Here is a 72,089-nt window from a genome sequence, read left to right on the forward strand (position 1 = left end):
ACTTTTTGATCGATTCTTTCTGTCCCCCTTTCTCCCCTCTGAATCCGCCACTAATGAAAATCATTATGTATAACAGCATAAAATCAGTTCCCTTCCATTGGTTGATGTATTCCTTATATACTCCTAATATTAAATAGAGTTCGATTTGTTCTTTACATTAATATTTTGGAGTAGTGAAACTAAGTGAGTCTACGACTTACTATGGAACGAGTATATACATAAGATACCAAATTTGTTAGTAAATCATTCTGTTTCTTCGAATATGCTATGTTTAATTGTTTTGCAACGCTTTTGACCTTGGTAATTAGACTAAGATCTTCGGTTACACCCAAACTTGGCCCTTCCTTACCTTCTTTAAGTTATATACATATGTATATACTACAAATTTTGATTTTGTAATAATATTTGAAAGACTTTGTTTATCTTCGATGAGATATTTAAGCAGTTTGATACTTACGTATAATGAATATGTAGACGATCAGATCATACATATGAACATCCCATTTGGTAAGTTTTATTTAATTAATAATTTAATTAATATTATTAAATTCATATTATTTAATTAATAACTAGTAATTGATATTAAGATCGCAATCTTCTTTGAATAAATTATTAAAAAGCATAGTTGAAATATTATCCCGTTAACTGCTATTGCCGCAAATTTAATATTTTAGAAGCCAGTCATTAAATTACATTTTCATATAATTAAACTACAATTCAACTCAGCTGGAATTAACTAAATAAAGTTTGCGCCTTAAGTCTTTTGTTACGCATTCATAATACGCGACTTGTCTAAATGCTAATTTGTAGTCACAAAAGAATTAAATGCAACATCAAAAGTGGAAAATCAAACAACAGCACCAGAGCTGAATGAACTCTTTAACCTTGCTCGGACACTTAAGCTGTGGAATATGCATTTTTCACCAAAGCTATTTGGCCGGCGAAAATGTCCAGCGCCTGAAAAGGAGTGAAAGGCCATTTTATTGCCTTGCAAAATGGTAAATAAGCTCCGCTATTGCCGGCCTACAACGCACAGCAACAAAAATGGAACAAAAAGCGGAACTCCATAGCAAAAGGGGAAAAAGTGTGAACAATGCGCTGGCGTCGTTTTGTTGCAACGCCGAGTTGTTGTGCAGGAAATATTTGCGCTTCACGGTTGGTCGAAATGAATTTACAAAAAGCAAAAGGCAAACAAACGCAGTGCCAAGCTGGAAAAAAACATAAGAAAAGAAAACAAACGCAACACGCCAACAACAATTGGAGCATAAACAAAGCCAACAACACTTGCGCTCAATAGACACGGCTAGCGGTTGCACCAAGGCGCAGCAATACAAAGCAAAGAGGTGTGGCTATGGCCTAGCAACACAGCGCTAGGCGTGCAACAACAGCAACAAGCGCGACTTGATAAGCACCAACAAAGTGCGCGCACGTTTTGTTGTTGTCATGTGAGAAATGGAAAAAATAATGGTTGTAGCGCGCACGTCACGCTGTTGTTGCTATTTTTGCTTTACATTTTTCTATTTCTTTTTTGCGCTGCAACCCTATCTACGCGCTTTCGCCAAGACAACTCGCACCTGAGCGCTGTAGCACCAACAACAACGCTGCAATAGCAAAGCTGCGTGATTGGCTAGCTTTTTTCAAATTGAAACAACAACAAATATGTATTTATTTTATTTCCCCAGCAGACCAGATATCAAGCAGCTAGCATGCAACAACAATGCTTGGAATGGAAACTTGTTGCCGTGGAGAAATAAGCGAACGCGCAGAAGCGAGATGCAACCATGCGCACACACATGCGTTAGAGCGAGAAGCATAATAGTTCAGAAATGAGTGGATGAGGCGGCCGCAGCTGACACATTTCCAGTGTGCGCTGTGCAATGCGCTACTAGCTGCTAGCATTGTGCTGCCAAAGCTAACGAGTAGCAAACGCGTTGCACGTACTCGCTACGTCAAAACGTTGCAGCAAAAGTGGTGGTGCCGCTGTTCAAAATATGGGCGGTCACACGCGGCGCTCAACGTACTCGCTAAAAGCGCTGAGCGCTCACCTGCGTTCCTTAATATGCATAGAGAGAGCGGCGAGAGTGTAAGTATAGTTAATTGCCGTGATTATTTATCTCGCTCCAACACAAGCAATGCTGGGCGCCAACGAAATGTGGAGCATATGCTGGCGCTTTCCCAACTAACGGCGCTCCACACACATTGCGTGCAGCGCGGCAAATGTACATGCAGTAGCAACAAAAACAAGTGCAAACAGCAGTCGCGCGTTTCTTGTTGGACTCATTTGGCAGGTTGCGTGGCGGCAACAGCTTTGGCGCTCGACCAGCGCAACATATACAACCAGTTCGTGTTCGAGCGTGAGTGGTGTTGCACAGTGTAAACGGATGTTGTGTTGTGAGCTCACGTGAGCCAAGCGAAGAATTGAGGAAGCTTTTCGAAAAAGTTTATTGTTTGTTTTTGCGTATGCGCCGATTTTGACGGCTATATTCTTATTTGTGTCCTCTTTTGTGGGCTTCGTGTGCGCTAATGCACAGTCGTACAAACTGTAGTGTCGTAGTCGCTGTTGCCGTCGTCGCCGCCGCGTTGTGCTTGTTGTAGTGCTTCTTGTTTAGTGTTCTATCGGCGGCTTTGACGTCCTACATGTCCGTTTGACGTTAGAGTCGCATCATCAGTTTTATTGACGCTTTGCTGTGCAGGAATTCCGAACGCAGTTGCGCGCGTGTCTGTATGCGCAGCTTTGTACTTGTGGCAGCCACATTTTGGCAGTGCTTGCTAGCGACGGTGACAGTGCGCTTACCTACATGTGGCAGGCAGCAAGCGGGTGTAGTTTGAGCGCTGTTGGCGGATTTTCAAAAACAACTCACAATCAGTGTTAACAAGACAGAGAATTACGAAAATAATTGCAACAAAAGAAAAAAAAAATAAGATAGACAGTAAAACTGCATATGTAAAGAAGAAGTTGAAATTTTTAAATATTGAAAAAAATTGAATTCTTTAGAAAAAAAGTAAATGTTAGAAAACTGCGTCGTATTGAAATAATTTCATATTGAACAAACTAACTGGTTTATAACTAAAAGTTAAGTGTGCATCATACAACAATACTCTGTTTGAAGCACAGCAAAATACAAAACTTACCGTGCAATAGTAAAATTGTGCAATAACAAACTTGTAAAAATATAACCAAAAAGTTGAAAGTGTGGAAAAGTTCAAAAATAATAAAATAATGGCAGCTTATGCACAATTCGGATATGGCGGCTACCCTTCCGCATCACAGGTTAGTAAAGGCAGACAATTTAATTTTTTTCGAATGTGGTTTGCAGTTAGTTGGATTCTAAGTTTAAAAATTTGCAATTACTAGCTGGAAATATTGAAAAAAATTGTTATACATATTTTTAAATTTTTTTTTTACAATAATTGTAAATACTGAAAGTGAATCTATTAATAAGATAATTGTAACAAAAGTTTTTAATATATAAATTATTGCAAAAGAGTAATCGGAATTTGGAAATAGAAAACAAAATATTTAATTATTCTACATAATTCATTTTGTCACCTTTAAAGTAATCACCACCAGATTTAAAACACTTATGTCAATGATTTTTTCAGTCCTCGAAGCACTTTCCATAAGCACTTTTTGGAATGGCTCCTTCATCGAATTTTGTTTTATTTCTTCGATTGTCTGAAAACGGGTGTCACGGAGCGTGAGTCAGTTTGGGTAACAAGAAAAAATCACACTGAGCCAAATCTGGTGAATACGGTGATTAATCGCTGGTATACATTGAGATTTTGGGTTTAAATTTCGTTACAATCGTACTCTCTATCAGTACGAGTCGGGCATGAACGCGTTTCATACCCAAAATATTCACCTAAATCATTCGAACGGACTCTCGGAGCTTTCTTGACGTCTCTCTAACACTTGCCTGACCATGTTCAAGCACGATACCTTTCACGTTTTTTTTGTATTTTTATCAGTTGAAGAGGTCGAAGGTCGTCCAGAACGCGGCATGTCTTCAACGATCTCTCGACCGTAAGCCTTTTCCAACATTCACCACGATTCCGCACACGAAATTTGAGACTAATTTTATATCTGTTTATTAAGGAAATTTTTGAAACTAAACATTTTTTGCTTACCTTTTGAATTACCAAAAACTTGATTTCCTACAAATGTATAATCCGGCTTTAAAGATACCAGCTCGTAGCCACTAAACATATGAAAGACGGCTCTAGCTGAGTTGCAGCATAAATTAATTTAATCTATTTTAATATTTAACATAGTTCATTATAATCCAATTTGATACGACAACTACACTTGCAGTCAGTTGAAAAGTTTGAACTACACAAGGCTGCCTCTAAGCCATCCACTATATTCTAAAAATCAAATAATTTGCAGTGTTTTAGAATAAACATTTTACTAGGTATGTTGTAGTTGGTTTTATGTTCCAAATTAAATTTTTGATTTAAAACATAGACATTAGTTTAGGTTAGGTTAATCTCGTTGGCCAACAAGCCACGCATAGACGAGTTTGATCCTTTGCGATACCAGATGGAGTTCACTTGTTAAATCGAAGAGGAGTAGTCATCGTTTAGGATGCTTACGCTTGACGTGAATTTTAACAGACTCTGCGGACTCACATTGATTACAATAAATTCTTGGCCTAACATATTATTTCTGAAATGTAAGCAAACAACAGGGGTGCCATTATTCAACGTACTTTTGCTGATTTTTTACCAAAAATATAAAAAAAAATAATAACTCTTTTCAAAACTTTGCCTTTGACATGCACTTAAAAGCACTACAGAAGCTTGAAACCAAAATTTTTTGGAACTTAATGCACATAACCGCAGTTATGACTGAGATTTTTGGAATTTTAAAAATCTGATAAAAGAGCAGCGAATTAAAAAGTGCATTTTTGAACGAAAAATCGGAAAAATTGTTCACAGAAAAGCTCTTGGCTAAGCATAGTTTGATGTTTTAACGCTGCCTATATAAGAAATATACAAAAATTAAAATTGTTTTTTCAAACCGCGAACTCGGTAGACCTCTTTAAGATTTAAAAATTATTCTGTTTTTCTAAAACGTCTGTTTAGTAGTTCAAATTCTAACTCATTCGGTTCTTTTTACTTTTAAACCTCTAAAGAAAGTTTTCCAAAGATGTTTTATATAACTTTAAATATCAAAAGACTTATATGTGTATATAGTAAGATAGCCTTGAACACATTTTTATAATAAAACCTTGCCCATACAGCTCACCTATCATTGACATTTTTAAGAATGTGGATTTTTTCAACTACAACTTAGTTTCACTCAAGACTGTCTCACTCTGAGGCAAATTTTTGTACAGAAAGTAATATTAACAACATATATTACAAATACATAATTTTATAGAGAATATGTATACTTTTGAATTATTTTTGAATCGAATCGACGGACATTATTTCATCCAATGTTATAATTCTCACGTTGCTTAAAAATAGTGCGAATTTTACTTACAATAGTTTCCTTCCGACGGAATTTCTTCCACTTACCTATATGTGTATGCATGTATATTTGAAAAAAAAATTAAAAATAATTTTTAGCCGCATTTGATCATATAATACACGTTTTCCTATACATTTCCTTCGTTAAAATCGTTTCCTTTAATATTCGATTTTATTGAAGGGAACCAATAGTTAAATAAGATTCACTATAGGCAAATGTTTCATGTGCACAAACTGGGTTTTTTGTTCCTTAAGCGTAAAAAAGGAGAGATTCCACCGCTTAACCCAGGAGTGCTGCTAAGCATCCTTGACACTTATATCACTGGGTTTCAAGAAGTGCTGTGATGAGCGTAGTGGGCACAAGAGACAACAGGTCGAAGAGCTGGACTGAACTTTTTTGATTTTAAGTAAAAGTACAAAAATGAATGAAAATGTCGTTAAAACACCAGCCCTTAGCCATTGGCCATAAGAAAGACGGTTCTAGCTGAGTTGAAGCACAAATTAATTTAATCTAAACGGATATCTGCATTTTACTACATTGGTTCAAATCTCATATGCCAAATTCTATGAAGATAAAATAGTTCAAATAAAACAGTTTCGCATACAAGAACTTGATTTTGATCATTCAATTTGTATGGGTGTCATGGGCTATAGGGATCAGATATGGGCGTTTTGGCCAAATAAGCTCCTTCTTAGGAAGAAGAAAACTTTAAGGCCAAGATTTAAAAATCTGGAATGGAAAGAAAAACGAATGCTATGACGAGAATTTATTATAATACTAAAAAGAGTCTATTTAAAGGGTTACATAGGTTTCCTCGGGTTAAAAACAGCCTTTTTCAACAATTTTTTTCTCATATAAAAAATGAAATATTTTATAATAATTTTTTATTGTTATAAACATACACTATTAGAAAAGAAATTCTGAAATTTTTGGAAAATAATATTTTAAACTCAGCCATTGCGACGCCATTTTCGTTGACCCACGTTGGCAAGATAACTCTTACAGGATCTTCTAAAGCGAAAAAATACGTGTTTTAGTTCAAATCATAACTTAGAACTTTGACGAAGGAAAAAAAATACTGAAAATTTAATTTTTGGGAGACATTTTTACAAAAAAAAAAAAAAAATCAGTGAAAATTTCGCGTTTTTTTTCTTAGTAATTCTCGAAAAATCTTGCCAACCGACTTCAAAAGTCACAGTTTCGAAAAAAACGCTCTTGAAGACGGCGCAGTTATCATAGCTAACCTCGAGCGGATAAGTTCTCAAAGCTGTATCTCCGAAACTATTACCCGGAACAAATTGAAAATTGAAGACAATATCCTAGAGGTATTGTAGAATTTAATAAAATAATAAAAAAAAATCGATTTTTTGAAACCCGTAAGCCCATGTAACCCCTTAACAATACAAAATCATACCAATGAATTGCTTACTTTTACGTATAAATAAAATTACTCCAAAAATCGCTTGTTCTTATTAAAATTTTATGACTCTCCACTTTTTATTTGTTATTTAGACATAAATTTGTATATATAGTATTAATGTATATTATATTTTAATATAAGATAGTTTGGAAATAAATTGATTTTTTACATTGTTGAATTAGTATGATTGACGTAGGTAAGCACGTGATTGATTTAAAGATAAAAATATAATTGAGATTAATATAAACATGTAAATTAAATTAAGCTAATTAAATAAAATTAATTTTTTTATTGTAGTTAGTTAGCACATATAAAAAATTACATGAAGTTCATAACAATGTATCAAATATATTGTATTGGCATATGAATACAATGACTTCACATAAGCTATATTCCATATTATTAATATTTAAATTATGCAGGAATATTTAATAATATAATTAATAATAAAATAAAAAAATTATACAATAAAATAAAAATAATTAATAATAAATAAACCTCAGCGGAAAATTTTAATTATATTTTAGGTGTAAGTAAGTGCATCATCGCAAGCTTGCTGTTACCTAAATAGATATTTACAAATGTCCAAGTTAGTAGTTATTTAGTTAGTGTTGAGGAACTGCACTTCAAAATCTTCGCCCACTTGTGCACTGACCTATTTTTTATTGTAATTTTGCTTTTATGACTCACTGGTGACTTATGCCGCATTGGCACTTGACTAAATGCATAAGCACATAGGTATGTAAATATATATGTATATTGAAGTCAATCAGCTAATGTCAAAAATAAGCCAATTTCAAAGCATTGCTCGCATACTTCAAGATCAAAGCGATATTTGCATTAAATTTATGCTTGTTAACATGCTGAGAAGATTTGTTTTAGTGGCAGCCGTGATTAGAGCGCATGATTCGAGAAATAACGTTGCAAGAATTTCTTTTGAGGGATTTGCTGTGCGAAAAGTCAAGTGATTGCGATGAGTAAAGGTAGCTGAAACAAGCAGGTGGTCGGTGGTTACTATGCAATAATTTATACTATATATAATGCTATTTATGAAGTTGAATAGTTGCATGTTGTTTTAGAGGTGAGATTCAGTTTTTTAGAACAATTAGTGCGACTGATGTTTTTAAGTTTTTGATTTAATACCAAGATTGTAGTTTGATGGATATTTTTAATATTCTTTGTCGGTATCATGCGCGGTTTTCTGCCAATAGGTTGTGGCAAATTTTACAACTAATTTTTTCAATATTGAAGTCTTAATATGTATATATGTATGTATACATTATTAGTTACTCGAATGATATTTTATATGTGCAGACATGTAGAAATAAAGGGTGATTTTTTAAGAGCTTGATAACTTTTTTTAAAAAAAAAACGCATAAAATTTGCAAAATCTCATCGGTTCTTTATTTGAAACGTTAGATTGGTTCATGACATTTACTTTTTGAAGATAATTTCATTTAAATGTTGACCGCGGCTGCGTCTTAGGTGGTCCATTCGGAAAGTCCAATTTTGGGCAACTTTTTCGAGCATTTCGGCCGGAATAGCCCGAATTTCTTCGGAAATGTTGTCTTCCAAAGCTGGAATAGTTGCTGGCTTATTTCTGTAGACTTTAGACTTGACGTAGCCCCACAAAAAATAGTCTAAAGGCGTTAAATCGCATGATCTTGGTGGCCAACTTACGGGTCCATTTCTTGAGATGAATTGTTGTCCGAAGTTTTCCCTCAAAATGGCCATAGAATCGCGAGCTGTGTGGCATGTAGCGCCATCTTGTTGAAACCACATGTCAACCAAGTTCAGTTCTTCCATTTTTGGCAACAAAAAGTTTGTTAGCATCGAACGATAGCGATCGCCAATCACCGTAACGTTGCGTCCAACAGCATCTTTGAAAAAATACGGTCCAATGATTCCACCAGCGTACAAACCACACCAAACAGTGCATTTTTCGGGATGCCAAATGCGGCAATTTTGCTTATTTACGTAGCCATTCAACCAGAAATGAGCCTCATCGCTGAACAAAATTTGTCGATAAAAAAGCGGATTTTCTGCCAACTTTTCTAGGGCCCATTCACTGAAAATTCGACGTTGTGGCAGATCGTTCGGCTTCAGTTCTTGCACGAGCTGTATTTTATACGGTTTTACACCAAGATCTTTGCGTAAAATCTTCCATGTGGTCGAATAACACAAACCCAATTGCTGCGAACGGCGACGAATCGACATTTCACGGTCTTCAGCCACACTCTCAGAAACAGACGCAATATTCTCTTCTGTACGCACTGTACGCATTCGTGTGGTTGGTTTAATGTCCAATAAAGTAAACTGAGTGCGAAACTTGGTCACAATCGCATTAATTGTTTGCTCACTTGGTCGATTATGTAGACCATAAATCGGACGTAAAGCGCGAAACACATTTTGAACCGAACACTGATTTTGGTAATAAAATTCAATGATTTGCAAGCGTTGCTCGTTAGTAAGTCTATTCATGATGAAATGTCAAAGCATACTGAGCATCTTTCTCTTTGACACCATGTCTGAAATCCCACGTGATCTGTCAAATACTAATGCATGAAAATCCTAACCTCAAAAAAATCACCCTTTATATGTGTTAATTAATTAGTCGAAGGTGGTGTCGTTTTTAAACGGACTAAGTATTTGTATAACTGAATTGTATTTTTACAAAATGTCTTTAGAGTGTGAGAAAACGATTGAAAATTCTTAAAATAATGTAGAAAATTGTATTTTTTATTCTTGAAAATTTCTTGATGGCATCACTATAATATTATGAGGGTTGTAAAAGTTGATAAAAATGTCAAAAAGCCATAAAACTGGAATAGAGTTTAAATTTTGGTTTATAAAACGATGTGTTAGCTAATACTGTTGGTTAAAAAGGAGTTTGAATATTTGTTTCTTCTGGCAAATAACAGCCTTTTCTCAACATTTTTTTTCATATACAAGTATAAAAAATATTTTATTAGAATTTTTATTGTAACAAACATACACTATTAACAAAGAAATTCTGAAATTTTGGAAAAAAAATACTTTAAACTCGGAAATTGTGACGTCTTTTCCGGTGACCCCTCGGAAAAAAGTTGCGCCCGCGTTGGCAGGATAACTCCTTACAGGATATTCTAAAGTGCAAAAACACGTCTTTTAGTTAAAACCTTAACTTAGAACTTGGAGAAAGGAGAAAAACTGAAAATTGGATTTTTGGCAGACATTTTTACAAAAAAATGAAAATTTCGCAACATTTTTTTTAAATAGTTCTAATCGGAAAAAAATATTCTTCATCTAAGTCTTTAAGAATTGTATTTCAAAGGCCTGTGTAAAATTTCATGAAGATCGGTTGAGAAGTTCTTGATAAATCTTGCCAACCGATTTCAAAAACACAGTTTCGAGCGCACAAGTTCTCAAGGCTATATCGCCGAAACTATTGCTCAAATCAACTTGAAAATTTGGGACAAAATTCTAAAGGTGTTATAGAATTTAATAAGCGAATAAAAATAATTGATTTTTTGAAACCCGTAGGCCCATGTAACCCCTTAAGTAGTTATTATTTACCTTCTTAACTGATTTAAGTGGCTATATACAGTTAGAAGGCCGAAAACAAATGAACATTTTAAAATTTTTTCTGAGAAAAATTTCAAATTTATTGATCCAAAAATTTGTACACATATTACTGTATCTTTTAACTGTATTTTACAATTTAGTGTAAGTAAAAAGAGCTGATCTTCGGGAGCTTTTCTGAAAACAGATGTTTTGCGGTGACCATTATATCTTTGAACTGGATCCTCTGAATTTAAAAAAAAAAACCAAACTGATTTCGTCACAGTAATTTTAAATCTATTCTAGTAAAAATTTAAGGAATAAGCAAAAAAAAAAATTGAAGGAAAATGCAAAATAATTTTTTTTTTGGCAAAATAGGCGGTTTCTAAAAAAAAAAACGATTTTAAACCAAATTTTCGACATTAAATTGTTTATAAAAAAATATTTATCGGTGAGAAAAAATCTGTGTTTAGTTACTAAAAAATGTATTTAAGAAGCTCTTGTGAAAATTAAAAGGGTTTAACCGTTTTCGAGTAATGTTGGTCACCGGCTTTGAAAGCACCATTGTGAGAAAAAGTCGTTAAAAGTTTGGCCTTGTACTTCCAAGCGCTCTGAAACGCTTTTCCAAATTTTCGTGTAACTTCAAAAATATTCACCAGCACGATATGGAATTTTCTGTGTGTATTCCTAAATATACTGGTATGAACATTTAGAAAAATAAAATTAAAAAAATCGATTTTTTGAAAATCTAACTGTATATAACACTTTATTAAACATTGAATTTGAGGGTTTGATAATTTTCTTTTGGAATTTTTGCTTTTTTTTTTGCATAAGTATAAATAAACCTATAAAAGTTTTCCGCGATACGGTAAAGTACTTCAAAAACTAAATTGTTTTCTTCCAGGTAGGCGTTTTTAAATACCGTTTCTACAACAGAAAAACTTGGAATTAATTTTTGTCAATCGTTTTTATAAATCCATTATCTCTATATAAATAAAATATTAGGAAAAGTGTAATTTAGTAAGTAATCATTAATTTTCCTTGCCATAGTAGCTGATATGACTTTAAAAATAATTGGGAAAATAAATTATTTCCTTTGAATAATTTTAAAGTATATTTCTTTGTTGCCAAAAAGTTTTAAAAATTTCCACAACACCCTCTCTTTATGCGAAAAACTTCTCGTACTCTCATCTCCAACTAAATTAATAAGCATAAAATGCTTCGAATTACATATGTGGTATTGAGAAATTGCATATCATGTTTATTCATGTATAAATTAATATTAATAATATATGTTTTTTTGCTTTTCACATGTGTATGCATATTTACTGTTAATACACACATAAACTGCTGCACGTGCGCTTATGAGCATACCAGCCAGGTGTTAAAAAATAGTAAATACAAATTAAAACATACCGTTTCATTTCAATAATTCACATTAAATATGCCAGAAGGCAATAAAAATGTCAAAATTTAATTTACCTCCGCACGCCCCCTGTACGCGTACATGGCAAGCCATGAACAAGGTAAAAAATTAATCAAACATTTTTTTTTTGTGTTTTTAATAACCAGCTTACGAAAATGACGCCAACTAACTAATTAAAATACGAAAAATGCCAGCGCATATTAAAAATTAAAACATTTTTTTTTTTTTTTTTTTTAAGTCATTAAGCGGATTTTATTGTTTTTCGTTAGCTCTCTCCAACAAATATGAACAAGTACGCCTATAAATGACTCACGCATTTGGATTTTGGTGAAAATAAGAAAACGAATTTTATACTACAAGTATATACATATAGTAAGTAAGTAAGCAAGTAGTGTTGAGCATCACACGAAGTGTGTGAGCCTCAAGACGTGAGTGTGTCAGTGTGTGTGTGACACACAATCATTTATCAACTTTTAATTAATGAACTGACGTGCTTTTGACAGCGCGCTTTGCCACATACATATATGTACCGCATGCACATGTATGTACATATGTATGTATAGACTTAAGGGCATGACAACACATACAAGTACATATACCTACTTAAGCTTAGCATCTTTTCTCATCTACTAACTACGTTTATAAATAATTAAAGCCAGCTTCAGCAATAAGAATGTTAACAGAAAATGACAGAGAAAAAAAAACTTATGCGGAAAAAATTTAATTGCCTTGTCACAATTGTGTGGGAATTCGTCAGCTTTGAGCCGAACAATTTGTTGCTATTAAAGTACCTGCAATCAGCTACTGCAGACCGAATACACATCCACATAGCCAGCGCGCTTAAAGTCTCTTTAAGGATATGCTGCGCCGGCGCGCCAACCCGTAAACAAATACATGCGCCTAGACCAAGTTGTGCGACCATTTTGTCCACTGACCATTTTTTATCCTTTTCTGGAACGCTCTCACACACATCACAAGCAGCTATAAAAAAAAGCTCAACGCTAGACGCGGCCACAACGCGACATTTATGAGCGTTATGACAAGCCATCAAGATAGGCGCAGAGTTGCGATCCTTTTATGGCAACGCCTTGCACTGCAGCAGTCAAAAGTCTCCGAACATAATAACATCCTTAGCAGCCAGCCTGCAGCCGTGCTGTATCCTCATTTCTTGTTGGGTGCATACAAAAATATTAATAATTCATGATGCGAGCGACTTGTTTTATGCGCTCGTAGGGCGCAAGCAACTGTAAAGCCGTTGTCTACTCCCACAGCTACCGCTGCGGCGCTGCTGAGTGACCACCGACCAGTGACCATTTGCTGGGCTATCGCAAATCGCAGATCGCAAATTAGATGCGTTGCAACGCAGTCGCTTCGGTGTCGTCGTCGTCCGTCGTTACAGCTGTGTGTGCGCTCGGGCAGCAAGTGCCTGCGATTGGCGTGCATTTCATCTATGTTATGTACATGGGGACCATATGCGCATACGCTTCGACCGCTACGGTGCGATAAGATCAGTTGTGATATTCTCAACTTCCATCTTGCCGGCAAGATCGGCTTCCGTACGACCGTTCCATAGTTGGCAATAAGCGTGTACACATTGCAATGCGATCGTCCGGCAGTGAGACGATAACAAAAATAATAAAAACAAAGTATGAGTTTATAAATTTGTGTAACGTCGGTAATCGTAGCGCCCATCTGCGGCGCTACACGATCGTCGCGCTTCGCAATGCGTACGCGCGGACGTTGGAAAAAATCCATTCACATTTCTTGCTTCTGCTACTATTTTTTCGCATATTGCATTAACTGCCTCGCTGCCTTTACACTTGCAAAGCTGTCGGTTTGTTGTAGACCACGTAGTGTCGGTAAGCGCCACGATCACTCAGCTCCTCAGCTTCAAGCGCATACATCAGAATCAGTTGGCGCATATTCGGAGTGTTTGAATTTTTCTGTTTCATCTGGCTAACTGCTGCATCTAGTAAATTTCTAGTAAATCATCGATCGCTGAGAAATTTAGCAGTCCATTTTTATTGCACACTTTATACGTTTTCAGTTGATGTCCTCGGTGCCTCTTCAAATGCTGAACAGTTCTCCATCCCGTGTTGGCGCTCTCAGCAGTCAAGGACTCGTAACTGTTTACCTTTTTGCTTCCACATTTCGTTTTTCACTTCGACAAAGCATTCGCCGAGGTGTTTATTGCGTTTGTGGCGCATTCTGCTTTGTACTCTCGCTACCTCCTTAGCGTTCTGTCAGTTTACGCTTATTCACTTTATGATTTATGATCGTGAGTTTCGAGTTTTATTGGTTTTTAGGCGTTGCTCTGGAGTTCGCATGCGCACCGATCGACTGCAGTAGATTTGTGTTCGTGGTTTTTGTCGTCTACGGTTTGATGATTCGGTTGCTCTTATTGTTTAATTGTATTCCTTTTTAATACTGGTTATTGGGCGTTTTTTGTTTGTTTTGATTCAATTGATTTCTGATTACTGCTCGTCAAGTTTTTTTTTTCGGGGAACAGAATAAAATGATAATTTATAATGGTAATTCGCATATATTATTTGCGAATTAAAAAAATAAAATTTATATGTGAGAAAGATCTGAAATATTTGAAGTTAAAGGATTTATTTTCAGAGAGGCTTAAAAGTAGAATTTACTACAGACTTCTGGGCAAAATGTTTTTGACATTTGTTTTGCTCAAAATAATAAAGTACAATTATGAAAATACTAATATATTTACATACCAAGTCACCTTTTGAGAAGTTCTTTTACTCTGTAGGTTTCTCCGAAAGTATTATAGGGATAAGTCGAGTTAAATATACATAATATATTAGACTTAGGGGTTACATGAATTTACGGAATCTATTTTTTTTTACTAAATTTTATTTATTCAATTTTCATTTGATCTGACTAATAGTTTCGGAGATACAGCCTTGAGAACTTGTGCGCTAAAGGCTAGTTAGGCTAAGTTCGCCGTCTTTAAACGCGTTTTTCTCGAAACTGTTTTTGAAGTCGGTTGGCAAGATCTCTCGAGAACTACTCAACCGATCATAATAAAATTTTACACAGGTCTTTGAGATACAATTCTTAAAGACTTGGACGATATATTTTTTTTTTTCGATTACAACTATTTGACAAAAAAAAAAATCAGTAGTAATTAAGAACAGTCCTACAAACTTGTCAAAATATATTTTTTTAAATATCATTTGCACGTGGAATTTAATTACAATTTCTGGCTGCTTTTTTGTCCCAATATATGTGTTTACCAAATCACCTTGCTTTTGAAAAATTCTTTAATTTTGTAGGTTTCTCAAAAAATATTGCAAACAAAGTGGAGTTAAATATATTCTGCTTAGGCTTATGTGAACTAGTACTACAATCTTGTCTTGGATCTGTAAAGCCTATATTTTTGAATTTCAGCATATTTTTGTGATTCTTTTAGGGTTCATGACCAAAATAGCTAATCAGATTTACAGAAATTGTTACACATCTACGTATTTCCTATTACAGTGAAATCTCCCATGAGCGGACACTGACAGGACCAGCCTTTCTGTCTGATTAATAGATTGTTCTTAATAAATATCAACAGATTTTAGCACCGGTGAGTGGTTAATGAAGACGCCCATATAATGAAGCGTCCGTTTAATAGGGCTTTCACTTATATAGATCCAGAAATCAAAATTCCTAGCTCCATTTGTCACACTTAATTTTTTGTCATGACATGAAAAATATATATTATATATCACACGCTTAATCAGCCATCAATTGATTAAAATAATAAATCGGGTATATTCACATTCTTTAAAGATTTTCTTCCAGAATCCTATTTTTTACGACCTAAAAAGATTATACCTGATTGCGCCAGTATAAAAAAAAAAATTATATTAAAGCTTCAAGATTTTTGTTGATGAAGCTGGAAAAAGTGAAAAAAATGTATTTCCCTAAAAAACATTAGAAGAATTGGTCCTGCTCTACTACTACATAGTCTGTACACAGTGGGCTTTGATGATGTATTGATCCAAGTAGAAGTATATATTCATACTTTCCTTTCAGCTGTGACATATTTATAATTTGAGAAACTTTACTAGAAAATGCAGAGCGGGTTAAGGGGTTATATACACTTGTGTTGGTTGGAAAAATCGATATTTTTTTTATTGCATTTTCTTAAAGTATATCCCTTTAAGATTATTTCTTGTAAATTTCATAGAGATCTGAGCACTAGAACCAAAGTTACAGCTGTCAACAGCGCGCTCCTCCCATATGCCCCCAAGTACGTGCCAAAACTTTAAACGCGATTATCTCGAAATGATGTTTTTTAAAAAGTACCGTTGCGGTGAGCAAGGTTTCTAAAGAACCATGCGACCTATCGGTCTAATTTTTTGCTAGCTACTTGAAAACTACAATATCTCGTACTTGAACGAAGGATTTTTTATTTGAAACAAGAGTTTTTTTTTGGGAATGAAAAAAATGAATTTTTAGACACACAAAAATCGATCTTTTCAGTAAAATCATCACCACTTGCGTAAAAATGTTTATTTCGCCAAATCCTTCGTTCAAGTACGGCGTTATAATATAAGCTAAAGAAAACTCTTCTTTTATTTGATTGCAGATGAACCATTACCTACTTATCATGCTCACCGCAAAGCGTCACAGAAAAAAAGTGTATCGACACAACAGCTGTAGTGCCAACAAATGGGCACATTTTTAACTGAAAAATTAAATTAAACAACTTTAAACATATATAAACATATCAACAGTGTTCAATTATTATTAAAAAATCCCGCCTTTGCAAAAAAAAATCTTAGAAAAACCGATTTTTTTTAGAAAATAAGTGTATATAACCCCTTAAGTTGTGTCGTCTTTTTAATATCGCCCAAAGAAACGAAAGTGGTTAAAGGAAATTATCTTAGAGAAATATAAAGTTGATGAAAAAAGTTGCGGTTGTAATGTTACGCTTCATCTGATGCCACAGATTCCCTTCGTTTTTCGTTTGTGTTTAAGAACCGTGATGTCATAGTCTGTAGTTTATCGGCAAGCTTTTATCTTGTTTTCTTCAATAGAGTTGTCTCGAAATAGTCTCGAGAAAATTCTAATTCTATCTCATGTAACAGACGAAAATGCGCCGAGTAAATCACACAACCACACACCAAATTAATCTCAGACTCTACCTTCTAAGAGAAAAACTTCAAGTTCCAAGATCAAGTTCAAGCTTCAGTCTGATCATCGGTTGGTTGTTTCGCTACCAAGCAGTAAGGACTTTAAGCGACTCTTTCACTCCAATCAGTAAACCTTCGAAATCAATAACTCCATGACAAATGAGAGAGGACTACATTAATCACTTTCGTAGACGTCTTTGGTTTTCTTGGTAATCCAAGCATTTTTAGCGGTAGCATTTTTTTCTTTTTGGAAATCATACAGATAGCGAAGTTACAGCCCTAACCGACGGACGATCAGTGTATTGCCAACATGATCGGATCACTATTACTCGAAACAGATAAACAGAGCAAAGGCCATCCCAAGGGTTTACGTAACTGGAACAGATCCGGGTTTTTATGCGGCCAAGGACTGTTAACTCAACAGCATCCTTCCAAAATATTTCAGAGATGTTTTCTGCCGCTATAAGAACCACAGTAAAGGCTCGATCAATATATGAATCCGTTTCGTTTACGTATATGCGACTGTGGTGCGAAAGGCGCTAGGATCCAGGCACCTGGTTATTATGAACGAACGAATTACTTATATATTTTATTATCTTTAAAAAAGTCTTTATATGAGCGCAGCAATAAAATTTATAAAAACTAAATAAGCTGTTCATAACATAATCCACACGTTCTTCTCGTTTCTCTTTGTATAAAATCAATGAATCGCAAATAAATATAAAATATATAAAATTCACCATTTTCTTCCGCTGACAACCGGTTATAGCCGCTACAACAAACGCTAACTGTCGAGAGCTAAACCAACAATATTTGAATATCACAATTTCTTATTTGCCAAAATGCCATTTTCTAAACACAAAAGCATTTCGAGAATTTATTATTTCATCTGCCATAGTAAATTGCGAATTAAAATGTTAATTAATTTTATTTTATGACCGCATAAACCGGCACAACATCTGCATTACAAACCGACAACCGAAACGACCACCAACTAGCAAATCAGGCAACCGAAATTTTGTGCTCACACATACACTCATACGTACGTAGCAAACTTTGTGTGCGTATGAATATGTATGGTATGCTCGAACAGCTGACTTGGCAAGCCTAGAGTAGAAACCATTAGCACTGCTAATGAAATTCTCGCCATAAAACTATTGAATGTGAGAGCAAAACACTGATTAGACTAGTAAGTTTGATATTTTTATATTTGGTATAAGGGAGATAGGACTTGTATTGACCGGATTATATCCATTTTTGACACCTATGTCTTAATACCAGAAAACACGTTCTCTGAGTTGGTAGAAAAGGTTCCTTTTCCAAACTTGGTGTTTAATATTTATTGGGTACGATTTTACGTGGCGTCAAATCTCGCGCACAATCCTTGGGCAGGGATGGTACGCCTTCTCACTTTAGCTCGCTTTCAAACGGATGTGGTTCGGCTACCCAGAAGATACTTGGTCTGAGACCGGAAGTCGTGAGCTGCTTGAGCCATATGTAAAATAATCGTTTCTGGCTTCTGACTCTCAAGTGAATGGCAATCGAGAACTATCCTTACTTACGTGAACTTCGCTACGCTGGCTAAGTCATGTCGCCCGAGTGTACGAAAACGCTCCAGCTCTGAAAGTATTCGACGCAGTACCCGCTGCGGGAAGCAGAAGAAGAGAAAGACCTCCACTCCGTTGGAAAGATCAGGTGGAGAAGGACTTTTGATCGCTTGGAAACTCATCAATAAAGAAGAAGAAGAATTGGTGGAGGGATACATTGTCGAGAACTTTCGATCAGCTTCAGTGTTAGGTTTCGTGACCACTGCAGCGCCTTCCGAGCGGAGGTGGTTGCCATAAAGGTAGCAATGACTTAGTGAAAGGAGGTCAAGACTCCTTATCTATAGCTTCTAGTTGTTTTGTGGTTATACTGGTTTGGGTGCCTGGCAACAGTGGTATTGCAGGAAAATTCTGATGAGCTTGCTAAGACAGATAGCTTAGGCTCAATAATCGTTGACCGCCTCTTGTGGTTCAGTACTGGACTGTTGGGCTTCAGACCAAATCAGCAAGCGCCGGTCGATTGTCAGCAGCTGAGCAGTCGGAATGTCATTCTCCTCTAGGCCTCGAAAGAGGCACAGCGAACTTTTCGCTTTCAGTAAGGATCATCTTTAAATGGTTTTAGGAGTTCTCACTTGACACTGTTTGATCGGGATTTATGCACTAAGTTTGAATAACTTTCCGAATGACAGCTGAATCAGCTGTTTGGTGGCAGATGAGTCCCAATTATCTCAACTCAAGGTCCAGTTATATATTTATTCGGTGTTTGGAGATTTCAATATGTATGGCCCATGACTAATATTTAAGCACTAGGCTTTGAAAAAACTACTAGTGAAAATGTTTATATTATTTATTTATATGATGTCCACATGCCTAATAGCCTGTGAGTACAAAAACAAAAACTTGCTTAAATATTCAATACAACAAACTCACAGCTTTACAAAGAAACTGACCTTCAGTGTTGTTTATTAAAATCACGGCGAAAAGGAAATGCAGTTTGCAATCTGGACATTGTGTTAACATAGTCAGCATCTGCTACGGTAGCTACTTGCAACGGCAGATACAAGACAACTGATGCAACCGCAAATGCATGCTACATTGCCAAGCAAGTGGTGAACTGACAGCGAACAGAAGCTTCTCAGCGCGATCAAAAATGCCCAAGAGCGTCTCAGAGGCCGATCGAGCGTTGATATGGCGAACGGTTGCAAGGGTTGCCATAGTATGGTGGCACTTCAAAAGGCAAAAGCGGACACTACTGTCATCACATACACACTTACACATACCTGTGTACATATTCACATATATAGTACATACATATATACATATATACATGTATGCTATATGTTAATATGCATTCATATCAGCGCCGCAGCATCAGCGCATAATTTTTATATGGCGGGAAGTATTTTGTTAAAATTATACGATCGTAAAATGTTGCAGTAAGTGCAAAATGAACGAATTTTATGTCAAAATAAAGGAGTATAAAAGGTATGCAGCACGGTGAGGGACAAGAAGATTACATAGGTTACCGCCTACCATGCGAGTATGAACAGCGCAAAAGCAGCTTCCGAAAAAATGGCCGCAGGAGTAATTATGCAAAATATTTAAATACCAAAAAGAAGCAAAAAGACCGAAAAAATAAAAATGCAAAGCGACCTTAATATATAAACGTATTAATATATAAACATATGCACACATATATTTATATGTGGTACATGTAAATTTCGTTTGCACTCTCTAGCAGACTGTCGAAGCATATAATTAAGCGAAATTTTTTGAGAGCGTCCAAAATTTTTATAGCGTCACTAAAAAATAAAATGTTCAAAATATTTGATCGAAAGCTGTCGATTTTGTTGCGCACTAGATTTGCTGCGCAGACAATGAAATATGTTACGCATTAGGGCGTAGCCAATTCTTGCCGAAAGGCTCTTGTGGCCAGCGCTACGCAACGCCTTCGATATTTCGGCACAAGTCAAATCAATGAGACGCAAGCCAAATGTGCGGCTTGCAACTGCTGACTGCTAACGAATATTCGCTTGAAATGCATAATTAGCGGCTTGAGGCTGGCCACTGGCTAGACTGTTGGACAATATCGTTATAATGGCTGTAATTATTATTATCTTGCTACTTTTTTCAGCTTTTTATGAATATTCAAGTCAGTATATATTTTAATTTTATAATTTTGAATATCAATATATAAAATGAGGGAAATTTTAGACTTTTTTCAGAGGAAAAAAGGCAGACAAAATAGGTTTTTAAAATTGATTATTATAAGTGTCCAACCCAGCAATTTGTTACAATTCATTTAGCAGGTATTATTGTCTATAGAATTTCAGATAATCTTTGAAGTGTCTACGCTAAGAAGAGAGGCTGATAATATTTGTACTTGAAAAATTTTTTTGCTAGTTATTTATTAAGTGTACCAAGAATACAAAAAATGCCAAAAAAAGTAAAAGAAGGTATAAAAATTATTGGAAAAAATTACCAATTGAAGGCTGCACATTCGCAAAGATCCTTACCGTACAATCCTTCAAAAAATTTTATGACTTAAGAGGCTATACCAGTGTGACCGCTTTTCAAAAAAAAAATGTTGTTTTATTTGCATTTTCGATAGCTTATATTTCCGTAAATATCCTGTGAAGTCGGTAAAGTCGGTAAAGTCATTTCTTGAATAGTTTTTGGATGGCAGCGTTCTAAAAAGCGACCGGCTCGGAGGTGCAACATAATATAAGTGAAACTTTAAACGCGTTTTTCTCGAAAGGGGCATTTTTCAAAATTATTGACATCATAAACTCACGAGAGATTGACCGATCGACTTCAAATTAAAACAGAAGTATTTTTTTTTATTTTTTCCAAGTTTTGTTAATTTTTGATATTTTTCAAAGATCGTATAGTCATTGTATAGAAAATATGTTTAAGTTTCATAATACTTCTAATTTTTTTTTTGTTTGAGCTACTCATTCGGTCGGAATCATGTCAGCAGTTGGGGCACTTTTTTTTGCACCTCTGAAGACAGCCATAACTCCGTTAGTTTTCAACATTTTTTGTAAAAAAAAAAAAAATTTTAAATATAGCTGAAAAATATACTTTATTACGTTCAAAGAAGTTCATTATATTCAATCGCGTACTTTCTCTTAAAAAAATTCACGAAAATCGCCTAATTTTTCATGGGTCACCACTGGTATAGCCCCTTAATGTTACAAAAATGAATTCTCAGAGCATATTCTGTTGTTTTCGGCCGATTGCAATTTACAAAATTCAAAAGATAAGTGCCTTATTTATTGCTATCCCTTTTATATTACTAAACTTCTTTCTTTCCAAAAAATATATGCCTTTTGGTATGTTTACTATTCATATTACTCCAAAGTAAATTTGTGAGAACGCGATGTGTGTGGTGTTCACAAGGCTAGAGGTGTTTCTTTAACATATATTACTTCAAGCAAGCCATGAAGGTGCTGGACGGTTTTGAACAGTTCGTCAATTTTTTCATTTAGAATACATATGTATATATATATATATGGAAGCTGCGCGTCGTTACAGTAGCGTTTTTGGCCAAGAATTCACTAACAAAACTCTTTATTCCGTTCCTTTTAACAAACAAAACGCACCATGATGAATTATTTTGGGTAGTCGAAAAAGTATTTTCGTATTTTGTCAATAGATGTCGTTTGCATCAAATCACATTGTGTCATTACCATATACCTAGTGTTGGGAAGGTTAGAATTTAAGCTTCATATAACTAAATAAAACACCAATTCGGGGAAAAAAAGTTTACACGTAAATGGTTTCTTGAATTTCTATTGTAAAACGGACACCATATATCTGTTAAAAGGTATGAAATTTTATTGATTGCCTTCTTGGTATAAATAATAAATTACAAGAAATATAGCAGACTTGATATTTGATGTTACTGTTTTCTATGTTAAGATTGCCACAGAGAAAATCTGCTTTGAACTTTGCTCTATCGGGGAAAATACAGATTTAACCGATCAGTACTGTCGATAAACTGTTTCATTCTACACAAACAGATCATAATTCAATAGTTTTATTTAATTAAGCGTATCTTCCTGTATTCTACTGAAAATTAGTATAAGATATTGACTACCAATGCTTATTTATAAATTCTGTAATTCGCTCTGAGCACCGATGCTGCATTACTTTCCAGTTTTCACGAATTAATCACAAATTGCTAATCATGTAAATATGTTCATGAAAAAGTAGTTTCACAACATAAGTAACTATCCACTTATTCGATTATTAAAAACTGTTTTCGAATCGCCATTTCTCTACTCGCTATTTTTGTGTGCTGCATACATTTAAAAGCAATAACAAAGTTAACGAGCTGAATGCGTGCAAGAGAGTACGCGGAGGCCTCATTAAAGCTTAGCACGCAGCTCCTCAAGAACGTAAAAACTTTCATATAAAAAAACGCTTAAGAAAACGTCCAGAAAACGTTCTGCGATAGAGTTACTTGTGCTAGTACGCAGCTCTTAAGAAAGCTAGTACTAATTTTTAATACTTTGTTTCAATAAAATGTGATATGGCAAACTGGTTTTGCGAAGAAAACATCAAAATTCAACAATTGTTTCTTGTGCAGGAAATTCGAAGTAATCGTTTCAAATTCATCCTAAATTAGTTTGAAATCATTATTATAAAGTATGTTCCCATTTTTGAAATGTTGTATAAAACCAACCAAATCGTCAACAACATTCCTTAAATCTCAATGAAAACGATTGTGTGTACCATTTACACATAACATAACATACATACATACGCACAAAGTTTTGTTTACTTTGTTTATTCTCTCTTGCTCTTCTAATGTGGATCATTCACGATGCGTACATCCAGCTGTCAAATTACTTCAGAAATAATGTATTTTTTTTTTCTTGAGCAATTACTTGAGAGCTGCGTACCAACCTTGAAAGTGATATAATCGCTATCCTCAAGGCTAGAAGGTTTTCTTTTGCATATGTTAGATCAGTTTTGCTATTGTGAATGGTTGCAATGGCAAATTTTCACCAAGAATGAATCATAGTAATTACACATGCGTCACAGGACATGCTAGGTCAGGGTTGCACCGCAAGTACTGCCTGTATATTTGAACCTAACGTATTTAGTTCAACTTTTGACGAATCGAAGAGAAATAAATATTTTTTGCTTTTATTTACTTAACAACTATTTATCATGATAAGCTAGATATTATAGAAATAATTTACATATACAAAATATTTACGTCAAATACCGAATATAATTCCAATACTTATGAACTCATTATTAAATTTTTCGAATGGTATTTTATCGTCACTTTGCTTTGAAGTTTGTTGATAAGCGACACAACGGTAATTGATTTTTATAAGTGTTCACATACCAATCATTTCTCTGCTGTGTGTATTTGCCTGTGAAGTATTTGCTGATGAAAACATGGTACTTAAGAAGACCCATTAATTGAAAAAATAATATATAATTCAAGTGTAAATATAACCTATAGAAATGTATGGAGACAAGCCTACTGATTGGGCTGTTGGTCCGTGCACTGATAACTGCGATGCTACTCGTAACTGTCTAAAATGTAGCTTATATATAAAAAATAATAATAGAAAAAATCTATTGCACAAAAGTGCAGTTGAAATATATTTTTTTACTAAATTTATATGTATGTTCAACTACAAGCACTTAATTACACGGATTTACCACCGTGAACAAAAAAGTTTTGGAAAAGTCTTCATAATGACCCCTTTCCAAGCATCCCTACCAACTTAAGTCGTCGCTTTATCAAGATGTCAAAATGTTTCTATTTTTATATGGCAGTCAGATCTGTCATCGATTATTTTATTATTTGCTCTCAACTACTACAGTATTCCTCGGAGCAGTCTTTCTAGTTTATCCAACAAAAAATAATTGTAAGAAGTCATATTAGAACAGTGCTGTGGTTGTTGGGTAGCATGAGTTGTGCTCAAAAACAAGGAGAATTTTAATTTTTTGGAAAAAAAAAAATTATTCCTTCACGGGAGTGTAGTATTGATTATCTATCTGGTAAAACAAACGCTGTTAAAAGGTTTTCTATATTTTTGGAAAATAGGATTAGTGCCTTGTGAGAATTCCGGCTGGAAGTAATGTTTTTTTTTTGGCAAAAAATTTTTTTTATCAATTTCTTCTAACAAACGAAAATCGCCCAAGATATGGAAAAACTTCTCGGCATGATGAGCTGAGTCCAATTTAGTAATGCCAGTTTGTTTTTTTCCTCTGTCTGTTCCCATATATGAAAACTAGTCCCCTAATTTTTGAGATATCGATCTGAAAACTTAACATATCCGTTTCTTGCCAAGAAGCATGCTGATTCCCCTGAACTAACTATATCGAACCACTATAGCATATAGCTGTAATGCAAACTATATCGATCAAACTTAAGTTCTCGTATGGGGAAATTGTTTTTATTTTACGCGATGTCTTCAGGAAATTCGGCACAAACTATTATCCGATATAATCTCCGAAGCAATATTCATATCGTAACTCTATAACATATAAATCGCTCTTACAAATTTACCGATTAATATTCAAGATAAGGATTTTTCTATATCCTTTTTATGTTATAAAAATGCACCTGTAAAAGGTTATAACAGCTTCGGTGAATCCAAAGTTTAAAGAGAGTTTCTTGTTTCATCTTATATATTTAATGGGGGCATTGGGTGTTGTTGCTTACAATGTTATGATTTGAAGCTTGCCTCCTGGCAGAGTCCTCAGAAGAACCCAATCAAGGAGGGTTTTGAAAGCAAAAGTGAGGGTACAAGGCGGTTCGGTCGAATATAGCGACCATCTCGAAGCAAGTTCGGATTAAAAATTTTGAAATGTAAATACGACCCCGTCGCTTACATGGGCAAGGGAAGCGGTCAGAATGCTTCCAAAACCTCTCGAAAGAAGCGAAACGATTGTGACCTAATTTTAAAGCCAGATATTCTTTTGATTTTTTTCTTGCTCCCAACTGAAAATTGCCGCTCCGCGAAACACGTTTTCAATTGATCGAAGAGATAAAACAAAATTCGCTGAAGGAGCTGAAGGCCATCCAAAAAAGTGCTTATGAAAAAATGTTTTGAGAAAACTAGTATTGATAAATAATTAAATATTTTGCGTTTTATTTTACATTTTCCGCGTAATGTTTCAACAACGGATGTACATATATGTATGTACTATAATTAACTGTAAATGTAAACTAAATGTCATTATCTTATTTGAAAATCTCTATTTATCTTTGGAATTGCATTGAAGGAGTCGGAATATATTACTCAATAAGTAACTACAAATTTCTCTAATGAAAATCTCAAGCCTCTCCCAAACGCTTCTCACGAAAATTGTGACATCAAACGACCATTTTGTTGCTTGATTAGTCGATAACTTCGAAGCTGATTATCTATACGAAAAATCTCTACACAAGCACTACACAACAACTTTTCGGATACATACCCAGCCACAGCAGGGGTGTACATACCATGAGGTGTCTGAAATGCGAGTTATGATGACGCTTTTAATTAACACGCATTAATAATGTAAACGTGTTGTTCAACGAATTGGCTGCACACAACCAATAACCGATCACTAGTTTAATGCAGCGGTTCGTAAAGCGATAATCATAACTTAGCGGCTTATCAGCGTGGAAGCCATTTTAACGTGTTTACATTAGTTTTTCACTTTTACAGGTTTTCAAGTGGACATAAATTTTACATATTTACAAAAACTAGATTTCGAATGATTTTTTTCTTCTATATAAATATAGGGTTAATAGCAATTTGTGATTTAACCGCTTGTCTTACAAATTTCCCATTTGTTGAAACATAAAAACATTATACTAATTTGTATTTTCAAATAACTATTTGTTAACCATATTTAATGAGTTACTTTATGCGCTTCTTCCAGCTGTTGTCGGCCAATCTCACGCAGTCACCGCAAACGGGCGACTCACCAAACACACCCAACACCGCAGCAATGGCCGGCTCTGGCGGTGCCAATGCGCCTGCGCTCAGTCCTTCGAATGTCGGTGAGTGTCGTGTGAATAGCGGCGCAGGCGGTTCAGCGGATGTGCCCAGTGGTGCAATGAGTCCGGATGGGCTTTCGCAAAACTCCAACAACACAACTGGCGGTGCTGGTGGCTTAAATAATCCTGCTGGCGGTGGCGCACTCGATGGCAGTGTTGGCGGTGTTACAGCTGCCGGTTTGGGCGTTGTTGGCCCCGGTGGTGCTGGTGGTGGCTCTTGCTGCGAGAACGGACGTCCCATTATGACAGACCCGGTGTCGGGCCAAACCGTCTGCTCGTGTCAATATGACTCGGCGCGTTTGGCGCTCTCTAGCTATTCGCGTTTGCCAGCGGCCAGCGTTGGCGTTTATGGCACACCCTATCCGTCGACGGATCAAAATCCCTATCAGAGTATTGGTGTGGATAGTTCAGCCTTCTATTCACCTTTGGTAAGTAGAAATATTGTGAATATTAAAGTAGTTCTGGCATTTTGCTTGAAGTACTCAAAAGCACAAGCGCTTGCCATTTCGCCGTCGCTTGTTGTAGGGACACTTTTAAGTTGTAACGCGCTGTTTTGTCGCTTATAAATGCTGTTTTATTGTTTTTAACATTGTTTTTGTTGTCCTTTCCTGTATTGTTGTTGTTGTTGTTGTTGTTACAACAATGGCCGACAACATGCAAACTTGTTTATGCTTATGTAGAACAGCACAATAAAGCAGTAACAATAACAACAATAACATTAACAACAACAACTACAATAACAATAACAACAAAATGTAGTATAACGACTACAATAACAATAACAACAGCGCTGTAAACAATTACCACCGACGTTGCCGTTCTGTGCTGCGCCTTTGTCGTCTTCGACTCCTTCGTGGCTGTTGCCATTTGACTTTGGCAGCGTTTGTGCCACTTCTGTTGCTGTTGTTGTTTTAATTGTTGTTAATGTGGCGCTTTACTTCTGAAGGCTCAAAAGCTAAAATGTGCATGCAAGCGCTTAACATTTGAATTAATGTTGTTGGATGTACTGATACACTGAGAAAAAATTCTGTTAAATTATTAAATCTATGTTTATAACAACAACAATAAATTTACATAACATTATACTCGATTGCCCTAAAACTGTTATATCCTACACAAATAAAATATTTTCCTTACAAGAACGTAATTTTGTCCGGTCAATTTGTATGGCAGCTATATGTTATAGTGATCCGATCTGAACAATTTGCTTGGAGATTATAGCGTTGCTTAAAACAATAATTCGTGTCAAATTTCGTGAAGTTATATTCTAAAATAAAAAAGTTTTCCATACAGAGACTGGATTTTGATAGTTCAGTTTGTATGGCAGCTATATGCTATAGTGATCCGAAATCGGCGGTTCCGACAAGGAAGCAGTCTCTTGGAAAGTAAAGGACATGTGCTAACTTTCAGACAGATAACTCAAAAACTCAAGGACTGGAACGCGTATTTACAAGCAGACAGATGGACTTGGCTCCTCTTCTCCGACTCGACTCCTTTATGTATATATTTTCACCACGGTTTTTCGAAGTTTCTTTCTAGTTTTTTAAGAGCAAAATTCGTGGTAAAATTAATACGAATATTAATAACTTGCTCAAGCTATAAAGAGATAGAAGCTAAAGCGAATCCGAATAATAGCTTCATGCACTGAAACTTCCTCATAAAAAAATTTCTCTCAGTGCACATTTGTGGCAACAACTGATTTGCACATCGCCATGTTGCAAGCAATGTCATTAGAGGAAGCGGCAAGTTGTTGCCACTCGTAAATAACAGCCATTGTGGAGAGCGCCACAGTCAAAGCGACAAGCAAGCCAACCAAATAACTGCCCGGGTAGGCCATACTTCTTTTCTGTGGCTTCCTTGTGGCAGCCATGTGACTACTTCTACACTTGTGAGTAGCAGCAAGAACTAGGTGCACTCACTCCAGTCCGGGGTATACTTTATGGCTAACCAATTTCACCTCAGCTTGCCGCATACAGCACTTTGTTTGTTGGTTGTTGTTGCAAGGCTGTGTGTCTCGTTGTGTCGCTGCTGCTTCCACTGTTCGTCTGCTTGTCAATATCATGTCGACCAAATCGAATTATCATTATGGCTGGCTGAAGTTCAGTTCACTCGGCGCATTTAAACGGTCGACCGCTCGCTCGGCCGCTTGCTTGGTCGCTCATCGGCTTGGGGGTCTTTTAGGGTGTCGAGCGTTGTACGAACGTGAACGTTTATTGACCGCACCGCTTGCTGCACTTTTATTGTTGTTATTATGTTTTGCATTTGCTGCTCGTCTTTGCCACACTGGCTTTGTGGCACACACACACACACTCACGCTTTGCTCAGCGCCAATCCAAGTTTTCAACGCTGAAATTCGATACTTTATCGCAACGATTGAGCAAAGCAAAATGATATCATTGCAAAGGGTTGAGCAGCCGACAAGCGAGCGGTGTGCACGGGCTGAATGTTGAGTCAAAAGTCAGTGGCAAGTACTGGTGAATTTACGTTGTTTGCGCCCAGTTGCCATTAGGTGTACACTTCGGAGGGTAGACGAAGAAGAGATGAATGTGAAGAAGAAGAAGAGTGAAATGATGGCCTCTGGCCCGTAATTGTGTGCAAAGAGCGTATACAAGTGACTGCACTGACAACTGCAACAACAACAACCATAGCGTAAACAAAGCAAAGACAATCACCATAACAAAATTAAAAGCAACAAAGCGCAATGACAACAGTCAACAAATATAATGTCCGTGCAACACCATAACAAATATTGCCAACGACAATATCAACAACAACCAGCTAACCAGCAACAAATCACATTGGTCAGGGGTCAGCGACAGTTGGTGGATTGTTGGGCGAACAAATACCGCTATATCCGTACAAACTGAACGACATTTTGTCAATCATGTTGCACATCCACATAAAATCCAAATTAATAATGAAGTGCACCGTTTGAGCATAGGTGGCAGGATGGGGTTATTTAAAACTTTGAAGTTCAGCCAGCGTTATTCTTACTCGCCTGTCGCTTTCTTTTTGTATGTGTGTGTATGTGTAAGTGCTTGTCAGCTCGTTTGTTTTCATTGTTTTGCATTTCATTTAAATTTTTGTTTTGCCATTTCATTGTTTGCTCTCGTTCGGCCATTTAGTTCGTGTGACGTGAAAATTCGATTTTACTTAAACATGAGCAGCAACATATGTAAGTGCAACTGCGACATTTGTGCAACCATATAGATAATATGTGTTGTACTGCAACATTTTATGTGATTGAGCAAAGAAGTGGCTTATTATTCAAGCGACAACTTTTTCAAGGCAGCAAACGATAAACAAATTGACAACAACACGAAGAATATTGCATATTTAGTATATAATCATATACACGCTGTATACAGTGATGGCGAAAATGGTTTGCAAAAATGAACTTGTAAATATCATATGGTATGACACAATGTGATTGGTAGCACTGGAGATACACGACGTCAATGACAATCTATGACAAAAATACGAAAACGACTTTTTTCGATTACCCCAATATATATATTAAATTGGGTTGAACTGAAGCAAATATTCCCTTCACAAATAATAAAAAACATGTATATGCCAGCACAAAAAACTTCAATTCGGTCGATCAGTTTATATGGCTTGCCCATAATGCATTATAGTGAATCGATCTGAAAATATTTCTTCGGACATTGCGTCACATTTCCTTTAAAAAAAAATCCATGCCAAATTTCTTAAAGATGGTCTCGTCAAATGAAAAAGCTTTTCATAAAGGACTTATGTCACGATCATTCTGTTTTGTTTTTGAAAAACTGAAATTGGGCTAGTTCACGTTACATATATACAGGCGAGAAGACAGATGAACATGGCTAAATCGAGTTAGCGAGTTTTTGTACGCGATCACTTATTATACATATTTTATATGGTCTCGGACGTTTTTTCCGGTATCTTACACACTTTGTGGCAAACTTAATACTAAATATGACCCGATCCAAGGAATAGAACACAGGTATTGTGTAGAAAACAAAAGTGTTTTTGATTCCTGTTGATTAATCCAACGGAGTGGAAGGCCTTACCTTTTCCTCTACTTCGCCCGGCGGGTACTGCGTCAGATGCTGAGGGGGTGTTGTTTCATTCATCCGGGCGACATCACCTAGCCTTGCGATGGCTACCGCCTAGACAGCAGACTTTTAATTTGCTGAGCTATGTCATAGCCGTCGTTCCATTGACTGCGGTTTTCGCCGTTGGCAAATGCGCATAAGGACCATAAATCTTCCGCAGAATCTTTTTATAGAAAACTCGCAACGCCGACTCCTCAGATATTATCATCGTCCATGCCCATGCACCATATAGCAGGACGGGATATAATGAGTGACTTATAGAGTTAGATCTTTTGTTCGTGAGAGGACTGTATTCTCAATTTGCCTACTTAATCCAAAGTTGCAACGATAGACGAAATTATCCACGACTTGTCGAGGTTATGAACTGTCATGAAAAGCGACATGGGGCGCCAAGTCGTGAGTGCGACGACTGTTTGTGTTTGATGACAGGGTTGCAGCAGCTGTAGACTCTTATAGAAGATTGTACTTGCTCGATTAAGTTCTGCAGCTCGAATAATTTCTTCTCCAGCAGCAGATTGACAAAGACGCACGATAGGGAGTCCCTGATATTGTCTGAAACCTCGTTTTGGTATCGAAACGAGCTCGGAAAGGTCCTTCCCGATCCTGACGGAGCTTTTGGTATTGCTCAACGACAGTTTACACAGCCGTATAAGTTTTGCTGGGGATACCAAATTCAAACATCGCGGAGTAAAGGCAGCTCTTTTCGTGCTGTCGGAAAGCATCTTTGAAATCGACGAAGAGGTGGTATGTGTCGATTCTCCTTTTCACGGGTCTTTTCCAAGATTTGGCGCATGGTGAATATCTGGTCGGTTGTTGATTTACCAGGTTCTTAAGCCACACTGATAATGTCCAATCAGTTCGTTGACGGTGGGCTTTAATCTTTCATCACAATACTTTCGACCAGAAAACCTTATATGCGATGTTGAGGAGGGCTATCCCACGGTAGTTGGCGCAGATCGTTGGGCATACTTTCGTTCCGACCATATTTTTGCATAGAAGCTGATGCATGCACCTTATCAGCTCTTCGCCGCCGTGTTTGAAGAGCTCGGCCCGGCAATCCATCGGCCCCTGCCGTCTTTTGTTTTTTTCAGGCGGGCAATTGCTATTCGAACTTCTTTCAGTCGGGCAATGGAACGTCTGCCCCATCGTCATCGATCGGGGTATCGGGTTCGCCTTCTCTTGCTGTTGTGCGGTTCCCACCCACACTTTTGCCATTCAGCAGGCTGGAGAAGTGTTCCCTCCATTAATTTAAGTATGCTCTGGGCATCGGTGGCTAGATCTAGTGACTCATAGAGAGAGAGAGGGGGACTTTACATCTCATAATGCCTACTCAGTCCGAGGTAGCACCTGTTGTCAAGAGTTATTGTGCGTTGGATTTCGAGGCTGACGTTGTTGTTGTTGTTAATGCTAGTTCCAAGATAGACGAAATTGCCTACAACTTCGAAGTTATGACTGTTAACAGTGACGTGAGCGCCAAATCGTGAATGTGACGATTTTTGTTTGATGACAAGAAGATATTTCGTTTTGTCCTCGTTCACTGCCGGGACCCATCTCTCCTTCGTTTTTTTTAGACGTTTACCCTTGGTACTCATATTACCCAAAACTTATAGTGATCAGACATAGCATTAAAATAAATGTAAAAAAGCATGTTTACAAACTCGCAAATATTAAAAATTACTACTGCTATATAAAGCTAATTGAAATCTATATCCAGTCAGCATAAAAAGCTACTAATGAGCACAACCACACATACATACATATGTATATGCCACAGCAATACTGCACGCAAAGCAAAACTTTTTCAATAACACTTTTCAAACTGCCAAACTGCAATTTTAGCGGGCTAATCTACGTAGAAACTTTCCATGCACAATATGCAACAGAATGTGGCAAGCAACAAAACAAATGAGTGGTTCAACTTTGATGCAGTTCTAGCGCAGCAATAATGATATTTGCTGTAGCAACACATATATGCATACACATGTGTGTAAATATGTACTTGGTTATACATATGTACAGCAAGATTATTGAAGCTTCCCATAAAGCGAGTCATTATTAGGTTAACGCACCAACTTTGACGATTATGGGGCGACATTTAAATGAAACTCGGAAATATGCAGGTAGAGCGAAACCCGTTAAAAGATTTATGAGCGCATGAAATTTAATGTTAATGAGACGAAATGAAATAAACAGAAGTGTATAAATGAGCGTTTGAAGATTTTGAGTGGCAACGAAGAAATAAGGGTAGACCTACAGGTACTTCGACTTCTTGGTGAGAAATGTAAGTTAAAAGGAGAAACAAGAAGAATTCCAAGTGGTAATAATTTCTATTGAAAATCTTTTAGAATTAGAAAATAATAATAAATTAAAACGTCATTGAAGATTTGTGTAGGTCTCAATCAATACGGTTTTGGGTGTGTATGTGCACATACTCTTGGGAAAAAGTGTAACTTTACTTTTCCATTTGATGCTTGTTTATATTCATCTCAATGTCCCTCCTTATGCAGCAATTTTTTTAAGTTTTGAAATCGAAAAAAAGATTAAATCTTCAGAATATCGAGGCTAAGGCAGCATTACCTAGTCCAATTCCATTAACTTGGCCGTGTCGAAGTAGCGTCATAATAGTGAAAATGCAAGGAGCCTCTATTCAATTCGATACCGTTGAGTTCTATGACATGTGATCGATGTAGATGCATTGGGAATCTCAGATAGTTATGGTCTTATTCATCTCGCCTTCTTCAGAGCAGGTTAGCTTTTAAAAGTCCTTCATTTTGACTATACCTTGGTGTCTTATGTGTAAAACGACGTAAAAATTTACACTCTGTCTCCCACTCCAAGACAGACTGACTTATAATTGCTTAGAAATGGCTTCCACCTATGCGATCAGTAAGATTTGATCTTCTTTATTAATTTAATCTTATTAATACTCTGAGGGCCTACTCGTCTCTCGTAGTGCATTAGTTTTTGAATCGATCTGAAATTTTGCACACATTTTTTTCTACCAAAGAAGCTACTCATTTGTTGGCACCACTGTGACATCTGGCTGCCACATCTGCTGCTGAACAATCGGAACCAAGTGTTTATATGGACAAATTTATCATATACATATGTATCTTCTATTGTTCAAGAAATTTGGTATGGATTATTGCCAAAGAAATTTTTCATATCGGAACACTAAACTAACTGGTTTTCCCACCTATATGGATTATGCGAACCGCATAAGACTCACTGGGTTATTATCCCCAGACATGTGGCCTTGGAGACGAGCCAGAATTACGTTCACCCCGAAGGCTGGCAGGGGCTCCCACGTTACGGCCAAAGGCTTTGGGCCCATCAGTCTTTCCTCATTCTTACTAAAAATTCTTGAGAGACTTATGGCGTGGTAAATAAGGAGGCGCATGTCGAAGGACTATCTTTCAGGAGCGCAACATGCTTATTGCAAAGGCTAGTCAGTGAGTACTACCCTGCATACTATCGTGTCATGGTATGAGGAAGCCATTAGGATTGAGGATTTCGTTGTTGGAACTTTCCTTCATATTGAGGGAGCTTTCAATAACGTCCTGCCTGAAGCAGTCGTTATTACTCTGGGCGACCTTGGGGTTGAATCAAATCTCAAACATCTCATTCTCAGTCTTCTGTGCGACAGAGGGATTGAAACGAAATGGAACAACTTGATTATCGTGGCTGCCAGGTGATTGCCTATGCAGACGATGTAAAACTTATGGTTAAAAGAAAGTTCCCTGAGTATACCGTTTGTACAAGTTGAGGCAGGGTATTCTCAGCGGTCGTAACAAATTTTTGCAGTCGAAAGTTCAACCGAAGTAAAACCGAGATGGTTTTATTATCCCGCTAATGGATGCATTACATCTGCAATCGGCGGATACAGTGAAATATCTAGGGCTCATCCTGGATGGGAAGCTTTCATGAAAGCTGAATACCGAAGAGAGAGCAAAAACTGCCTCGATTTCCTTGTACCGAGAAGCCATTGACAAAAAGTGGGGTCTTTTCATACACAATTCCAGCTTCAGACTTCCTGACAGAATCTTTAGTTCTACTGCTCTGAAGTACAGTCCTCCTTCAAAGAAGTGATCAGTCACTCAGAAAGCAGGGCGGCAATATTAGCCTTGAACTAATTTTACACAGTGCGTTTTCGAGCAGGTCCCTCTTGTGACCTACTTGGAGATAGCCTGGGCTTTCACGAAAGCTTGGCCAAAGTGCTGGGTCACCATCTTTACGTGCGCTGTCGCAAAAAGTCTTTTAGGCCAGGATTGATCGCAAGTGATCTAGTGATCTTTTTTTTGAATTTGACGTGGTATCTTCACGAAATTTGGTACAGATTATTCTCTAAGGCAACAATGTGATCTCTGAAAAAATTATTCAGATCGGTTAACTATAGCATATAGCTGCCATACAAACCGAACATCGGAATCAAGGGCTTGTATGGAAAACTTTTGCATTTGAAGTGATATCTTCACGCAATTTGGCATGGATTACTGGTTAAGGTAACAATATAATATCCAAAAAAATTGTTCAGATCGGATTACTATAGCATATAGCTTTCATACAAACTGAAATGCACCTGTGAAGGGTATAGTAGCTTAGTAGCTTCGGTGCAACCGAATTTAACGTTTTTTCTTGTTTTACTTGTTCTTACACCCGTTCGCTTATGTTAGATAAATCACGGTTTCGTGTCGAACATGCTCTTAATAAATGTCAATTGATAAATACATTTAACGCCGCGTCAACAGAGGTATGAAACTGATTTTTCGAAATTAATATAATAGCTGCTTAACATCATGTTAAAGCAATTAAAAATGTTAATTATATTTTATAAATCAAATGAGCAACGAACCGCAGCCGCAACCGAAACGAAAACAAACGGAATGAAGCAATTGAAATTCTATTAAAAATATTTCAAATGAAAAACCAAAAAAAAAAAACACCGGACGCGAACGCTAGATCACACATACATGCAAAGCTGCTGGCTGCCTACACACAACAGCTCTGGCGGCACATCATTGGCCTTAACGGCCAGCGTGTGTGCTTGGTGGCCAATAGTTTTACATATGGCTATAAATTTGTGGCGAGTTTCCAATGAAATAAATCCAACACACACGCACATATTTGCATATAAATAGTCGGATATGTGTGTGTGTGTATGCAAAAGCATTTGTGACAAAAATGGACGCAACGCTGGCGCTGCGAGCGTGAGAGGCGTCAGCAGCCGTTTTGTTCGAACAAAGATGGCTAAAAATTCGAAATTTATGCAAAACGCTGGGCATGTCAACATTTTCATACGTTTTCAATACAAAACTGTTGCAAACACAAATTCGACTTTTTTCCGCAATAAATTCGTTTTATTTGGCGCTTTTCGGTATAATAAAGTAAAAATAATTAGCAGCGCGTCAATGAAATGCCAACAAAGAGTGGCGAAACGAGTTTTTGTTGTTGCTGTTGTTGTGGATATCAAAGCCTGCTCGGCATTGGTGCGCCTCTGCAGCAATTTGTTGTATTATAAATTTTAATTTCTAATTTATTTCTGAAAAACATACATACATATTTATAAATATTTAGTTTATGTTGTTGCTCCTGTCAACAACAAAATGGTTTTCTTAATTTATTGCATTTTAATATACAATTGTTGTTTTTCGAACGAAATTTGATTCAACATGCGTTTTTGTCATTTCATAAAAACTGTGGGAAAATAATTTCGCAAACATTTAACGATTACGTAATTATTTGTATCAGCGGCTGCTGCGGCGGCGCGCGGATTTTGTCCAGTTTTATACACAAGCACACACACAGACATTTATGAGCAACATTTTTGCTGGATAGACATGAATATTCGTGTATGCGTGCACTTGTCGTCTCAAACACACACACACACACATTTGCCTTTACAAACACACATTTGCCTTTACAATCACACATACACACACGCAGCGCGCTTTTAATGGCATATTGGCTATAAATGGCGTTAACGGCGTTGTCATTTGGTTTTTATGCGCCTCTGGTATGTGTTTTGTATTTGCTTGTATTTATTTGTTTGCTATCTCCATTACAAGTCACATCTCTATTACTCGTTTAAGCGCGCGACTTCTACATTTTACATCGTTGTAATTGATTAATTCGCCAACACCAAACGTACTTATTAAGCTAACAATCGATGTTTTAATACATTTGTTGCCATTTTCGTTATGAAATGTAATCACAAGTGTACGTGTACATTTTTTCAATACTTTTATGTACATACCACGTAGTACAATGTCAGTCTAGTATTGGCGAATTTCGCTTGTGAGAAAAACGTCAAGTTAGAAACGGTTCTAGAGGAATGTTGGCGATAAAGTGATTTTGTACATTACAACAACAAAGTGAATCAATACTTTTTTCTAAGTAGTGATATTAAACATTATTTTAAAATTCTCTTAGGATGCAAGTAGTCCTTATTTGCATAAATCTATATCAAGAGCAGATCAGCTACTAGATGAATTCTTGCTGATGAAAAGTTAAATAAAAGATCTCAAAATATCAAATAAATGATTAATATATTTGCGCTTTGAGTCAGCTAGACTATAGAATAATGTCCAAAGAAAATATTGAGAAACTGGGATATAAAAAAACTATTTTTGCGGAAGTATATAATCATGATTCGATAATTAATTTAGGTAAAAAAATCTGCGAGCAACATTTACAAACTTCCAAACAAATGTGAACCGGTTGAGAATTGCAGAACGTTATGCTAAATGAGTGAAAAGTAGTGAGTTCTTTTTCACTGGTGAGGCGAACATTCGGAATACTAAATCCGTTTGTAAGTTGTGTTCAAACTGATCTAATATCTATAAAGATAACCCTTAGGATTTGCTTTAAGTCTTGTTAAATCATATACAAATATGCATAGTAAGAGGTTAAACTTGATTTTTAGAACATCAAAATGAGTTTCAAGATCTTTAAAGATATTCAACGACATGACATTTATTTTCATGGGTTTGGAAAAAAGAATGCAAGTGCTTGCAAAGAATTTTCATTTCCTTCAGTTTTTCTGTTATGAAGAATGATTTGATATAAAAATAATACGCGATGACGTGGAAGTCCTTTTATGCCACTTAAGTAGAAGGTTTATGGTATGTGCTATATATGTACCTATGAATCTTCTGATTATAATTTTTAGCAAGATAGGGAATTCGGTGGCGAAGTGGACAAGGACGCAGGGATAAGAATCTAAAAAGATGGGTCAAAAATAGATAATCGAGTGGGAGTTGGTGCTTCTTCAGCAAAATTAGATACTTAAATCAGTTCTGTCATCCAGACCACTGTTGGAGTCTCCAAGCTGAGATCACAGCAATTTAAGAAATCCTAAACTGTAAAGGAGATGAACTAGCCAGAGCAGGCACCAATCTATAATTAGTTTCCGGAAAAGAAGAAATTTATATTCCTCTGGATGCCTGTAGATATTTAGTCGACAAAGATGTTGCTCAATAAACTTTTAAAACTCAAAAGCTATAACAAAATAATTTAAGTAGGGGTGCTAATTGGTAGACATGTGAGCCGACTGGGAACATCGTATGTTGGCTATTGTGAAAGTTGTCAGAAGGTAAATGCCTCCAGGAGCTTAGAAATAATTAAGCAATAATTTAAACAAATTTCATTCCTTTGGTGGGTTTTGAAGGATCAAAAGATTTTAAAGTGATTAGATTGGACCTATTAATCTAAATTAATCTTCATTAAACAATTTCAAGAAATTTCTAACTTTCACGAGCGAACTGAAAATATGCCAATATCCCCGAAAATGTAGGTTTCTAATCGTGTTACATATCTACGTATTGTAGATACAAATCGTAACTATAAGCTACAATAAAGGTTCGACGTGGTTTTGTTTCTTCTGAGTAAGCAGCAGCTCTTAAGAGGATAGGCTAGCCCAGAGTCCCCAAAAAAGCTCTAACCTTGACAATTTGTTTTGGGTCTAAGGAGAATTTTCTCTTATAGGCTTTATTTAATCTGCGAAATTGTGGCTACTGTGCCAATCATAGAAATATCTTTTTTTAGGATAGAAAAATACTCGCCAATGGGTTGTGTGAGTTGTGATAACATATCCAGATAGTATGATAGTCTTTCTAGTCGGCATCATCCATACGTCGTCATTAAGTTTTTGGATATCTGCAATTCTTGGATTGTGAGTTCCAAAAAGGAGCAGCTATACAAACCTCAGTATTTTTACATAGTTTATGTCCTAGCCAGTCTAACCGTCTACGTTAGATTATCAGCTCTATAAGTAATTCGTTGATTTTTACCAGTAGATCCTGATTGGACATGATATGAAGGTCACCAGATCCTTGAGATTAATCTTACGTGGTTGCAAAAGACTTCATTTTCCATATCAATGTTCCTGTTAAGGACTAAGATTCGCAACAGTATAAAAGTACTAAGTTTAGTTCTGACTGAGTTAGTTTAACGAGTAGAGTACCAGATTATTTTAGCTGCCGGTTGTGCAGTTTCCAATGTCTTCAGCAGATCCTTCAGTGGTGGTAATTTTATTACCAAAATTGCAGAATTCTGTTTTGAGCGATATCTTTTTGACGTATACAGCGAATTGTACAGATTCGTTGCCATTGTTGCTAAAGATGAATTGAGTTTTCTTCACGTTAATGTTTAGGTCACTCTCGCCAGCATACTGGTCAAGTTTATTTAGATTTCTCTACAAATCTGATCTTTTTTATTACCAGGGGAGCAATATTATTTGCGTAAAATATTTCTTCGAAATGTTTCAGAAATTTCCAAGGCACAGCGTGTTTGCCCATTAACGCTTTGCTCAATACATCCTGCAGAACAATAAGAAAGACCTGCTGTCTTAGGCTCTGTATTACGACAGTTTTCGGATAAATTGAGTCTGGTAGCTATTTGTTGTATAAGACTATGCAATTAAAAGCAATATAGTTAGTTTTGATGGTCTATATGAGCTTTCATCGTATACCTTTTGAATATAGTATAGCGAAATCCTGCTATGAAAGCGTTCTATACTATCAAAAGCGGTGCTGAAGTCCACAAAACAGATGTAGATATTCGTTTGAGACCCATTTATTTGCTCCAGTATAACGTAGTGTATGGTTAAATGATTAGAATACGATCTGTTTGCAGGAAAGCCTGCTTGTTGCTTCCTCACCGAACCTTCAAGATGGGCCTATGTTCGGTTTTGAAGAAGTTTGGTGAGTTTTGATGGAAGACTGATTAATGTGATTCCTCTATAATTATTACATACGGATAGATTGTATGAGAAACCTTCACCAGTATGCCTGTGATGCCATTGGTGCGGTAGCTGCTCTTCGCGTAAGAGAATATAAAAGCGGAAAAATCACTTGAAAATTTTTGAAAACAAATGCGTCGAATATCGCTTGTGTCATATATTTTTCAAATTGCAGCAGCCATACATACATATATACTATCATACATTTTACTACTAAAAACTAGCATCTCTCTCTGCTTCATAGACTTTCAATTTATGCATTTTAAGAAATGACTTCAACAGAAATTTGTCTAGACAGTGATAGTTGGCTGTTCAGAATCCATCTCGTTGTCCTCCAAACACTTATGATTAAAGAAAATTCTTCTGTACCGATTCTCTTTTTTAATGTTTTATATTATCAAATAAGGTTTTTCCTGATTCTTACATATTATTTTGATCATCTTTGAGTTGGCGACTGAAAGGATATCGCAACTCATGTGTTGATTAGATTTGGTTCGCCTCATGCATTCATGATATATGAATAAATATGATCACTATTTAATGTGAAAAAAATAAACTTATTTCATTTAATATTCGTTAGCTTATTTTTAAATTATGAACAAATCATATCTGTACACACTTTCTTGTTTGCTTAGGTAGATTTATGCTTGTATATATATATATATATATATACATACTTACACACATTATACAAAACTTTCTCAATATATTCAAAAATAGCTTTATATTTTTAAATTTGTAATGTTTTATTTTCAGAGCAATCCATATGCATTGAAAGATTCAGCAACTGGCACAGAAATGACTGCTTGGACATCGGCTGGGCTGCAGCCAACCACCGGATATTACTCATACGACCCGATGTCCGCTTATGGGTGAGTACAGAAAAGCTAACAAATGATTTTTTTTTCATATAAGAGCAATTGTATTAAGGTTTTAATGAGTGTTCTGACAAAATATAAAAAATAAATTGGAAATAAAATATTAATAATATATAATAGGGATGAAAATAAGAATAAATATATAAAAATAAAATATTTTCGAAATATTTTTTGGTATTTTTTTATTGAGAATATACATATATTGAAAATTTGTAATAAACAATAATTATTATTACAAAGTAAAACCACCAAATCACAACCCTTCAACTTCAATCATCCATCAGCCTATTATTTAATTCAAACTGTGTGGCAATAAAACCTTAAACTCATCACTTACCGCGTAACACGAATAAATCACCGGCAATCGCGCGCAATGAATGCGAAAATTATAATAAATTGAGCACAATTAACTGCAAATTACTAACAAAAATAAGTGAATGGCAAAGTCTGACACTTCGACGGTCATTAGTGAGCGGCCGCAGCCAGCAGGCGCACACTCATTAAACACAAAACACAAAAAAAAAGAATAAAACAATTGAAATGCGACAAAGTTTTGGAACGGTGGCACACAAACAACAAACAAGCGGCCCTAACGGCCCATAATTAATTGCAAAAGATTTGCGTAGCACTTAAAATTGATTTGAATTTAATTGTTGAATGCAGCGCGGCGCCGCAATTCACCAAAGCTGGGTCACCGTAGATGGATGACATAAAAAGCGCATAAACATACGTACAAATATATACATTCACACAACATTTATAGAAATATACACATTTATACAAATATACAGACTTGTATTTGTTGTTGGATACGAGAAATTTTCAATTGTTTTGCTGTGTGCGGCGCAAAATTATTTATTTATGATTGCGGCGGAAATAATCGCATTTAATTGCATACAAAAGCCTGTGCGCTACGGCAACAGCAGCAACAACAACAACAACTAAATAAACATTTACATGTGTATAAACAAATAAACAAAATGCAGGCAAGTTGGCCAAGCCCAGTTGGCATGGTGGGCGAGCGAAATGTAAGTGTGTTGTCGGAATGCAGGCGCGGAGTGTGGAGCAAGCGAAGCTCCACTGCACTTTGCTTGCGTGTGTGACAGAGGAAAAGGTTCCGATTCGCTGGGCTTGCGTGCAAAAGCGGAAATTCAACTGACATACTTACAAAACCGTATGTATATATGTGTGCATAGTTGTAGCTGTATGTGTGTTGGTGCGTGCTTGTGCGCCATATTTTCCTCCATATTTTGTGACAAACCGCACTGCAATAAAATTACAACAATAGACCATTAAATCAGCAATTAAACGCTTTGAAAAAGTGCAGATAAAATATAGAGCTCTAATTTGCTACAGTGTTTCGTATAGGATAATATATGTAGGTAAACAATTTTTATTGGAAAGTTAAGGAGAAAGAACAAAAAGTGAAAGATGAAGTAATATAAATTTGTTTTTTTTTTACTATTTTTTTTTGCATATACAAGTACATATACATATATGTGACCTGGTCTACGGAAAGGAGGCTTAGGTGTCAAAAAAATCAATTTTCACTTTTTAGTTGATTCGGATGGTTGTTGGATGTTGTTTATTTTTAACAGCTGTTTCCCTTAGCTCCCTTTTTGTAGACCAGGTCACATATATCGATTGTACACATGTTTAGAATATTCTCCAAACATTCGGAGAAGCATTTTTTAAGTTACTGTACTCGGTTTCCAAAACTTTTAAAGCATTTTTCTTGAAGCCCAATTGTTTTGAATTTTTCACACGACCTTTTTAGATATTTTTGTCAGATAAATTTGGAAAGATTAAGTTTTTTTTTTAATAATTTTGATTTTTTTCTCCACGCTGCAGTGTAAATTTCTCCGCAGAAAATAATTTTTAGGAAAATAATTTTTAGTTCTTCCATCATTTCCTCACCTCTACACCATATTCGACTGATTTGGCTTTTTTCATCTATTACTATAGCAAAGTTTGTTTTCGGTTCTAGGATTTGAGCTAACTTTAGAAACATTTTACACGCCGCTAGACATCTATGTATTTCCTTAGGTCTTCATGGAGACCAGTTAAGGGATGAAAAGAATACAAAGTTGTCAAAATGTATAGTTGATTATCAAAATGTATAAAAAAAAAACGCAACCGCAAATTGTAATTAAATGGGACAATGTTATTTCAGAAAAATATATATTTCACTAAGTTTGTAAGACTGTCTTTAATTATTATGCCAAATATGATATATGAGTGCGTCTATCAACCAGATTGTTTACAGCAGTTGCTCAACTCAGTAGTGCGTAGCGATTTTTACAATTAGGGGTTTCACATAGTCTCATAAAGTTATAAGTTATAACGATCCGAAAACATAGCGTTCAGAGTTGTATTTGCGTAAACTTATTTTAGTATACAATCCAACAACACATTTTTTAAACTATATATAAAAATTTATGACTTAAGATTTTACGATGCTTTGATACATTGTGAATACCCCAAATGAATAAAATTTTCGCATAAAAGAGTTTGTCTCAAATTTTGTATTTCTAACCAAATTTCGTGTGCAGAATCGTTGCAAATGTTGAAAAAGTCTTACAGTCGAGACGGTCGACAGATCGTTGAAGATAGTTCTGGGTGACCTTCGTCCTTTTCGACTGATGAAATATTTTCATGAAGTGATATGATGTTTTAAAGTCGTCAGAAAAGTACTAGAGAGATGACAAGAGAGCTCGACATCTCTCATAAGTCCGTTCGAATAGTTTTGGTGGATATTTCGGTTAGGAAACACGTTCGGATAAAGCTGAATTTTTTCAAAAAGAATTCCGACCCCACATTTATGGAGAGAATTCCAAGTGCCGTTAAGACATGAGTTTATGTGTTTGACATGCAACCAAGTCAACAGTCATCGGAATGGAAGGAAAAAAACGAACCGAAATCAAAAAACCAAGCCAAAGCCGTCCAAAAATCAAGGTGATGCTTATTGTTGCATAATAGATTCGTTCCGGAGGAACAGACAGCCAATAAAGAGTGCTATTTGGCCGTATGAGGCATTTGCGTGAGAACACCCGTCGAAAACGGCCGGAATTGTGGAAGAACAATTCACGAATTTTGCAGGATGTTAATGCACCACAGCATCGAACCACGATTGTGATCGAATTTAAGCCAAAAACGCACTGAATACCATCAATCATCCACCGTATTCAACACATTTGGCTCCGTCTGTTTTTTTCTTGTTCACTAAACTGAAATTGCCGTTCCGTGAAACCCATTTTCAGTCGATCGAAGAGATAAAGCGTCATTCTCTCAAGGAGCTCAAGGCCATCTCAAAGAGTGCTTATGAAAAGTGTTTCGAGGACTGGAAGAATCGTTGTCATAAGTGTATTACAATTAGTGGGGATTACTTTCAAGGCGACAAAACAAATATTGATGAATATTTTATTTACAATTTCTGGGTACTTTTTTTTGGTTAATTATATTGTAAGGTAGCTGTATGTCTAAGTCGATCTAAAAAACTTGTACGAAAATTGTACCGTTGCCTTGAATAAATATCGCTGCCAAATTTGGTGAAGACAACTCATTAAATATGAAGTTTTCCGCAAAGGAACTTGATTTTGACTGTCCAGTTTGTGTCGTGGCTGCATGCTATAGTGATCTGATATTGGTAGTCCCGATAAATGAGAAGTTTCTTGAAGAAAATAAGACGTATGCAAAATACAATATCAGATCGATATCTCTGAGAGACTAGTTCGAGTATGTCAGGCAATCAAACCCACCTGGCTATATCAATTCAGCTCGTCCTGCGAGTATTCATTATATGGGCTCCGACGTTTCCTTCTTGCTGCTACAAACTACGTGAGCACCTTTTTTTCTTTTCATTCAAAAATTTGGCTTTAAGATTTTATTAATGTTCTTAGTAGTTTCATAAAATATTTATTTTTTTAGTAATAAAGACCATTTTAATCACACTCACTCAAAGCAAAACCACTGTACATTCAAAAAACGATAGCGAACACGCGACTTCGGCGATGTTTGTTTTGGCTTGCCGACCACTATGACATCTAAAACTCGTTGACAAAATGGCAAAAGTGGGTTGTAGCCCAGCGGGCACTCTGGCAGCCATTATCAGCGGCGTGGCGAGCCAATGTGCGCCGCTTTGCGGGTTTCGCGTGTGCAACTTTATTTGCGCAAAAATATTTTCGTATGCGTTGTAAATTATTGGGCGCAGATAATAATTGTTTGTAGTCGTCGAGAAAGCAAAGTGCATTAGCAATAAAAACAAACGCTAATAATTATTGCGCCTCCCAACCGGCACCAGCGCCGACACCGGTATCGCTGCTCAGCGGAGGCAATTTCGTTGAAAGCGCAACATTTTTAAACGCGTCAAAAAAGCGCAAAATAATAGCTTCGATTGATAATTAGAGCGCATGCCTGGGCGCGCTGTGGCTGCGTGACGCGGTGGACACTTTTAGGTGGCGTGCGCGCGCTGAAGGCTGGCCAATTGGCTGCTTTAGCGTTGCTTACCGCCTTGTAGTCGCTTTAATTGCAGCGCTTGTTGTCATTATTAGTTAGAGATGTTTTTTGTTGTTGTTTTTATTGTTGCTGATGTTGTTATCGTGGCTTTACTACATTTTTAACGGCACTTTTTTATGCGGTTGCGCTTTTTTGTGCGCACACAGTTCTTGTTTTCTGCACAATTATTGTTTTTGTTGGCGCTGTTGTGTGAACAAGAATTTGATTTGTTTACAAGATTACAAGTTTTGTTCGATATTTGTATTTTTACTGTTACCCGCTGGTGGCAACATACTTGCAAGCTTTTCTATATACACATATACATACAATCATTTGTTGCTGTTGCTTTTAGACTCGTCTAGCGCGCTTATTTTCTATTTGCTATAATTAAAAGCCAAACAAATACAAGCCCAACAAACACAAAAACAAATCGTAGGCAGCTTGTAGCTCTACGTGTGCGTGTGTGTGTGTGTGTGGGAGCGCACGCATTCAACCTCACTCGGCCAATATAATGGAACCACACATTTTCGGCCAATTTTACACGCTTAAAGCGCATGTTTTGTGCGGCCATGGCGGTGAATGCAGAATTCATGTTTCAAAATTACCACACTTTGAGGTTCGTTCGTTATATAAACGCTTGTGTTTAGCTGTGTGTGTTTGTCCGTTTGTCGATTGTGGGCGGTGAATTCGTGGTAATGTGGACAAATGTTGGTAAAAGCCTAAGGCGTTGAGGCGCGTCAACGCTACATTTGTTTACCAATTTCGTGTATTAACTGTACTTTCGTTGTAGCATTGTCACAATTACGACATACAAGCATTTAGTTTTGTTTAAATTTAGACAAAACGTGGACGAAGGTTGTTACTTTTAGCAAAAGCGTACATAATTGTACGAAGGATAAAGTTTATATATTGGTTTGGTAATGCTATTGGAAGTATTTGACAAAAATTAACTTTAAGTATACGTCGTGAGTGTTGACTACATCTCAAGAGCCATGTATGAATTACTTTTAAAACCAAACAACTTAGAGTGTGTCACGGAATGCATTCTCCGAAATAGCCTTGAGAGCCGAGGTGCATGCTGCTTGGATCTTCTCTGTCGTCTCAAACTGCTTGCCTTTCAGCGGTCTTTTCACGACCACATCTGGGGTGTAGGGCGCCTGCGGAAGCGTTGGGATGCCGGCCTTGGTTAGGTAGCTGTTCACAAGAAAGACGGTGTAAGCCGAGGTCAGTAAGCCCTTTTTGGACTATCTTCGTCCACACATGTCACAATGTCATGAACCGCAGATTTTGATAAATTTAACAGCCAACAGTGACGTGGGGCCCAAGACGCGAGTGCGAAAACTGTTTGTTTGTAACAGGAGATATTCGCTTCTGTGTCCAACCTGGAGAAAGCAGGACTAACGGCGCAGTTGTTATGACCAATGATATTGTTGCCAGCATTTGTACACTCTAGTAGAGTGGATTCTACCTTCTCTATTCAGACCTGCAGCTCCAATTATTTCGGTCTCTCTCTTCTTCTGCTCGCAAATGCGCCTCCCTTCCCTCTTCAACTCTCGGTGTCTATCCCATCGGCACGTATTTTGGTCGATGGATTGTTTTCTCTCCAAGGCGGCACGGCACTCCTTATCGTACCAGCTGTTCTTTTTCCTCTTTCGAAAACCATTGGTTTTGCTTGCAGCTATAAGTAGGGGGCCTGCAATGTCGTCCCATATTTCCCCTAACCGAGTTGCTGATAAGTGCTCTTAAAGCGCATGAGCGCAAGTCGAGTAAAATATCGTTCGCCTGCCGGTTGTGATAGCAGTTTCTCGGATTGGATGGATCCATTCTGCTTCATATACCTTTGGATGTAAATATTCGCTTATGAAATAGTTGAAGGGCTTGTATACAAAATTCCTTATGAATTTAATGAGTCTTGTGGAATTTTCTATATAACCTTAATATTTAATTTTAAAAATCTCTGAAGATCCCTTTGACATAACCTTAAAGCAAATAATTCGAAATAAAAATCCATTCCAAAACCATTTTAAAATAGCATCGTTAGACGGAAGCGCACTAAGCTGATAAGCAAAAGAAACTTTGGAAAATTGTACTAAGACATTAAAGAGTATACAATAATGAAGTAACGGTAAAAATAAAATGCCGTAAATGTAATAAAAGTACTACACCAAACCAAAAACAAAGCGAGTACATAAGTTCATGGTTAGTATGCAAGTAAAATCAGGAGCGGGAAATGTTGCTTTAACGAAATCAGCAAATAAACTAAACTAACTAAATGTAAAACTTTCACAGCTGTATGCATTTGACCAATATCCTGCCGTAAAAATATTCACAACGACGAAAAAAATATAAAAATGCGCAAACCATTATTGCAAAATAGTAAAAAAGAAAAAGCGAAGCGAAAAAATGCATAGAGACCGAGGCGTCATAAGTCGAGTGCAACAACAACACTAGCTGTAACTAAAAGTGGCATTGAGTAGCACTCACCAAATGAGCCCTCAATGGGATTTACCAAGAGGCAGACAGTGCAAGCAAACGCCAGCAACAAATATAAAAATCAAAGCTTTTTTACAACAATAAAAGCAAAGAAAAAACAACACGCCGTCTCATAAAAAAGAAAGTAAGCGAGCGGTGGCGAAAAAATGGTGCATCCGCCGACGTAAATACATGGCACATGGCTCGCAGCAGCCTTGGCTGCCGGCCAGTGGCTATAAAGCGGCTAACCGTTGGTGGACGCAAAACAGTTGCACGAGCTGCGTCTGAAGTGGTACTTGCGAGTAGTTGGTTGTAAAATTCACCGCACAAGCTGTTGATTCTTGCGGCACCATAAAAATCCCACAAAAATAAAAACAAAAAAACACAACGAAGATATAAAAGTATGTGCTTGCTAAGGCAGTGAAAGCCGCGCACACTGAAAGATAGAAAAAATCACGTTAGCCAACGTGCTATTGTGGCATGGTGGCACGTTGCATGCCGCGCATGCCATAGCGCTGCACGTTACAAGGTGCCGCATGCATACAAAATATGCAACAATACGCGCTACCCTAGCAAAATCTACACTACGCTTGGTACGCGCCGATAATCCATTGCGAAAAGCGCTGAATATGTGGCATGCTGCAACAGTGCGGCGCTGAGTAAAGCGCTGTGTGTAGTCTTCAACATGTTGAACTATACTCTACTTTTCTTGATTCTTTTTTAAGTTTTCTGTTGCTGTGGCGTTGCATGCTTGGCTTTGGCGCTGTCGTTGGTGTTGCCACCGCTTGACGCAGCGTTTGGTGCGTGCGCAGCGTGCTAAAGGACTCCTCAACGCGGTTGTAAGTGTGTGTTTTCTTGTAACTCCCTCTCTCCACTCCTGCTGCGTTTACTGCGCGCGGATTATAGGATATGTTGGCGCTTTACTGCGCCATTGCAACATCTACACGTTCTCTCGTTTTCCTCGCTTTAAATCGTTTTCCCTTTATGTCGATAGTTGAATATTTTCCTTTTTTTGGCCGCAGGATATTTTTTCGCACTTTGCAGACATAAGTTCGTAATTTCGCTGTGTAAGCGAAGAACTTTTTTTCGCTCGCGATTTTACTGCAGCGTGAAAAAGGAAGGAAATTTTTTATTATCAACATTAAATAAAAGAATATTTTTGTGGCAAATATTAATATTATTAAGAAGTAAATGTTTTTAAAAATTTTCATAACTTTGTTTTGATGACTTGATATGGACTGGCAAATTAGTTTTACAAAAATTGACCTCTATTTCACGGTTATATCTGACACGAAACTTGATGATTATCCACACTACAAAAATGGATTTCAGTGACCTTAGTGCTTAATTTAAAAAAATATTAGCTCGTCCTTAGGTTTCAAATCAACTTGTTTATTATTGTTGTAACAGTTAGTTCGTGTCTATATTTTTTGTTAGAATAGGAAGGCGGAAAAGCTGTATGCAGTTTAGTCAGCAAGTTTCTGGAAAGAACTTACGAATATAAGCAGGTTCAGGTCTTGGTAAATGAGAACATAATCTAAGTAATGTGTGACGAGTCTCGATATGCAATTCCACATCTTCTCAATTTGTATTAGGTATCCATGACTTCACGAAAAGCCTAGGAGAAGATTTTTAGTACCAAGCGACCATATCGTGGTATGAAAAATTTACTATTATATGATTGCTTTCCTCGAATCCTTAAAGACGCTGGAGGCTTGTGAATTTTATGACTATTACAATTAGTTGCAGGATGTAATCGCCTAAAAGGGTGTAAAGTGAAGGCGAAACAACAGCTGATATTTTTCGGGATAAGTTTAATCTCAACTTCCAAAATTAATTTAAAATCATATTTCCCTATTCAAGATCATTTGCACCAATTTTATTTTCTAATGTTAATATCTGAATATCGATTTATGGAAAAGGTCTACATTGCATACAACCTTTTCGTACAACTCCTAATTTTAGGAACTGCTATTATTAAAGGAGACAAATTTAAAACCTTGAACATGGGTTTGTCGGTATATACTCGAACTAGACCCTCAGTTTTTGAGATAACTAACTGAAAAATTTTACACATTCGTCCTTTCTCCAAAAGAAGCTGCCCCTTTGTCAGTACGCCGCTGATATCACATGGCCAGCGAAGTCGGCAATTAGATGCCGTACAAATACTGTCGAATTTAATTATTGTACGAGAAAATTTTTTTCTTTAGATATTTCGGCCTAATAATGTCAAAGGAAGCAATTTATCAACGAAGGAATTTTTTTTTTTTTCGTGGTTATGTTAAAAGCTCGACGCGAGAAGAATTTTCACTTCGACCGTTAGAACGCCGCTCCATGATACCTATAAACTCCTAAAAAACTCAATCATAAGACCCTTACGATCTTATAAACGTCTTTTAACCTATGAAGCACCGCGAGGCGGCTAATATCAGTTTCAGCTATAGTATGAAGCTTTACATGCAATCCACACGCCTTTTTGAAAGCAACTTGTCCAAATTGAAGCGGTATCTTCAACGAGAACATAACATTTTTTTACGGCCAGGTGTTCATGCATTAGTATTTGACAGATCACGTGGGAGAATGGTGTCAAAGAGAAAGATGCTCAGTATGCTTTTCATCATGAAAGGTATTACTAACGAGAAACGGCTTGCAAATCATTGAATTTACGTTACCAAAATCAGATGTTCGGGTTCTGGCACAACGGCTGTTTTGGACACCTTCCGACAAATTCGTCTTTGAGCGATGCGTCGGCCATTTCTGGTTGAATGGCTACGTAAATAAGCAAATTGCGCATTTGGGGTGGGCAACCATAGCCGTACAAAGATTTTTGCCCATGCATCCCGAAAAATGCACTCTTGTCGTGGATTTGTACGTCGAATCATTGGGACCGTTATGAAATGATCTGGTGGACGCAATGTTACGGTGAATGGCGATCGCTAATTCCAATTTTGTTGCCGAGAACTGAATTTTGACATTGTAAATCAAAACAATTGGCGCTAGATTAAATGGCAAAACGATTCTAGTGATGTTTGAGGAAAACTGTCGGACAACAATTCATCCAACGGAAATGGACCCGTCAGATTGGCACCAAGATCATGCGATTTAACGCCTTTAGACTATTTTTTGTGGGGCTACGTCAGAGTCTAAAGTCTACATATATAAGCCAGCAACTATGTATAAACTTTAAAAAAATTGAATCATAAGACTCTTACAGTTTAAAAAGCGCTTTGAAAAAACCTGTCACAAAATTAGTTTCCGATGGACCATAACGCAGCCGCGGTCAAACGATTTAAATGCTTGTGGAAATGTCATGAACAATCTAACGTTTCATAAATGAAGAGATTTCTTCAATTTTTATGCAAAGAAATTATCAAGCTCTTAAAAAATCACCCTTTATATGTATATATATCAAGGTTAAGTTAGTTTAATCTGGTAGGCTAATAAGCCACGCACAGACCAGTTTGGGTGCTGTTGCGATACCAGATGAATTGAAGTGAAGTTGCCAGGTCCTTCAGGAAGCCTGCGCTTGACGCGAATTTTAACAGATTCAGCGGTCCCTCACTATCGATACTTCCTCAAGTATATCATACCATTGGGATCCCAGATGCTTGCAGCGTAGTCTTGCCAATAAGATGTTCCATTGTTTCCCTGGTGCCTTGTTCTAGACATTTCTTGTAGTCTTCTCGATCTATCAGCCCAATCTTGCGGGACAGTGACCTCTTAGTTTTCCCATCATGTTTCTATAGTGTTCTATTAAGGGTTAATAGTATTGTGTACACTTCCAATCTACTGTTTTTGCAGTTTTGCATTCAGGTAGCTCATTCCATCGGTTTTGAATTTTCTTTACGTTCTGACGAGTTCGTCGTATAGACAATGATTGGGTTTCCCAATGACGATCACGTTTTTGGATGTTAGCCTTTACACCATTCTTGGCCAATTTGGTCCACTATTTTCATTGTGAAGGTGCTTGCTTCTGCCGACACTTTTCCACTTTCGCCCTACTTCCCAAGACACTTCTGTCCGATTTGCGATACGCGGTTTACTGTCTTGATTGCTGGTAGGCTGGCTACGTAAATGTTGACTCTAGATTGCTGCAGGTGCTTTGCATGTGCTTTAGTAGCAAAAGACCTCAGCTTGAAATATACTACAGTCTGGCAACTTAAAATACTGTCTTATGGCTAATGTGGACAGTATATTCCGCAACAACTCAATCGTCCATTTCGAGATCCGTGAAATATACCCTTACGCCAGCCATATTTTTCTATGTTTTACTTTTAATCTTCTTTCCCGTTGAAAAGTCGGTCATGAAGTTGGTGTTTGCTCAACATCATTACCCACTGAGCTATGCGCGAAGGTTCTATATGTATTTATTCAGAACATATCACTATAGCATATAGCTGGCATTCAAACTGAACGATCGGAGTCAAGTACTTGTCAGGAATCTATTATATATATGGAGGGTAGTGTAGTTTCAGTGGAACCGGTTGCTAACGTTTTTTTTTTTTTTTTGTTTTATATTATTTTTGGTAAAATCACCAATTTTTGTTAAATTTTATTAAATATCTATATGTATATTCATTGTATTTTAGTTATGGCCCTAGTTACGATTTGGCTGCACGTCGTAAAAATGCCACACGTGAGTCTACAGCCACACTCAAGGCTTGGCTGAATGAACATAAAAAGAATCCCTACCCAACCAAAGGTGAGAAGATTATGTTGGCCATCATTACAAAGATGACGCTGACACAGGTCTCCACATGGTTTGCGAACGCCCGACGACGTCTTAAGAAGGAAAATAAGATGACTTGGGAACCAAAGAATCGCACAGATGACGATGATGAAGCGATGGTTTCTGATGAAGAGAAGGAGAAGGATGAATTGGAAAGTGAGAAGATATCACATGGCATGCATAGTGGCAGTATTGGCGGCGGACAGCGAAAAGGTAGGAGAATATATAGATTAATAAAGTAGACATTGTATTTATTATTATCACAAGTGTCTGCGAAGTTTCAGTAAACACTTTGAGCCATTAATTGTTTGAACCATAAGCTTTCAGAAAGCTAATTTTTACTTTACTTTATTTCTAACTCGCCTTAGAGCTTGAAAAAGACGACGATGAACTGCAGGATGATGAGTCAAAATCCTTAGGTTCACACACGAATGAACTTCGTAATCAAGGCATCGGTTTTGCAGGTGCCAGCGTTGGTAGTGCTCCGAGCGCGGTCTACCATGGTTCCGATGGCACATCAAACCATCCACACAGCTACCATCCCTACCATCACCAACACCCCGCTTACTATCAGCATCAGCAGGCACTACTGGCAGCTAGCGGCTATCCGACCGGTGGCATGCCTAGCAGCAATAATAACAATAACATAAACAAACATGATGGTAGTGATCCAAAAAACCAGCTGAGCCGGGACTGTGGCGTGCCGATTCCAGCAAGCAAGCCCAAAATCTGGAGTTTGGCCGACACAGTCGCCTGCAAGACACCACCGCCAGCACAAGCGGCAGCATATATGGGCCAGACTCAGCAGCAGCAGCAGCATCAGCAGCAACAACAGCTTCAACATCCAATGCAGCAGGCACACATGAACAGCAGCGGTATGGGCAACCATATGGGATTGTCACAGCAGCCGCAGCAGCAGCAGCAGTTGCCGCCGCCGCCGCCGCATCAACAACAGATGCAACAGCAATCAGCGCTGGGGGCACCACCACCACCGGCAACACATATGATGATGAGCAATTACGGCGCCGGCACAGCCTTCTCGCGGGCGCCGCCTACCACAGCTTACGGGGGTTTTCTAGGGGCTACAATGCAGCAGCTACATACTACGAACAATACCCCATACAACAACAACAGCAGCAGCAGCAACAACAACTCCAATCTGCCACACAACAGCAGCAACATTATCAACGGCAGCAGCAACAACAACAACAACAACGGTACCAATATCATCCCTATCAGCACGCGTATCACGCCAAATACTACGGCTCAGTCGGCGGCAGCATCGGCAGCGTCGCATCCAGCGTCAACACACATGCGCCCGAGCCACAACAACAACAGCAACACCAGCGCACCACACCATCCGTACGGAGCGGCTCAGCGGGGGATGGGGTTTCCCGAAGCCCAACCCGATACTCCACCCCAAACTCCGCCGAATATGAAGCTGCAGAGCGCGGCAGCGAACCTTTTGCTTACCGCTTCGCAAATCCCTACGATCGCTACTTGTCGCAGTAATGGCCATGCCGGTGGCAATGGTATAGGCATGATCGCGGGCTCAGCGTACGGTTCAGCTAATGGCATGCATGGTTATGCCATGAACTATTCGACGCGTTTCGACGAGTACTCGCCACGCGACGAGAGCTCGAGCGGTTCGAGCAGTTGCAGCTCAACGGATTCACCACGTTCGCAGCCGCATGATTCGCCATACAAGGCGGCATATAAGAGGTAGGTGTTGGGGTGTTCAAAGTGTACCAGAATTTTTCGCCATCTTGGCTAAAACTGTAAATACAATATATTTATGTATTCTCTTTCGGCAGCCAACAACTCGCTGGGTTTGTATCGCCAGTTTAAGCGCCGTCACATTCGGTAGACAAATCATGGCTTGACCCTTGAGCTTTGCTAATAGCAAGGTAAATGTTCAAAACAGTTCATTATAAATATTTATAAAATATTTAAAATATTTTAAAAATATTTAAAATATTTTAAAAATTAGAAAAAGTAATAAAAATAACTTTAATATATTTTTTACACTTTTATTCGCTCTTCTTGCAGACTTTTCCTCCACTTCTAACATCTGGGACATTGTGCAAATATAATTCAACTGAAAAATATATCAAAAATTCAGTAAAAATTATTTAAATTTACTCAGATCTATTAATAAACTGTTATAATTTTGAGCATATGAAATTTATGAAAATAAATTACTAATCGAGTTACATTTAGTAAATAATAAGTGTAAAGCTAGTTAAGCTCCTAAATCATGCAAACATTTAACAGCAAATTGAAAAGTGAAAAATATAAACATTATCCTTGTATTAATAAATTTCGAAATAAATACATATGTAAGCGTTAAGTAAAATTTTCGACTGTGATAAACTACTGACAACTTGTTAGTTTACTTTTTGAGTGTAATCCGTATTGTACTAGCACTACATACACCCATACACATTGTGCAAATATACATTACAAATACATACATACACACGTAACAATATTTAATAAAATTTAACTTAATTTAATATTTAATACATTATAATAAAATCCATTGGAAATAAAATTATGAAAATACAAGAAATCGTCTCTTTCATTTAAAATGCATTATTAAGGAGGGGTGAGTATTGAGCTGCAAACATTCAACACGATTTCTGGTACTGCCAAGAATTCAACAGTTATCACTGATGTTTTGGTTTTTAAAAGTCGAGGTTAAGAATTACTAGTAATATGAGACAACAAGGCTGTTAGTTTACCATTACAGCCCATTACATACCATTTTCGAAAACGCTTTTAGAAAAATACTTTGAAGAAAATGTTCGGAGAGAATATCAACTTTACTTTTGGCTCTTTTGCTTCCTGTATCAGAGATGATAGTTTTGGCCAAAGTCTGATTACTTTTTGCTTCAGTTAAATCGGTTAGACAGTGAATTTGTGCCAAGTTTGAGGCCTGTTTTGGGTGGCATCGGAAGTAATGGTATACCAAATCAAGATCTTCCAATATTAGTGCGGTATTTAATAGTCATCTCTTGGTGGTGGATTTACTTGAAATAATAAATAAGCAAATATTTTCGGTAAAGTAAATGATATTTTTTAGACATGTGTTTTTCAGGAAGAAATAAAACGTATGTAATTTAATGAATATACTTTTCATAACTGTAAGGTTAGGTGCTTGCTTATATGCCTCAAAAATTATTTCAATTAAGTGATCAGCCGCGGCTTGAATAATTTCTAGCTGAAAGCTCCAATATTCCACCACTTTTTGCAGCAATTTAAACCATATGCCAGCAAAACGCGCCGAATATTCTCTTCTAAGGCGTTAATCGTCTTGAATTTTTTTGCGAGACAAGCGCATTCACATAACTTCACAAAAAAAAGTGGTGTTAAATAGTATGATCTTGCCTGAAGAAATATGGACCAATGATTTCTCTGTATTCTTGAATTCTCTTTTTTAGAATCTAAAGGCGTCTCAACAATGACTTTTAAGTAATCGTCACTCCAAATGATAGTTACAATTTTGCTTATACGTACCTATTATCTATTCAACGAAAAGTGAGTGTTCATCGCTGAACAAAACTTTCTCGAGCTAATCGGGATCGGCGCCCATCTCATTTTGTACCCATTTAAATATTTTACGAGTTCCTTTTTTGTAAGCTCGCAAAACAAGATCTTTTCAAAAAATCTTTCAGAAAGTGGATGAATACAGCTCCAATTGTGCGGAACGAAATGACTCATTCAGGCCGTCTCCGACACTTTTCTCCACAGCAGCAATAGCATACTCGATGCGAACTGTATGGCTTCTTGGAAGAGGCACAATAGTGACTAGAATAAACGTGGAGCGAAACCGAATTATTATACTGGTAATACATTTACACGACTTTGAAACGTTCTTTCAGAGTCTGTTTATTGTGAAATGGTAAATCAAATTAATAAGTCAAAAAGACCGATGGAAATACTCGTCTTTGGTAAGTGGAGCCTAAAAAAGTATGAATTAGTATGATTTCATCAAAAATCAGCCGAAATCATCATTGAAATTCATGGGAATAGAATTGAATATCTCCAAAACATCGATTTATCGAATTTTGACCGAACATTTGGGCTTACGAAAGGTGTGTGCACGGTTTGTTCCGCACAAAATGGTAGACGACCAAAAATTGCTCAGAATCGTCTCATCGATCGACGCTTGTGACCGTTTATTTGATAAAAAATCATATTTTAACCATTAACCACTCCCCGTATTCACCTAATATGGCACCATGCGACTTCTTCCTTTTCGGAAAAATGCATTTGCCCATGAAAGGAAAGCGTTATGCAGGCGTAGAGCCATTCAAAAGGCTTGCACCGGCATACTGGCCAACGAGCTAAAACACTCGTTCGACATGCTTTTGGACCGTGCAAAAAGCTGTATGGAAGCAGAAGGAGACTATTTTGAATAAAATAAATTGATTTTGCCGAAAAAACCATTTGTTCAGTTTTTTTTTTTAAATCCTGTTTACTTTGGAAAGCACCTTGTATAAGTGCCATTTATACTAATCAATCAAAATCAAGACTAGATAAAAGCACTTTCATCTTTATGAAGTAACCTTAATTTGACTTGGAGGTTGTTTCTATCAAACAACGTGGCAAGAAGGAAGTAGCATAATCTTCTCCGTTGGATGCGAACAGTGCTGGTGACGTTTTCGATTTAGTAATACATAATATGTACATATGTATTACATATAGTTATTAGGGATATTTATTTTTTAAAAAACTTATCAATTCTTCTATGTTTGACAACATGATTTCCCGCCAGGCTGAAAAGTAAGTAGCATCTCCATCCGTAGGTTTCACAGCTGTACCTAGACTTAAAAATAAACGAATGAAAATTCCACAGCCGCGGAGTAATAGGTAGCAAAGATATGATAAGAAAAAAAGGTTGATGAAAATGAAGTTCGCGTTTTATTGAACAACTTTTTTGTCAAAAATATCGTTGATACGAAAATGGAAGAAAATTCCGTGGAATCCATATGATTACTAAAATAGGATAATAATATTATAGGATTACAGCCAGGAAAGCACCTTCAGGTACATAAGTCCTATTAGTTATATGGGGTCTAGGACGAGTTTTCACCTGCTTTTATTCATACTAAGCACAAATGTGCACCGTTATAAGTAATCATTTTCTCTCAATTTCATTAAGATAACTCACGTATTGGCCGATATATGCGGTATTAAGTCCACAGAAGTTCGAAAATCTTTGTGTTAGTTACATATATGGGGCTAATGGAAGTATTGACACGATTCAACCTATTTTTGATACACAGAATTACTATTGTCAGGAAAAGATTCTCTCTGAATTTTAATTAAAAATCTGACACATTGGCCAACATTATAGGTAAAAAGTCTATTATAAGTACCTGATTCGAAATATTTCGTACCTGCTGGCTTGAACCGTTTTGCCTAGACATAAGGTGGCAAACTCTAAAAGCATCATTCGTACATTATTATATTAATTGTTTCTTGATTTGTACACTCGAAAGAAAAGAATCAGATGGAATTTAAAATTTTGTTCATGGGAAGTGCGCGTGGTAGGTAATATAACTGCTTTGTATGAAAACTATGTTGAATAATAAAATCATTTTATTTTGAAACAATAGAAAACGTTATATTCAGCTGTACTGAAACTACTATACTCTTCGCAAGTCCATTTTTTTAGCCTAAAATCTAAAAAAATGTGTCTAGATTTCGATGGGTCAGTCTGAATGAAAGCTACATATATGCTTTAGTGGTTCGATGTCGGCGGTTCCGATAAAGGAACGGCTTCTTGGTGAAAAAATAATATGTGAAAATTTTCAGGACAATATCTCAACAGCTGAGGGACTAGATAAATATACAGACGATCATCACTATAGCTCGTCACGCTAACTGTTTATATATAAAATTTATAAAGTGTCCGACTTTTCCTATTGGTTGTCATAATACATATATATTGTCCAGGATATAAAAATTTTATTATATATATAAGGATATGAATTGTTATAAAACTTCATTTATGAATTATAAACTCAGTCATGAAAATGACAAAAAGTCATCTATTTTCAATAGCAACAATTTCCTTTAAGCCATTCTTGAAATTAATTAAAAATATATTATGCAGAAATTTTTAAAATACGAATAATACGTTGAATAATCTTTAATCAATTACATATTTGCAAAAAATATATATTTTTTTTTAATTATTTTATCACAATCTTACATGGTGAAGGCCTATAAATAAATTGAAACCACTCAATAAATACTTGTCTGAAATCTCTTTGACTTTGTAGCGTGTTATAAATCACACGAGTCGTTAATCAACAAATCAGAAACTCTTATATAAATATTATTAAATTAATTTTATGCAAACACAATTTATCTGCTCGCTTTGCTGGCTACTGAAATTTATCCGCACGAGCTAAGTAAATAACACCTAATCGCTATTTTATGAACCCAAAACTTGTTCGGCACAAATTTGCATTAGAGTTGCTTAGGAGCCACACCTAAGACAGCAATTCAAAGGCTTTGCGATCATACAAAACTACTTAGAGACTACAAATATTTACTGCATAGAGGATTATGAATGTTGCTGTACTTATGCAAGCATACACATTTGCTCAATAAGACGCATGTACGAAATACTTTAGAGCCGATAAATATCAGAAATCAACATAATCCGAACGGCTTAACTAGCGGTACAATGAATTGCCTTGAGCAGCATTAAATCACCTCGAAAATACTTTAAAGCTCAAAATTCAAGCAATCAAATCGAATAACAGAGATATTTTGCACACATACAGACACAGAAATACATACAGCCGTAGAGTGTGGTGTAGAAGTGCAGTTGCGGTGTATGGTAGTGTTTGTATGCTGAGCGGGTGTAGAGTTTGGTGTAACGGAAATGACATTGACAATGGCGGCGGTGACAGCAATGACAGTAACAATGGTGTGATTTATATATGTTTATAGTTACATACATGTGTATATTTGCTTACAATGTACTTGTATGTATGCATGACGTATGTATGTATGTGTATATGCTTATAAATTCCGCTACCAAAGTCTACGCTTGAAAGGAAGCAGCTTTGCTGTAGCACGTGAGCAAATAATAGCCATGTGAAGGCGCAAGATTTTGCGATAGTTAGTCGACGCTGATCCATATTTACACTTACAGGTACATACATGTACACACAGGTATATATATAGGTACATTTGCGGACCTTAGATATAGATACACGAGCAACTATTTGATTTAAAGCTTGTATGTGCCAACATGTCTGCTGAGTATCTGCAACTGCTACTGTTTAATTCTTAGGCGTAAGACGGACACACATGTGCACATGCAAACATACATACATACATGCATATTACCAAAGATACTTCCATACTCTGCGAGGCATGCATAACATATTAATTGCTAAAGTTGGCGAAATGTATCTGCGTGGTTGACAACGTCAAGTCTGATTTAACTATAAATATATACATATATACATACATATGTATATAAAATATATAGTGGACTGTTGTTTATATTATACATAAAATTGTAGTTGTTTTAAACTGCCTACAAGGTAATACTTGGCATAAGTGTGTCTAACGCCATTGTCTCAAGCAAACAGCTCAACTGCCAAAGACATAAAGTTAGCCAAAGGATTTGTGTAATAGCAACACAAAATACTCATCCATGACAGACACTGATTGCAACAGCAACAGCAACAATAACAAACTGTGTTTCAAAGCAGTTGAAGCCAGGTTGCTTTGCATGAAATGAAAGCCGTAAGTTGTAAGAAAGGACAAAGTGAAGCTGCCTGAGAGGACATCGGCAATTGAAATGTGTAAGTTTGCAGACTGATATTCATGTACGTGTGCGTGTATGTTTGATATGCGTTCAATGGCGTAGGCAGTGGGGTAGATAGAGGGTATAAATAACTACTATAACTTGTAAATTTTTAAAGGGAAGGAACGACGTCGAGAAACTACTATCACAACTGACATCGAAAGGGGTTTCTGCTTGACTTGCACTACTGCTCTCTGAGAGTACTCATCAGCAACTCGGTTTAAGGGAAGTGTGGGACGGCATTTCAAGCTCCTTACGTACAGCTGCAAGCGAAACCATTGGTGTTCAAAAGAACAGCAGATACGATAAGGACTGTCGTGTCGAAGTGGAGAGAAATTAGACAGTCTACCTCCCATTGTTGCGATCGACGACAACACGTGTGGGGTGAGATACATACTGAGAGTTGAAGAGGGTACTGAGATGCATATACTGACAAAAAGGAAAGAGACCGAAATGAGTTAGTATGAAGAGCTTGAGAAGCTGGAAGACAGGGATAATGCTCGAAAATTCTGCGAAAAGCTGCGGCGCCTAACGGAAAATTTCAAGGCCGGAGCATATTGTTGTAGGTCCCAAAATGATGATCTAGTGACTGATGTTCAGAGCATATTGAAGTTATGGAATAAACACTTCTCCAGCTTGCCGAACGGCGGTAAAAGTGTAACATCTGGAGATGGCGCACCCGATTCCCCAATCGATGGCGATGGAATAGATGTTCCATTGTCCGACTATGAAGAGTTTCGAATAGCAATTGCCCGCCTAAGCATCACAAAGGTTTTAGCAGAGGGGACTCCCTATCGTGGGACGTCTTCAACCTATTGCTGGAGATAATAATGCGAACTGCAGAGCTTCTATGCAGAGCTTCTGTGTGCAGCTGCTGGCGTACATCGATGATATTAATCATTGGCATCAACAACTGCGCCGTTAGTTCAGTTTTCTTCAAACTGTATAAGGAACACGAGGACTAGACGAAAAATCACTTCTCATCAAATAAACAGTCATCGCATTCGCGACTCGGCTCGCAGTCACGGTTGATAGTCATAACTTCGAAGTCATAGATAATTTCATTTATCATGGAACCAATATTAAAAGCAATAACAATGTCAGCGTCGAAATCCTACGCGGAATAACTCTTCCCAATAAATGCTACTTTGGACTAAATAGGCAATTGAGAAGTAAAGTCCTCTCCTGACGAAAAAAGACCAAACTCTACAAGTCATTCATCATCCGCGACCTATACATGGTGCGGAGGCCTGAATAATAACATAATGGGATAAGTGGGCCTTAGGAGTGTTCGAGAGAAAAGTTTTGCGGCAGATTTTGGTCCTTTGCGCATTGGCAATGGCGAGTACCGCAGTTGATGGAACATTGAGCTGTACGAGATTAGCGGCGATATCAAGAAGAAGAATACACTAGCTTTGGATTACCGATCCGATTCATTACCCACCGGTGGCAGCAGAGGGAGAGGAAGACTTTCACTCCGTTAGAGAGGTCAGGTGGAAAAAGACTTTACTGCACTTGGTATCTCGAATTGACGCTATACTTTGGCTATAATTATTTTTAAAATGAAAAACTATGATTCTGCTTGTGGATTATTTTTATTTTGACTTTTAAATTTTTTTACATCAAGTCAAGAATATGATATCATATATGTACATATATGGACGCCGTCACAGTTGATTGTCATTTGAGCCCTTTTAATGGCATTTTCCATGACTTTGGCCAGAACTTTCGGATATTGTCTTTAAGAGCTGCAAGAGTCTGAGGCTTGTTGACATAAACCTGCGACTTCAAAAGGCAGCACAAAAAGAAGTCTGGAGCGGTCAAATCAGGCTATCTTGCTGGCCAGTGCAGATCGACAAAACGGGAGATTAGGCGCCCGGGAAATGCATCCTTCAGCATATGGGTTGGGGAACGTGCAGTATGTGCCGTTGCACCGTCCTGTTGGACCCACATGTTTTCCAATCCCAATTCATCAAGTTGCAACAAAAAGAACTCGTTGATCATTGCTCTGTAGCGCTCACTATTCACAGTAACCGTTTGGCCCGCGACGTCTTCGAAGAAAAAAGGTCCGATGACTCCTCCAGCGAAAACAGCACACCATACAGTGACTTTGAGCGGGTGTAACGGCTCTTCGTGGGTTACACGCGGATTTTCAGTGCCTCAGACGCGTAAAATTTGCTTATTTACGTACCCGCTAAGATAAAAATGGAAGTCATCACTCATAATATTTTTTATGAAAAATCATCATACGCGATTGGCGGTCAGCAGCTAACCGTCTGTACTTTGTACGGAAATATCTTTTGTATTTTTAGCAATCAAACGGTTTTCTACTCAGCAATCTCTCCTCTTTTCCCTTTTATTTCCTAAGCCACTGTATATCTAAGTACTCGCGTATGCACATCAACAAATTTCCTATCCTCACTCACACTTGTCTCCTTCTTCAAACTTATCTTAGTTAGTTAGAAGATTGTTTGTAGTTTTCGGAAAACAACAACAATATTCGGTGACACTGTTAGCTAGTTTCATAAAGCATGCATGTATCCTCTTCAATACTCACTTTTATCACAATTTTATTTACTAATATGTATATACATATATGCATGTACATGTATACTCTTCTTGTGTATACATACATATGCATATTTATAAATGTAAATTATTGAATATAACCTCTGCTGGCTTTATACTGTAAGCTTCTTAAGGTCCTCGGAGTCAACACACAAGCGTTTCCGTCACAACTGCAGTTATGTACATGGTATATATGTGTGTAATGGTGTAAATATGTCCACGTAAGCTTGGAAGAATGGAATTTCACTAAAATTACACGCACAAATTGTCTTTATCTCTGAGCAAATATAAATTGCATCCTTTTCTTCTGAAATTTGTTAAGACTGAAGGAATTTTCTAATTGTCTGAGAATATTTTCGAGAAAAGTGCTTAAAAACGTAATTGAAAATATGTGAAAATTTCTTAAAATCCACCTAAAGTGTTATCAAGCATTTTATATACATACATACATAGTAAGTGTGTGTGAGTGTGTGCATGTATGTGTGTGAACTTTTGTGTGCTTTCTTAAAAATGTTCACAGCTGCTTGAGTGTTTGTCAAGCAAATGACGTTAATGGTCAGAGATATTTAAGTAATTTTGAATGTGAGCACACATACACACATTGACATGTATACATATGTGAGAAGAAAAATGCAGAAAAGCTAAGGGATGTGTGGAGGAGCAGTTAAGATGGGCGAGTTTGATGGATTGCAATTATATGGAAATTTCATGTTTTATTGTCTATAAAATATCTTTTGTGTATAGCCATGCATGTGGAAATATGAGGGAAAAGACTTTAATTAGTACTGCTTTAATTCATTTTTGCTTCAAGAATTTCTTGATTTTAATAAGAACTCGTAGCGAAGTCTTTTGTAATATTTAGTTATGTATATGAGGAGTTCTTATTTTTGAACAGCTTTAAAGGCGTTTGAGTTGTAAGTAATTAAATTATATTGGGTAGTCGAAAAAGTCTTTTCGAATTTCTAATCAAACTTCAACTTATTTTTTATACTTATAATGAACTTTAATGAACCAAATATATATCATTTTGGTCAACTAATTTTTGCCATTTTTCCAGTAGAGGCATTATTCTACCAATGTAAAACTTTTCTGGTTTCTCTGCGGAAAACTCCGACAAGAATTTTTACAGGCTTCTTTTGAAGCAAACTTTACTCCATGAAGGGAGTTCTGCATTGACCGAAACAAATGATAGTCCAATGGTCTAGGGTCAGGGCTGTATGGGGAATGCATCAAAGCTTCTTAGCGAACCCCTCCCAGTTTTTGCCGAATCATCAAAAGATGTGTATGGTCTAGCGTTGTCCTGATGGAAGACGAAGCCCTTTCTGTTGATCATCAGTTGTTAACAATAAAAAGTATAATCAATCGTTCGACCACGCTGGATCAGCTCATAGTGGATGATTTCTTTCCAACCCAAGCAAACACTCAGCATAACCTTTCGAGGCGGCAATCCCGGCTTTGCGACCATTTGTTGAGCTTCACCACGTGTGGAGCATGATCCTTTTCACACATTATTGTCGTATTTGATCCACTTTTCGTCTTCGTCTACCATTCGCTAAAGAAATGGTTCGATTTTATTTCGTTTCAGAATCACAGATCAGACAGATCACAGAGATCAGAATCGCAGATATTAATTCGGTCCTTTAAATTTTTAACAGGCAATTCATGTGGTACCCAAACATCGTGATTCTTCTTGTAGCCAGCTTTTTTTATGGTTCAAAACCGTTTGACGATGAATGTTAAGTTCTTTAGCTGCTTATGTGACGGTCCTGGTCAATCTTTTCCATAATTTCATAGACTTAGACTCTTTCAATACGAAAAGACTTTATAAGGGCTGCTGAGGCTGACTTGGAGCGGAGATATTTTATTGCGCGCTATCTTCTTTGATTGGGATGGTTACTATATAGAAAAAAGAAATTTCTGGCCACTTGATGTTTCGATTTCGCCCGAGTCACCCAATTGATTTCATAGAGGCCGATACCTAAGTTTGGCTGGCAGAACAAAAGAGTTTCCTCCACACTGACCATAAAGTTATACCGCTTTTTTTCGGTCGTCAGAATCCCATTCGTAATAAAGATGGTGTACTGAAGGCGAAGTTGATATTTGTGATAGATACTCTGTATGTTCACCTACCCAATTTGTCCATTTTAGGTGTTAGATAATGTGTCTTCATATCATATTTGATCGTACTTTATACTCGACAATGACTCGATTTCATAATGCATAATGACATTTTTGATAGAATATTTCAATATATTGGTGTTAGTTTAAGATAATTCTATGTAAATCTCACAAAAATTGGCTTACCCCTTACCGATCGACTGTTGGGAGTTTTATATGATTTTCACCTGGCTAAATGTTCGGTGGACTGTTGATTTGAAAGATAGATAGAAATTAACTGAAGATTTGTAATGCAACTAATGCTCTATTTTGTCCTCTCTTATACAATATCACCTATGGTCACTTAGGTCTAGCGCTCTAAACAATTCCAGGAACTTGCTGAGAGCGATGGAGTTGGTGCGATCCTTATCCACATAGATGGATCTAAGGGCCATGAGCCCGCTTCTAAAAATTACTAGACAATCTAGAATCAGGTGTTTTGTAATTTTCGGTTTGGAGGTTGTCCATGTTGGACAAGCATGTCTTGAGCCTCCAGTGACAAGTACAGAGCGCGTCAAGGAGACGGAATTTGTCTCGGGGGAGGCTGATCATATCTCTAAACCTTGCTAGGCTGTAACCCACCAACAGCAGTTTGACGTGGCGAGTTCCTGTTGCCTTCTGCTAGTGTCGGTGTCTCCCCACTCTTTTCTGTAGGCGGAACAACTCCTCTATGGTATGGGAATCCATCGCAAAGCCGCCGCAGTTTATTGGATACGTGTGTATATTGATGTATTAATGTCCTTAACATACATACAGATATGAGCCAATCTAAAAGAAGAAGCTGCGTTGATAGCGAAATTCCAAAAGGTGCTTAATGAAAGCTAATTTCAGAAGGAGTTCTCATAAGTTTTTGAGGCTATTTTTTTAGCAACTGAGTGGATAGCATTCATCTGATCTCATCAACGCTATATGAGCAAAGTATATATATTGGGGTAGAACCTAAGTTTAGAACTGTAGCGTTGTGGATTGGCAGTTTTTTTGCCCGCTTTTATACTAGCCTTGGGCAGAAAGCATTAAGAAGTCTGTAAATTTTTTCCTTAACCAGTTAAAGAGTAAACCATAAGTGGGCCGAAGTTTGAAGATGAGAAACTGGACTCGATGAAGATTGTCTCCAAACAGAGAAGATCTCGAATAATCTCTGGAAGTCACCCAAGCGAGGGAATAATGAAATATCTCCCGTTATCAAACGAACAGTCATCGCACTCGCGACTTGCCTCCTTCTTCACTTTTGACAGTCATAATTTCAAAGTCGTAGTGTAACAATTTCAGCTTTCAGAACAACTCTTGCCAAAAAATGCTACTTCGAACTGAGTAGGCAATTGAGAGATAAAGACCTCTCTCGACGAACCAATACCAAATTCTAATAATCACTTATCATTCCCGTCCTGCTATGTGGTGCAGAGGCATGGACGATGACAACATTTGATGAGTCGACGTTGCGAGTTTTCGAGAGAAAGGTTCTGCGAAAGATGTATGGTCTTGGAATATCGATGGAACGATGAGCTGTATGAGATATACTCGTACGACAACATTGACATAAACAATAGGAGACAGCGGCTACGCTGGCTAGGATTTGTCGTCCGAATGGATGAAAACATTCTAGCTCTGCGAGTATTCGACGCAGTACTCGCTGGAGGAAACAGAGGAAGATCTGGAGAGATTAAGAACGCTAATAATAAGTCATTTTTGCAAGAGATTGTAACTGGTAATAAAAAATGATGTCATTACAACAACCCTTATAACAAAAAAATCATATGTGAAACCTACTTTCTCTCTGTATTTGCTGGGATCAGAAAGGCGTGCTGCATTGTGAGCTTCTAAAACCGGCTGAAACCATTAGTGTGGAGCACTACCGGCAATAAATCACTAGGATACGGTTCACATCAGAACAGGATATCAAAAAATTTGCTTGAACTTGGTACAAATCATTGTCTGTGGGACCTTCAGTACTACCAATCGGCTGGGTGACAAACAGGTCGTGTCTTCATCACTCACTCTCTACTACTTACATATTAGCGCGTAAAACCTTGTAAACATAAATTCTATCGGCAAACTAACCGGTACCCACTGCTGCTGGATACCAAAGTGACAAGTTGTTTACAGACGCTGTCGTGGTTTAACCGATGCCTCGAAGCAGTGCCACATGTGCTGCACTTTACAAGGCCATTCAGCTGCTGCGTACAACAGAAAGTTTAATTGAAACAGCAGCGGTCATTGGTTATTTCGCGAAAACCTGTCGATTGATAACAGTGCTGCATAATAGTGAGCAGCCGTCTGCCAACTGAGGCAATTTTGCAACAAACTTTGGCAGTTTCAGATGCGTTCTTTGCTGTAGTGGCAGCTATTGTTGTTTTGTACGTTGTTGTTGCCGTTATTGCGGCCAGTCAACAACCCTTGGCGCAACCCTTTTGACCCAATGCACGGCCGTGCTGAGTGCGGCAAGTTTCAAGCGCTCGCGTTACAAGTGCCGCATTATTAATTGTGAGGCAAGAAGCGCTGAGTGCTGCTGCAGCAAGTGTTTTGCTATGTTGCACACGCTATTGGAGTATGTGTGTAATATGTGCGAAGTGAAAAATATGAAAAACTGCATTGTGGCGCAATTTTTACAAAACACTCATTAGTGGCCTGCGGGTGCTGAGCCGTCAAAACGTCGTGTTTGTCCGCCGCGCCGTCACTCAAGCGCCACCGCGGCCACAGACGCTTACGCGAGTTGTGTTGAGTGGCGAGTGCCGCTAAGAAACAAGCTGGCAGCAGCAAGTAGCTGTTATATATGTATGTGTGTGTGTGCGTGGACAAATGCCACAACTGCCAAAGGTGATGAACTGGCCTCGCCACAGCCGGTTTGTACAACTTTTTTCGTCGACAAAAAAAGAAATTCACAAAAATTTTATTCCCAACAACGTACAGTGCGCCTCTCAACTAGGCAACAACTATTCATATATGTATGTATGCAAACAAACACACGCACACACATACATATGCTGGCCACAACTATAAACAAAAGCCTGGAAAATAATTAAAACATGCTAAGCAGCATGTCGAACAGCAGTGGCCACCGGGGATACGTGTAACACAGTCCATACTGACCGGCAACCGCATTTGTGGCACATGCAACGTTATGCTGCAGCTTCTTCTTCTACTCATTTGCCTACTTGCTTGCTGTTTTTGTTGTTGTTATGAAGTTTTTCGGTGTGGAAAGTGCATTTGCTTTTCGCTTATCAAGTCTGCCGGCTGGCCGAGTTCCACATACATCCCCCCGAAATTTCAAGCAGCTCTTTTTGTGAGTGCCCGCTGTGCCGCTCTTTCTTTTTCTTCTTCGTCTGCTTTTTAGTAAGGGCTTAAATGGAAAAATGTTGAATATTAAATTTGTTTTTATGCCGTTATTAATTTCTTTAAGGCGGCATTAACAAATTGCATGTAAACTCGCATCCCTTACCACCGGCCTGGTATGTGTTGCACACAGCTGTTTGTTTGTGTGTGGTGTAGCTTGAACTAAAAACGCGCCACATAGTTACTAGCAGCTAATTTAGATTTTATTTTGCAAAAATTTTAATGTTTTTCATTTGCCGCTGTGACGTGCTTTGAGTTCTGAATGTCAGCTCCGCCGCCGTCTGTCACTCACCCACTGAGTCCAAATAGCTGTACATTTATTGCTATCGGAAATTTTATCGTCGCTTCTTTATTGCTATTCTTAGCTAAATTTTAATTTATTTTGCAAATTCACGAGCGCATTTTCGAATTCGCGTTTGTAAATAATTAATTGGAACACACGAGTTTTATTACTCTTCGTTTTAATTGGTTTTAATGGTGAATTATGCAGAAATTCCTTTATATTTATTTATGCACATATTCAAGTTTTCGTTTTCAGAGTTTTTGAATTTACATATTGGTTGTCATAAAGGTGATTCGGTATTTTTATTGAATCAATTTTTGGCACCCATACATCGAGCTTCTTAATGGAAAAAGCTTCTTTAAATGGTTTGAAAGAGCTTGTTTTTTTGACTACTATTATCTTTCGACCATTCAGCGATTTTATCGCAATTTTGGCCGACAGGCCTGCGAAGCGTCTCAGCTAATCGACCACCTCTACACCAGATTTTCGAAACGTTCGAAACATCGTTGTGCGGTGGAAATGGAAAATGTGATCGGGTCCATAAACTGCATCGAAGCGGGATTTCCGCTTGAGATGCATTTAAACGCTTTATCGTAGTAGTACTGTAAAATATGCATATTTTCTCTTTATTTTGCTCCATGTTTGCGACGCTATAACTCACGAACGACTTCAATAAAGGTATTGCATGAATTGATGGAATTAAAACTAGAACTACGCGCTTCGTCTTGTTAAAAGCGAAATATCGCCGAGATGACAAGCCAATATTTAACCATATAAAGGGTGATCCTTTTCATGATTTCCTACTTTTTTAAACGCCATTGACTTCAAACTTAATGGAAAATGTTTATTAACATTTGAAAGAGCTTGTTTTTTTGGCACTTATTTTTTGAAGATTATCACTTTAATATTTTGGCCGCGACTACGTCTCAGCTAATCCATCCGTTGAGTCCAATTTTCGTGACTCGTTCGAGCACTTCGATTGGGAACTGGCAAATGACACGCGTGATGTTTTACTCAAAGACCTGAATCGAAGCGGGATTTCCGCATAGACTTCAACTTTACATATACCAATCATGTTAGCCAATCGACCGGTCCAAAACATTAAATTATCTGCTCACCGAAGAGTTCTTTCAATAAATCCATTAGATGTTCATGTCGCTTGAGCAGATCGAATGGCTTTAGTTCTTCACAAATTGTACTTTACGCGCTTTCCATTTAAGATCTCGACTTAGAGTGCGCCAAGTCGTCCTCGAAACACTACAGAACTTGATTTTTGTAATAAAGTTGAACGATTTATTAACGTTGTTCCTTCCTTGATGAAATGCCAACAATACTGTAATAAAATAACATTTAAAAAGGCTATTGAAAAAGTAACTCTACTTGGATGATCCGTTATTTAAAGTTTTGGTGGATTTCTCTTTGGCAGTGAAATTTTATTGTACTCAAATCACTGGCTGGTTATTATGATTATGGCTAAGCCATAAGCTTTACTGAAATTGATTATTATTTAAACAGCACTTACTCGTCTTGTTATAATAACCAGCAGAATTTAAATAGCTCATATGTCTCTTCAAACGGATGGTACTAACTTTTTCATCTTTTAACGCCCACAGGATTTCGAATCCAACTTTTATATCGTGTTCTAGGTTTGATCCAGTGATTATACATTGGCTATTGCTGTGATCTCCGCTTGGAAGAGATGCCTGGTCGACATATTTGGTATCTAATTTGGCTGAAAAAACACCTCGATTATCCAGTTTAGACTCATGCGTTAACGACTATTCCCTGTGTCCCTATCCACCGCAACATTCCCACTTTTGTCTGGAAGAAAGGCAATATTGAATGCCGAATTTAAGTTCAATTCTATATGACTTCGAAATCGTTGGTATTGGGTAGAAACGGGAACTTACTAAGTAAAATTCTTTGGGAGGAAAGTCGTGAGTTGATTTTTGAGCGATATCTCAAAAGCTGTGGGAAAGTCGTTTTTCTTATACAGTCTGGTATTGTCAAAGTTAGACGTTTTTGAGGAGTCCAGACTGAGTTGTGGCCCCAGTTATATATATAACGCTTATTTTTCCATCAAACTTATTCTAATAAACTTACGCATAGTAGCTTACAAGCAACATAGCTATATAAACCTATGGAACATATTATATCCTGTAATGATGGCGCAAACCTGGTTGATGCATAATTCCGTTTCGAATAGGACTAAATATCTGTAGCTGTTTTACCTCGAAGATTCCTAAAAATCGAACGTGTCAGTGAATGAATTAATGATGCATGCAGCTTTTTCCGGTTGTATGTTATCTTTGTACTCTCTCGAGCTTACTGCTTGAATGGCGTGAACTTTTGATTTAACAAAGCCCCAAAATAAAATCTGAAGACGGTAAATCGCACGACCTAGTGGCCATTTGACAAGGTACCTTCTCGTATTAACGCAGCGCCGAATTTTGGACGCAATATGTACAGATTTAGACGTGAAATATAGCAGTGCGTTACGTGTTAGTAATAAATAGAAATCGTTCGCATCGATTTTATCAAATTCCGAAAAAAATTCGGCCCACATCGTGTCATGGTAACAGTAATTCCTACCTCGATCCAAAATGAATAAAAAGTAACTGCCATAGCACAAACCGCGCCAAACTGTAAATTTTTGGGAACGCCAAAGCGTGTCCGTCCCAATTTTTTTTTTGTCGAATCCATTAATGGGCCTTATCTGAGAAGAATATTTTTCATTTTACCCACCGGATCGAAGTAGAGAGCGGCAATTGTGGGGAAAAATTATAAAAGTATGCGGCCCTCAAATAAGATAATGTACTCTTCTAAACTCTTAAAGCTACAACAACCAAATTAGCTGGGAAAATATGTATGTATTTTAAGAGCTCAGTAAAATGGTTGAGATCGGTTGATAGCCCCGCCCACTCCTCATACAACGTTATTGTTAAAAGCTAGTAAAAGCGCAATAAATTTGTAACTATATATGTACGGCAGTGATATTAAATTTTACAACAGAGGTGATATGAGAGGGCTTTATGGCAACCACGGTAAACATTTTGCAATGGACATGGCACCTCCTACTTTAAGATGAAATCACATATCTCGGGGCCTGCTCGACCGATTTCAAAAATTGCCTAAATCGAACCAAATCTGTTTAAACCCGTAGGTACTGGACATGCGGACCCAATGCTTTTATTTGAGTTTTCTGAAAATATCGGTCAATGTGTGAGATATATAATTGAAATTCAGAGATAATCCTTTCCTGACAGTGGTATGTCTGTATGTTAAATTTGGTTGAATTTTGGTCAAAACACCCTATACACCTGATATTTATAAAGATTTTGGAACTTCTGGGTGACTTTATACCGCATATATCGGACCAATACGTGAGTTACTTTTACAAAATTAAGAGAGCGGGTTTTTCTTATAATGG

The 72,089-nt window shown here is 37.2% G+C and overlaps 1 protein-coding gene across 1 annotated transcript; it reads left to right on the plus strand.

Moving 5' to 3' along the window:
• The first annotated feature begins 2,305 nt into the window (after positions 1-2,305).
• LOC105226495 (homeobox protein araucan) lies at positions 2,306-55,047 on the plus strand. Its single transcript, XM_011205388.3, is given in 9 exon segments — positions 2,306-3,271; positions 26,456-27,001; positions 40,665-40,780; positions 52,342-52,694; positions 52,850-53,152; positions 53,155-53,846; positions 53,848-54,203; positions 54,296-54,388; positions 54,531-55,047. Coding segments are annotated over 8 exon segments (2,451 nt in total). The 5' UTR covers positions 2,306-3,220; the 3' UTR covers positions 54,330-54,388; positions 54,531-55,047.
• Positions 55,048-72,089: the final 17,042 nt, after the last annotated feature.

This window comes from Bactrocera dorsalis, chromosome 5 (genome assembly GCF_023373825.1).
Source record: "Bactrocera dorsalis isolate Fly_Bdor chromosome 5, ASM2337382v1, whole genome shotgun sequence".
In the NCBI taxonomy this organism is placed as follows: domain Eukaryota; kingdom Metazoa; phylum Arthropoda; class Insecta; order Diptera; family Tephritidae; genus Bactrocera; species Bactrocera dorsalis.